Source organism: Tursiops truncatus, chromosome X, assembly GCF_011762595.2.
Source record: "Tursiops truncatus isolate mTurTru1 chromosome X, mTurTru1.mat.Y, whole genome shotgun sequence".
In the NCBI taxonomy this organism is placed as follows: domain Eukaryota; kingdom Metazoa; phylum Chordata; class Mammalia; order Artiodactyla; family Delphinidae; genus Tursiops; species Tursiops truncatus.
Genome location: NC_047055.1, coordinates 24,566,235 through 24,618,054, shown reverse-complemented (window position 1 = coordinate 24,618,054; position 51,820 = coordinate 24,566,235). Strand labels below are relative to the sequence as shown.

Below are 51,820 nucleotides of genomic sequence, written 5' to 3'. Positions count from 1 at the left end.
TTAAAGGTCTGATGTGTATCTAAGAACTAAGATGAAGCTGAGACAAAAGTAGAACTGCACCCACCTGTGCAGCTCCACCCAGCTAGAAATTCATTCCACCATGCTGGATATTGTCCTTCTGAAATTCTTAGAAACACTAAAGCCTTCTAGACGTTCACTGCGGCACCCAGTGCAGCTTCTGGCCTCTGCCACGTCTGGATTCACTGCTGCACCCAGTGCAGTTTCCGGCCTCTGCCACGTCTGGGTTCACTGCGGCACTCAGTGCAGCTTCCGGCCTGCTCACCCGGTAGGAGGGGCTGTGGCAGCGAGGTTGGTCCCAGCAGGCCTTGCGGAGCGACTCGGAGCTCACGTGTGACCCGTGGCGCCTGCGTCTGCCTTTTGGGGGTTGGCGCAGCGAGGGGATCTGCCTTACTTTCTGTGAGGAAAGCCGGACCGTGACAGAGGAAAGAGGCCGAGGAGGAGGCCAGGACTGGGCTAGAACTGAAGGAGGACTGAGCCGGGAGGTGAGGGGCTTTACCGGCGGCGGCGGCGGCGGCGGCAGCGGCATCTCCCGTGAGGCGGTTGGTTGACTAGGCCGCAGCGGCCATGGCCGTGGGCCTTGGGGACCATGCCAGCGGGTTCCGCCACAACGAGGTGATAAGATTCATGAACAATGAAGTCCTTATGAACGGGGGAGGCCCCGATTTCTACGTGGCCTTCTGCTCGCGGTCCTGGAATGAGGTAGAGGATCGGCTGCGCGTCGTCGTCGCTGACCCACAGGTGCCGTGCGCCACCAAGAGGGCCTGTGCCTGGAGCGCGCTGGCCTTGAGCGTGCGTGTGGGCGCGAGGCAGCGGGAGCAGCAGGCGTTCCGGGTTCAGTGGCTGCAGGAGCAGGTAGGGGAACGCGAGGCGGCTTCCTGGGCCCTCTGAGCTGCGGCGCCTGCGCGAGGAGCGCGAGGAGTGGTCACGTAGCTGCGCCTCACGCGGGCCGCCTTGCAGCAGGCGCTGAAACAGCGCGATGTGCTTTGTGGGCGGCTGCTCCTGGTCGAGAGGTCGGCACAGGTCACCCCACTGGCCCAAGAGTTGCTGCCTGGGCCTCGAGCCGAACAACTTGGGGCTGCAGAGTGGCCCATGAGCGTAGAGCAGCAGAGAGATGTGGTAGCCATGGGGGAGCATGACAGGCTGTATTTCAAGAGCCAGATGCCAGCCCCGACAGATGTCCTTTATGTGCCGGGACCCCCGAGTCCTTGGGCCCAGGCCGTGCAACCCCCTCTGCCAGTGCCGATACCATACCCATTTCCATTCCATGCACCATTCCCGATGGGATTCCCATTCTTGCCACCTGTACCACCAGCAGTAGCCATATGGAAACAGAAGCTGGAGTCGTCCCATTTCAGGTGCCTCCTCTGGGCATCTCTCCACCTGGCCCGTGGGCTGCAGTGGTCTTTCAGGGGGAGATGGCCCCACTGTGGAACCAGAGGAGCTACAGCCAGTGGGAAGGTCCTGAGATCCTGCAGGGTACAGTCCCCTTAGGGGATATCAGAAGTCTTAACCAGGAAGAAGGTCTATAGAGGCCCCAGGGGATGGTCCCTCTTAGGGACAGCTGTGGTCTCAGTTAGGAAGAAGGTCCAGAGAGGTCCGAGGGAATGATCCCTCTTGGGGATAGTTGGAGCCACAGCCAGGAAGAAGGCCTAGAGAGACCCCAGGGGATGGTCCACTTGAGGGATAGCTGGAGTCTCAACCAAGAAGCAGGTCCAGAGAGCCCCCAGGGGATGGTCTCCCTGGGGGCCAATGGGAGCTACAGCCAGGAAGAAGTTCCCAAAAGATCCCAGGGGAATGTTCCCCGGGGGGGACAACAGAAGCCAGAGCCAGGAGGGAGACCTAGAGAGGTCCCCGAGGACCATCCCCCTGGGGAACAGCAGAAGTCACAGGCAAGACGATCCAGAGAGGCCCCAGGGGACTGGCCCCCTAGGGGTCAGCAGAAGCCAGAGCCGGGAAGGAGGTCCACAAGGGCCCCAGGGGATGCCCCCACCGCTGTTCAACAGGAGACATGGCCAGGAAGGAGGTCCAGAGAGGCCTCAGGCAACCGCCCAGGGGGACAGCTGGAGCCCTAGTGGGAGAGAAAACCCAAAGAAACAACAACCTCAGGGGCAGAAGACCAAGCGGCCAGAAGGGAAAAAAGCCTCAGAATCACACCACCAGGAGAAGTCTGCCTCAGGCTGCAGTTCAGTGAATTGGGAGTGCCCCGTGGTGTAAAGCAATGAATTTTCCATGGCACAAGACTTGCTATGAATGCAAGAAAGTCTGCATGGCGGTTGAGAGTGGAGGCCCCGACCCAGGACAAACCCACTGATTTCAGGAAGGTAAGTAAGAATGGAAACACTCCAAAGAAAAACCAGTTTTCTAAGACCCCCTCCTGATTAAAAAGTAACTCATTTACTTCACAGAAAATTTGTAACTAAAATTATGATATAGAAAATTAAATAAAATAATTCATTGTCCCATTACCCCAAATAACAACTTTTTATCATTGAGTACACACATAGATACATATGTATTTATATGCTTTCTTTTTTTTTTTCATTTACTTGAGCAAAGACGGATTGCTTTTGAGTATCACACTCACTCTTTAAGGAATTTCTCCTAATGCATTTATGTTTGCAGGTGCTGAATTCTGGGTGGCTGAAGCTGATTGGTTGACACCCTGCAGAAGCTGAAGTCAAGACTGTTTTTTTGAGGGAGAGGCAAGAGGGAAGAGATATGGGAACATATGTATATGTATAACTGATTCACTTTGTTATAAAGCAGAAACTAACACACCATTGTAAAGCAATTATACCCCAATAAAGATGTTGAAAAAATTTTTTAAAAAAAGACTGTTTTTTCCTTTTTCACTCTTTTCTGTTTTCTTATTAACCTTGTTTTCCAGAAAATGCCATGTCTTTGGCTGGGAGCAGCCATGTGTTTTTGGTTATAAGCTATAAGGAATTTTAGGAGCACTGATTTTCCTTGAAAATGCTATCGTTCCTTTGTAAACTACGGCGGTGTTCATGTTTGCTTCTTGTTCTCGTTTTCTAAGTTTTATAGGTGAGGGTCTGTTTTTATGTCTCTGAGCCCCACGGAATTTGCTTGTTGCTGAAGAATCTGAACCTATCCCATTAGAAGATCTTCCAAGAGCCTAAAGAAAAAACTCTTCGTTTCTGACTGACCCACACTCAGTGAGACCCCTACTGACTGGAGCCGAGAAGAGCGAAAAGTCAGGGAAGAAGAGATGCTTTGGCACTTGGGGGAAAAGGGGGGCAAAATAATTTTGTTAGGATGTAATTTCTCTGTTGGGACAAAGAATTAATTCATAAGATGTGATGGTTGCAGTGTTAAATTGTATAGATGATAGCAAACGTGACGAATTTCATTTAATTCATTAAACAGTTATTGTCTGATATGTGTTAGGAGCTGGACTTATACGTTATTATCTGGTGCACACATTATAACCTGATTTGGTGAGTTTGGTTAGATAACAGGAGAGAGCCTAATTTGGGATACAAGTTATATCAGGAGTGACTTCTTTGCCTTGCATGTAGTGTGACCTTTGGGTAAGCCCAAATGAAATAACATCGAGATATTTCTGCAGTTCCGGGGGCAACAAAGAGACTTTAATGGAAGGACTTGATTGCCGGACTGCTCATCTCACTGGTCCCATGTGAGACAAGTGAGTAGTGGCAAAGAGTGGAAAAGTGGCCTAACAAAATTGCAGGCAGGACTTTTCTGATACTCTCCTCATTTCCTCCCTTGAGAGGGACAGCTAGTTTCCTGGTTGCCTGAAAGACCACTGGGCGACTGTCTTAAAGAAGGACAGTGCTTGGGGGAGTGTTTGAGCCCTCAGCTTCGGGCAGCCACCATCCCAAGCCCCTTTCTGTTCAGTGGATGAAGAACAAAATGGATTCCAAGGACAGACATCGTGCTTTGGATGGCGCTTCTCTTGGGAGGACTAAATGGATTAAAACTAGAACTGGACTGGGAAGAGCACGCTTGAGAATGCTCGTGGGCCCTTCTCTTCCACTTGGTGTGTTCTCTGCCAGCTTCTCAGAGGCAAGTGGAGCCCCGGGGCTGGGAAGTCAGATCAGCCTCCAGTCTGAGCAAAACGTGTCCTCGAGTTCCGCCAGGAGATTCCAGCTCATCAAGCTCAACCTTTGTCAGAGGTTTCCTGATTCTAACTAGTAATAAAGAGTGTGCACTTACTTGCTGTGTCTTCTGTGTAGTGTGTACCTCGGGGCAGGTTTGCTCAGAAGCGGCAGTTTGAATCTGCATTTTCCCTCCATCCCACTGAGGTGACAGAAAATCCAATCTCATTCACTATTGAAGGGCCCCTCCTCTTTCTGTGAGTTACTCAAGAATGGGAGGGCAGAGGGTATTCTACAGGGCCGTCAATCCATTGTGATTGTCCCTGCTCCCCTCACTGTCCAAGTCCCCACGGTTCCTTGAAGGTGGGCATCTCTGCTACTCCTGGGCCCGTGGGGCATGAGAGGTGAGGTGAGGAGGGGGCTTCTGCCTAGGCTGGGAGCCCTAATGCCTGGTGTCCAGCCTCCCTACAGGCACCGAGAAGCCATTTCCCTGAGGCCCCGTATCCCAGAGGTCCCTTGAGCAGAAATTTCCCCCCTGCATTTCTGCCCTGCAAGGCACTGCCCCCTCCCTCCTATGCATAATCCCATCAAGGTGCTCAGGATTCTGGAGAACAGCCAGGTTTAGACAGTCAGCTAACAAGACAAACGTTCCCTGAGGCAAAGGGGGGTAGAGTCTGGCTACCTGCTTGGTGTAGAGACAGGGAAGGGGCAGAGAACAGACGTGAACCTGACCCACCAGCATTCTCTCTTCCCTCGGAGTCCTGATTACCAGGAGGCCTGGGTAACTCGGGAGGGCGCTGGGGAGGAAGGGGACCATCAGGGACATCGACCCAAAGCTAGGCTTTCTGGGTTGGAGAATGGCTTTGTGATACACTTGTGTATGCTGATAGCTCTGTAGAATTCTGGGAAGATGAGACTTGGGAATTTTCCAGCATAATCCATTTTGGTGTACCAGCAGATCATTTTAGATCTCACTACATTTGCTTTAATTTATGGTTTCAAATGGACTCTGCTATTCATTGGCATGCCTTTAGGTCTACATGAAAGCACTCACCCTGTGCATAGCTTTTATATAGTTTAATATGATTACAGTCTTTCAGGGCTGACTTTTTCCAAAGCAACCTGAATAACTGAGGCTGTCAAATCACTACTTTCTTCTGGAATGGGTACACACAAGAAAAGGCAGGAGGTTTCTTAGGCAAGAACCTGGGCTTTGGAATTAGAGAGACCTGAGTTCAGATACTTGCTCTGCTGTTCACTAGCTATGTGAACTTAAACAAGTTATTGAACTTCTCTGAGCCCCAGTGAGTGGTTGTTCCCTTTCCCTGCCCTCAGGGTTCTGCTCTGGATGCTGTGGGAATGAGTATAAGGGATTATCAATGGTCGTAAAATCATTAATACCATTGAGTGCTTACTGTGTGCTAGGCACTCTAAGCACATTACCATTTTGGTGACTGTAAGGTATAATAGGTACCTGTATTAATAGTTCTTCAAAGTGAATATTATTACCCCCATTTTATAGATGTGGTAACTCAAAAATTTGGGAATTGGTGAAGCCTGGCTTCAAAATAAAATTTTACTGATTCTAATGTCTGTGCTCTTTCCATTATATCACACTGCCTTAACCTTTTACCCTTACTAAGTAATGTATTTGTATGTTAACATGGATTATCAATGTCTAAGCTCAATGAAATGACTATAATGGAGAGACTGAGGCATAGTGACAGTCTGGTGGTCAAGAGCTGCTCTTTTAGAATCTCTCAGGCTTTGGGATACGTGATCATCTAGGCTGCCAGTAAGTAGGACCACTTATCTCAGGACTGCAAAAAGTAAAAAGGGGGGGGAATGGTAATTTAGGCAGTGGGAGTGGCTTGTATCTGATTCAGCAGACTGGCCTTATGAAAAGATCTTTGAGCCGAGTTCAGTACTATTAAGATAGAGCCCATCTTGATTGCTTATCTAAAGTCTGTCTGAATTACTCAGTTTTTAAGTGGGTAAGGTGCCAGCAGTAACAGTCCAATAGATATGCATACGTACTTTTCAGTGAGGAAGTAGGGGGAAAGGAGACTTCAAAAGCTCCAGACTCATGTTGCAAATGGTAATGGAATCGATGTTTTATTTTTTTTTTACATCTTTACTGGAGTATAATTGCTTTACAATGGTGTGTTAGTTTCTGCTCCATAACAAAGCGAATCAGCCATACATATACACATGTTCCCATATCTCTTCCCTCTTGCGTCTCCCTCCCTCCCACCCTCCCTATCCCACCCCTCTAAGTGGTCACAAAGCACCGAGCTGATCTCCCTGTGCTATGCGGCTGCTTCCCACTAGCTATCTACCTTACGTTTGGTAGTGTATGGAATCGATGTTTTTAAAATCATGGTACTTTACAGATCAAGCAAACAGCATCCATGGAAAGAAGACTTCCTATGCACTAGGCAGCGTGTTAGACTCTGTGAAGGTGATCATTATTGCCCTCAGCGATGTCCTGTCCTGTTAGAAGAAATAAGACAAATATACACCAGACACCATTTATTAGTCTTTTTTCTTCAATTTTTCCAACATATTTTCTGGCCTGTAGATGCTGGTTTTCGAAGGATTCTGTGCATCAAACAGCATTATTTAATAAATGATTATTTTCTCAGTTAAAATTAAGAAAGCTGGGAATTCCCTGGTGGCACAGTGGTTAAGAATCTGCCTGCCAATGCAGGGGACACGGGTTCGAGCCCTGGTCCGGGAAGATCCCACATGCCGCGGAGCAACTAAGCCCGTGTGCCACAGCTACTGAGCCTGTGCTCTACAGCCCACCAGCCACAACTACTGAGCCTGTGTGCCACAACTACTGAAGCTCGCGTGCCTAGAGCCCGTGCTCCGCAACAAGAGAAACCACTGCAATGAGAAGCCCGTGTAGCGCAACGAAGAGTAGCCCCTGCTCGCTGCAACTGGAGAAAGCCCACGTGAAGCAACGAAGACCCAACGCAGCCAAAAATAAATAAATTTTTTAAAAAAATTAGGAAAGCTTGTATAAAGTTTCCTTGCACAAGGTTGATATAATTCCAACTAAGAGCAGTCACTTTCCATTTAAGTTTAGGATTTTTGTGAGGATTCAATTAATATTATTATTATTACATGCAGCCTAATCGCAGGCAAATGGACCATTTTACTAGGCTGTTTGTAATACTGACAGTACCTCAGAATCCATCATTACTGCCTTCTTAAACTTCTATGAACCTTGGGAACACAAGTTAGGAACAAGGTGTATAGAAAGCTAGTAGTTTTAATACATGTTAAATACCAGTAAGTGCTAAAGGATTTTAGAGAAGTCCAAGTTCAGTATGGATCATTTTAGTTTGCAAAACTTCCATGATAGCCAGATGGTTTCAGATTGTGCCCTCATTTGATGAAGCAGTTGCTAGAAAAGTTGAGTTTGTTTTACTTCAAAATAATATGCAATATTACAGCTTCATTTGTGACATTCTGCAGCTTTTTGTTTTTATGTTTATATCTACTATTTTATGTTTTATTCTTCATTCTGCACTACATTACAAAAATAATTGCACACAAGGCAGAAAGTTGTGATTACTTTTCTGGCAGGCAGCAGTAAACCATACTCCAATGTTTATAAAATGATGACAAAGAGCCCTCTGAGGGTTTTGTCTGTAAGTAAAAGTTTTAGGATATTTAACCTCATTTACTTTTTTGTTTGATATGTATTTACTTTGATCATTTCAATGAGCCATATTGGTTCCAGGAAAGAAAAGACTGAGCAAATATTGAAAATTTCATGCTTTTGCCACTAAAATGCCTGATATTGTCTAGACAGTTTTGAAACTTCAGAACATATATGACCTGCTTTGTAAAAGACTCATACTATTGAACTCCCCGTTGATCAATGTTTCTAACATTTTTTCATGACATATTTATTATTGAGAAGGAAAAGAAAAATAATGCCAATGTTGCATCTGTAACTACAAAATTCATTCAGAAATCCATTAGCTAGTTTCCTTGCTGGGATATAATTTTTTTTTAAGATTTATTTATTATTTATTTATTTTGTTTATTTTTGGCTGCGTCGGGTCTTGTTAGTTGCGGCACACAGGATCTTCGTTGAGTCATGTGGGATCTTTCGTTGCGGCACACGGGCTCTTCCGTTGTAGTGCGTGGGCTTCTCTATAGTTGTGGTGTGCGGGTTTTCTCTTCTCTAGTTGTGGCACGCGGGCTCCAGAGTGCGTGGGCTCTGTAGTTTGCAGCACATGGGCTCTAGTTGAGGCGTGCAAGCTCAGTAGTTGTGGCGCACGGGCTTAGTTGCCCCACGACATGTGGGATCTTAGTTCCCTGACCAGGGATCGAACCTGCATCCTCTGTATAGGAAGGCGGATTCTTTATCATTGGACCACCAGGGAAGTTCCTGGGATATAATATTTCATTTGTATTTACAAAGCTGCTTAGGGAAACATTTATAAAGTCCATTTCATTCCATTCTTTTGCCAAATTTTGGTGTTTGTGGTGTATAGATCAAACTGGTCATCCGTGTTTCAAAGCATCAGAGATTTCCTAAAAAATGTTCAGGGAAAAAAAAAAGTATGGATAAAATAGTCTTTTGGACTTTAATCTTTTAGTTTAAGCATCAGTGGTAGAACTTTCTCTTTGAGCTTCCAAGAAAAAGAATAGATTTTTATGAGGAACGCTGGAGCCTCCCTTACAAAGAGGTGATATTTTCTTGTCCTGATATCATACCTTGAGTGCCCACAGCCAGGATGAAGGGAGGTAGGAAGAAGATTCAGACACGATCCAAAGGCAATGGGTTTGAAGAGACCTAAAGGGCTACATGATGATTTATTTGTCTGTCAGGTGCTGAGATGTGAGTTATGAACTGTTGTTTCTATAAACCCATATGAGGCAGACCACAGGAGTGTCATTGATAAACAGTGGATGTGAAAGAAGTCAATGTCAGAAATGATATACTCCTTGCGACAAATTTGCAAAGGGTTCTCTACGAAGGGGAAAGCAAGGGAGCTAAGTAGGTGCAGATTCTGTGTTAGGATCTGGGTATGTAAAGAGGAATACGACATCATCCCTGTCTTCTAGGAGTTCACAGACTAGGAGGAAAAGAAACTTTGAGTGTCTCTTAGTTTCCAGGCACATCACATATGTCATTTCATTTTATCTTCACAAGGAAAGATAAGTAAAAACTGGCTAGGAGTGGCCTTCATTTGGTGTAGAAAAAGAATTGGGCAATAAGACTTTACCAGTATATCCAGGTCTTCCCAGGATAGAAGATGTCCAGACCACTTAAAAATCAAACAAACAAACTACTCAGGGATCTATTACTTTGCATGGATAAGCTGATGCTCCAGATCCCAGATCTTAAAGCCTGGACGAATAGACCTTGACTCTGGAAGAGCCTTCCAAGGCATACTGACCAATGAGGCCCAGGATAGAGCAGTGTATCTGATCTCATAAGGCATATATAGATAGACATAGACATGCTACAAGTCGGAGCATGGGAACATTTGACACTTGAGAAGTGTGAGAAGAATATTCTAGAAGTCAAAATTACAGTTGCTAGATAGGAAACTGAAGCCTGACCAGTCTGGTGCAGTGACCTCAGAGTTAATATTGGGAGACAGAAGAGGATATGGTGAGATGCACAGGCTCTGAAGTCAGCTGCCTGTGTTCAAATCCCAGGCCTCACACTGACCAGTTGTGAAACCTTGAGCAGGCTACCCAGGATCTCTGAGTTTTGGCTTCCCCATTGGTAAAATGGGGATAATAATAGTATTTGCTTCATAAGGTTGTTGATATAAATAAATGAGATAATATATGCAAAGTGCTTAGCAGGAAAGCCTGGAATGTAGTATTCAGTTAACATATATTAGCTATTTTTCCAAGAATAAAACCTCAGAAGCAGGCAGAGTTTCAGCTAGAATTAGGGAGTACCTTCTGAGTCATGAAGGAGGTAAACTTAGGACAAGTGAAAGGAACTGTACATAACAGACAGAAAGATAAAGACATTGCTGTCTCGAGCAGGTTGTGCAGGTTTAGAATGTAAGTTGAGTTAAATGTCCCATTACTGTGCCTCTAGAGCCCCATCCTTCCCTCTATCGCAGCTCTTATTGAGTTAATTGTAATTGTTTGTTTGCTTGTCTGTCTTCACTACACTATGAGCTACTTGAGATCAGGTATATGCTTTTCTTCTCTCTAACCTAAGTACCTACCACGGTGTCCATCATACAGTAGATGCTCATAAATGTTGGTTGAAAGAATAAACATATTTCTAGAAGGCTTAAATAAACACAACACTGTTTCTGAATCTTCACTTACAAAAGGGCATTAGGAAAATTAACCTCATAGGTAAACCAACATATCAAAAGGAGGTGCTCTTTTTTTTAAAAGATGTAATTTTTTTCTTTTCTCATTTTTGTAAAGGAAGTCAATTTTAGTAAGAGAGAATGTGTAAACTCACCACAGGTGACAATATCATAACACTGTCACAGGAGAATTCACACCTATAGATGAGCTAGTTGAAGAACAAAGTTAGTTTTGAAAGGTTAGAGAAAAAGATTTTGAAATGTCAGATCCACTCTATAAAACTAACCACCCTTGCCATCATCCTTTTAATCTATCTGGGTTTGAGAGTAGCCTAGAGTAGCCTTCATTTGAAATGAAGGCAATTAGCACCTCAGACAGGGCATCCACAAACAAAATGCTGTCACCTCTCAGAGACCTCAGGAGGTGACAAGTTTAGATAAGAAGATACTTTTGACCTTGGCTGACAGTTTGTCAATGCTTTTATATTTGATTTAAATGGCATTTATATTCTAAGAGGTTGTAGTTTGCTTTAAGCTGTGAAGCTCTCTTCCTCTACCTCATGGTTTTTATTTGTTAGGTTATTTAAAAACAACAAGAACAAAAATCTTTCCTCTATTGGGTAAGACCTGAGGAAACAGCTCTTGCTTCTTGCACACAAATGAGTTCAGTCCATTCCCCCCTCTGGTTCTCTCTAAAGTATGCTTGGCTTTCGTTTAAAGCACAGAATGTTAAAGTTGGAAGTAGCCTTAGGGGTCATCTGGTTCAACTCCATTTGACAGATGGAGAAAATGAGGCTCAGAGAGAGGAAGTGATTTAGTGGCAAAATATGGAGTATAATCAGACTCTCATAATTGCTGGACCAGTGCTTCCAATTCATCTTGCTATTTCAAAAGTGGGCCAGAGGCACATAGAACCAAATTTGTGTGTGTGCATGTGTGTATTTTTTCCTCTTATTTTCTTGAGAGCACTAATTTCACTCATTCATTCACTCACTCAGCAAATACATTTAGTATCTGATATGTTCCAGACACTGAGGATACAATGGTGACCAAGGTACACAAAATCTAGCCATCATGGACCCTATGTTCTAGTGGGGGAGACAGACAATAAACAATCAGATAATTCTGCTTCTAAGGGAGCTATATTTGTATCACGGGGCCCATTCTTCCTAAGTCTTTCTCTATTGGTGCCTCTGCTATCTCTATTGCTCCCCTCTTGTATTTTTTGCCCTTTCCTCTCTTGTGGGTATGGTGAGAGAGAAGAAAGCCATTACAATTCTTCTTTCTCTATACTTCAAGCTCAGCGTGAGGTTTTGAATTTGCTAAAGTCAGGTTTAGTACTGGTGTAGCACTAGGGTGAAGATAGTATTTTTCATCAACACTGCAGTAGTGGGCTGGCTCAGCTGTCAGGCTGCTTGTGAGATGACAACGAGGGACGGGATGTGAGAGTTGTACTATTACCTTATAATTTATCTGTTCCTTTTTTATACAGTTTTAGTTGTGCTGAACCCCATCGTACCTGGCTGCTTTGACAGGCGTGCTATTTTAGCAACACAGGACAAAACAGAGAACGAAAAGAAGAATGCATGGTACGCTTTTGCTGTCAGCTTGAGGTTGCCCTGTTCCTAAATTTGTGGATGATTTGTTCAGGGTTGTTCAGAGACAAAAAAGCTTAGGTTTTGTTTTTGCCTGTGTGACACTGAATGTTCTCACAGTTCACCTCATAGGTGGGCTGTTGTCCATAGGGAGTGAATGTGGGGATCCCCTTCCCTATCATCTCCTTTCGGGTTTGAAATTCCACCACTCTGGGCTAATCATTTGCCCACTAATCTCTGGGCTAATCATTTGCCCACTCAAAACATAAAGAGTTCAGGGTGGACTAACTTCTCAAGTACTTAACATTGGTGTATCCATTCACTTATCAGATCAATTTCTTCCTTGACCCAAAGCATGAAAAAGGGTGAGAGGTGGAGTTGGCCATAGCAAGTGAGGTAGGCAGATAATGAGACAATCTTGGCTCAGTTCCCCAGAGCCATGCCCCAACATCATCTTGAATGCTGTTTTATTTTTTTATTCTTGGTGTTGGAAATGAATGTAGGAGGCTTATGTTTACAGTTTATCTACCAAGGTTGATAGATTCTAAGGCCGAGTATGCATCAATCAAGGAGAGTAACTATGAGCTGCCACTGAAATCGTAGAGGATTGTTTTCAACCCTAGCAGATGGACAGCAAATATCTGGCTTTTGGCGTAAGGCAACTCTGCACATCTGATCCATCTGTAGGACTAGTGAAGATTTAAAAATTGTTCTCCCGGGCTTCCCTGGTGGCGCAGTGGTTGAGAGTCCGCCTGCCGATGCAGGGGACGCGGATTCGTGCCCCGGTCCGGGAAGATCCCACATGCCGCGGAGCGGCTGGGCCCGTGAGCCATGGCCGCTGAGTCCGCGCATCCGGAGCCTGTGCTCCGCAACGGCAGAGGCCACAACAGTGAGAGGCCCGCGTACCGCCAAAAAAAAAAAAAAAAAAAAAAAAAAAAAAAAATTGTTCTCCCTATTGGGCTCCCAGCTGTACCAGGTTCTCAAGGAGCTAGGTGCTGATGTTGTTGAAGAGATACAACAGACAACATAACTTCGGCTACTTAAATTCCAATTTAAAAAATTATTTTACATACTCAAAAGGAAAAATGTAGAAGACCGTTCAGCTTCAAACATTAAACAAAGTCTTGTTCTAGTGAAAAAGGAGGAAGTTTGGGGGAAATATTAACTGCACATCTTGAAATAGAAGAGAGAAGGAAATAAAGGTTGAAAGGTTCTAAAAAATTTATGATAGTTTAGCATCAACTGAACTAAAACCATATTCTCTATTAACAACAGATGATAAAAGTTACAACACAATTCTCAACACTCACAGTGTGATTTAAAACAAGTTCAATGCCCCAAATGCTAAAAGGTGGGCCCTATACATCAAAGGGCACGTACAAGTCCACATAAAGACAAAGCACCAATTAAATGGTTTATTCTCTCATCTAAGACCCATCAAATAGATAAATCTGGAACATTTTTGGATGCAGACTGATTTTTGTACCTCAACCAGCACCTTGGGATCTTGGACAAGAAGGTTGGGAAACTTTGATTTGTTCAGGATCAAGATTGCTGGAGATGACTAGGGCAGGGCGAGAGGAGGCACTTGTCCCAAGTCCGCTGTTCACTTACTACTTCTGATTCTGTAGGAGCCTCTTGGCTGTGCTCAGGGGTGTCTGTTCACTGACAGTACTGAGAGCTTCTGTGTTTTGGTCTCAGAACTTTGGGGCCTTTCATTCTCTGTCAGTGTGTTTCTGCCCCACATGAAGGTCATGTACAACTTGCCTCTATCATCAACCCCTTTGGGGACTGATTAGTTAAGCTAATTAAGTTAAGTCAGTTAGTTAAGCTAAGTCATGGTGGCCCCCTGGGAAAACCGCAAGGACAGGAGCATTACCAAGCATTCCTGTCTGCGTGCGTTGGGAGTACAGGCCAAATCTTGCAAAGTCCAATGGTCCTCCCCTCTCTGTCCACCCGTCCATCCGAACCCTGTGTTGTGTGGGTGGGCCTGGGAGGGGGATGGAACCCTACGGCAATAACCAAGCTGCTAAACTGCTGAGCTGGTTTTAATTGAACCGTGAGAGGGAGGTTTTCAGGCAGGTAGACAACATCCTGTTGTTCGGGCGCTCCTCTCTCTTTTTTGCACATCTGGCTGAACTGGGAGGCGGGTGGCTGACTCGTGTTGGGTTGCGGCGGCAGCAGCAGCAGCAGCGGTGGCATCTGTCCGCTGCCGTTCCACGCCTAGGTCCTCCCAAGAGTTCCCCAGGCCATGGAGGCGGTGGCTGTGTATCATGGCAAAATCAGCCGGGAGACGGGGGAGAAGCTCCTGCTTGCCACGGGTCTGGACGGCAGCTATTTGCTGAGGGACAGCGAGAGCGTCCCGGGAGTGTACTGCCTGTGTGTTCTGTGAGTACATGGTGGGAGCCTCCACTGCCCACCGTGCGGCCCAGGCCCGGCGGATGCCCTTTGGGGTGGGGAAACGCAGTGTAGAATTTACCTTTGCTGCCGAAAGGACTCAGGCTCCCGATTTCAGTTTTGACCTCTAATAGAGGCCAGCAAGGTGGAGGCCTGCGATGATGGTGGAGCGGCCAGCTTTGGGGCCACCTCCTCAGGGAAGGAGAAGCCTCTCTCTCCAGCTCTCTTGAAATGGCTTTGGAGGTGCCTTCCCAAAGGAACGTCAAATTCAAGGAGAGGAAGAAGACTAAGAAACTGAATCTATTACTTTAAGACATCAATACCAGTTAGGTCAGGATGCAGAGAGAGGGATGTTTCTGAATAAAACCACCTCTCTGGATCTACTTACTGAGTTTTCTTTAGAGGAGTTGGCAGGCAGAGGGGGGTTTCAGAAATAGGGCCTTTCTTGATAAAAGCTTGGACTGACAATAGTCATAAAGGGAATGGAGGGAAAACACCCTTGTATGATTCAGTTTTGCTCTTTACCTAAGCATCTTAGTCTAACGCCCCATTTTGAATCAGATGCACCTTCATCTTTGCTTCAGGGCTCCAGAGTCAGGCAGATCTGAGACCTAATCTTGTGCTGGTCTGATGCTGACTTTGGCAAGTTAACCTCTCAGCCCCTCAGTTTTCTTGTCCATAAAATGTAAATAATATTACTACCTACCTCATAGGCGTGTGAGGATTAAATGCCATATGCAGGTAGAAAATTTAACACTGGACCTGACACATACTAAATGTTCAGTAAAAGTAAGCTGTTGTTGTTGTTGTTATTATTATTATATTATTATTTTTTCAGTCTGTTTCTTTCGGTACTCAGTATTATTATTATATTCTTTGTTTTTTTCAGTCTATATCTTTAAGTACTCACAGGGCATTTCTACGGAAGTACCTAGCTCGATCACTCTTTGTTAGCAGGACAAAAACATCCACGAAAACACCAGCCCTGCACAGTAGCTTCTAGACAGAAACAAAATGAGGGGAAATGCTTGGTAGTAATTTCGGTGTCTGACGATACACTGCAAGGTTTTGAAGTTCCTTCTGGGTCATTGAAGAGAGATTGTATTGAGCCTGGTGTTAGAGGATTTTCATTGTTTATTGTGTTTTTTTAAACGGTCAAGACATGTTTGTGGCAACTATCAGGCCACGCTAGATACATTTGTTATAAAAGCTTCCAGGACAATACGTGCAAGCTATTGAATCTCTTGGGCTCAGATCTTACGTTTCCTTTATATTATTGTTTTTCTCAAGTGGAAACTGGAGACAGTCAGTGAAAGCCAACTAGTATTCCTAGGCTCTTTTCTTATCAAAAGAAGGTGAAGGAGTGAGTAGACTGGTGAAAGGGGCTTCTTTAGGGAAGCTGATAAAGGAGGTAATGGGCCCCTTAACCTAGAGGTAAAAAATAAGGTACAAAAGAAGCCTAGGAAGGGGTGGAAGAGCAGGGGACAGTGTGTGGCAGGATGCTCTTAAGACTTCAGACACACTGGCCTCTTTGTTGTTTCTCGAGCTTGCCAAGCTGCTCCCTGCTTAGGATCTTTGCACTTAACTATTCCTTCTGCCTCTTCCCTCAGAGAGGACTTCCTTGACCATCCTATCTAAAATAAGTGCCCTCTCCCTGTCCCAGTTACACTCCATCACTTTATTTTTCTTCAGGGAACTTTAAACTATCTGACATTTGCTTGTCTACTTATGTCTTGCTGGGCTTTCCTACTAAAATGTAATCTCCATGAGAACAGGGACATTGTCTCCCACACCAGGAACACAGCCTGGCACGTAACAGGCATTGTGAGGCACGCAATAGGTGCTCAATAAACGGTTTTGAATTAATGAATGAACTGTCAAGACAAATACTGTTCTTTACTGCAGAAAGCTTTTGGGCTGATATCAGGAGGCCAGGGTGTGGACTCTGGGGAAATCACTCAACTTCTCTGGGTCTTGGTTTCCATATTTGTAAAACAGGAATAGTAATGTATGTTCTACCTTCTGCATAAGATTACAGTTGGTAAAAGATGCAAGAGAGAAGGATAATCTTAGCCTTTTTCCCAAGTAGGCCAGAACTACATAAGGTATTAATTTAGGCAGGTGGGAATTTCTCAAGTTAAGTTTTCACCCAAAGTAAATCTTGCATAAATGCAGTTTTTATGACTCTTAGTTCTCCGTGCACACCTCCTTATGAAGTAGCAGAAAATTGTCGGCAAATTGGGAGTCCCCCTAGCATATCTTACGATGGGCACACTGAGGCCTCTGAGTCCTGGAGGGTGATGGCCAGACTGACTGCTCCAGAGGAAAGACACAAGGATGCATTGCCTTTTTTTTTTTTTGTTTTTTTTGTTTTGTTTTGTTTTTTTTGCATTGCCTTTTATGACAGTTTCTCAGCCTTTTTTGAGCCAAGGATCCCTTTTGATAAACGTAAACATTTCATTTCCTCCTTTTTACTACTACGCTGTAGTAACAAAATCAAATTTTATTTTGAAACAAACCACATACTCATTTTAAACCAAAACATCTATGGTTATGATATACAGCAGAAATAACAATGTAAATGGTGTCATATATATATGAACAGCAAGGTATAGCTAACAAACATATATTTGACTGTAGGGTTCACTCAGAATAGTTTCTCAATCTGTCTTTTGTTTCTTCTCATTATCCAAGAAGGTTTGGTTGAGCTTCAGTTTCTGTATTTTTATTGTAGAAATAACACATTGCATATGCCTTTCTAACTCTACTTTAAACTATACTTTCTAACTAGGTTTGCTCCTTTCCCCAGTTCTGAACCCCCAATCCTGGCCTTTAGATAAGGCCTTTTCCTCTGTTCATTTTGGGAAATTGAATCTCATAAAGTATTAAAGAAATTTTCCATTTATAGGATTGCTCACCTTCATTTAAAGCGAGAAGTTTTTCTTCCAATTATTTTCAATAAGTAAATCTAGATTTTGGTATAAGTCTATTAAAAATAGTTCCTAAACACTCATTCATATTGTAGAAAGTTTTTAAAATGTAGATAATGGAAATGAGGGAAAATCATCTATAGTTTTATAACCTAAAGACAATTATTGTTGAAAATTAAGTGTTTTTTCTTCTGTATTTTAATAAAACAAATTGCTTTATAAACATATGTGCTCTTACACTATTGTATTCTGCTGCATTTTCCACTTAATGTGAAAAAAACACAGTTATATATAATGGTCTTACAAATGATTTTAAAACATTATTTTTAATGATTTCATGATAGTCCAACCAGTCCAACTATATTTTCCTTAACCAGTCATCTATTTTTAGACATTTGAATCATTCCAGTTTTTTGCTATTATAAATTCCGTCATGATTCATATTTCAATCCATAAAGGTTTCCTTGTATTTATGATGACTTCCTTATAATGAATTTCAAGATGTGCAATTTTTAGATCAGAAAACATGAACAGCTTAAGATTCTTGATGTATACATGATCACCAAATATTTTTTCCTAAATGGTTATTCCAGTTTATATATATGCTCACCAGTACTGCATGAAAGTGTCTGTCTCACCGCACCATCCCTAGAAATGGGTATTCTTGTTAAAAAAAAAATTCTTCTTGAAATTTGGTGTCTCACTCTTTATTTCATATTTCTTTAGTGATTGAGTGTCTATATGGTTGGTAAACTTGTATTTCCTTGTTCATGAATTGGCTCTTTGTGTACTTTGCCTATTTAACCATTTGGATCTTACTATTTTTCTTAACACATTATGAGGTTTTTTTTTTTTTTTGCGGTACGTGGGCCTCTCACTGTTGTGGCCTCTCCCGTTGCGGAGCACAGGCTCCGGATGCGCAGGCTCAGCGGCCATGGCTCACGGGCCCAGCCGCTCCGTGGCACGTGGGATCCTCCCAGACCGGGGCACGAACCCGCGTCCCCAGCATCGGCAGGCGGACTCCCAACCACTGCGCCACCAGGGAAGCCCTTTTTTTTTTTTTTTTAATGAGTGTTTATATACTAATCCTTGATCTATTGAAAGTATCTTTTCTCAGTTTGGTGTTTGCCATTACTTTTCTTTGACACACAAAAAATTAACATTTTTAGTAGTCAAGTCCGTCACTCATTTTCTGTGTGTTTGACTTCCCCCTTTGCTTCCCAACTTAGAAAGTTCTTTGACCTGCAGAGATGTCATAAAACTTCACTTCAATTTTTGTTTTAAATTTATGGTTTGGCTAGTTTATACTTAACTCTTTAATTCCACTTGGAATTATATTTTTATGTGGAGAAAGGATCCAATTTGATTTTGTTTCGAAATAGCTAATAATTTATAAATAGAACTTTCATTCCTGATTGATTTATTAGCCTACTTTACTATACATTAAATTCTTACATATAACAGTTACTGTTTTGCAGTTATCTATTTGGCTCAATTGATCTATTTATTCTTATACCACTAGCGCTATATATAGTATGATAATGTTTTAATACATTTAAAAAATTATTTGCTGTTCTTACCTGTTGGTTCTTCAAGATGAAATCTAGAATGATTTTGTTAAATGAAAAAAATCCCATTGGGGTTACCTTAAACTCATTAATAAGGAGGAATTGTCATCTTTAAAGAATTTAGTCTTCCTATCCAAAAACCTGATATGTCTCTCCATTTATTAATTTTTTCATTTACATCCATCAATAGAGGTTTGTAGTTTTCTTCCCATAGGTCTTGCATAGTTTTTGTTGTTTATTTCTAGTTATTGTGAGTATGAATGTATGTGTCTATTTTTTTGTTTCTATCATGAATGGAATCTTTTCCCACTATATTTTCTTTTGCAACAGGAAAGCTACTGACTTTATGGGTTTTTTTTGTATCCATCCAGTATACTAAATGTTCTTATTAATGCAAATAGTTTAAATTTAATTTAATTTAATTTTACTCTTTTTGGTTTTCAAGGTATATCAAGTTTCTTTTCACTAAGGTACATGTGAGCTCTCACATTTCTCCCCTTTTCACCCCTAATGTAGACAGCCATTGGGAAAGTCCTAAATGCCCACTGGGATAGTTTGATGGTGATAAGAGAAAAACAAATTTAAAATATTTAAAATAATTACTTTGAAGAAATAGTTTATTTCTGTACATCCTCTGTACATATCTCAGTTTGCTACTTTTATCTGATGGAAGATTTGGAAAAAGAAATGCTATTATATTCTTTAGCCTCAAGGACACATAATGAAGTCATTTGACATATACGTCTTTAGATAAAAGGATAATTATCTTTTTGTCCTTTAAGATTTAAAGGATGACTGGGAATAAAGTGCCTATCAAACAATTGAACTGGAGAAATGGGTGAAGGAACAGTGACAAAATAAAACTCCAGCGTATCAGTTGTAATTGCAGGGAACAGAAGAATGAGAAATTATAAAACTTAGTTAATTTTTGAATACAGTTGGATATGTGTGTTGGCACCGCATTTATCTTCATGATAATTGAGGCCACTAGAATTACTTTGGATTATCTAAGTACAATCCATTAATGGCAGAGCAAGCCTGAAGGCCAGCCTAGGATTAAATGTGCAAATACACAAACCACCAAATGGACAATTCACAGGCCAATAAATCACGTGCTGACTCTGGTTGACAATGTAAAATTAAGTTGCAAGATTAGTCTGAAGATGTCATTTAGTTTAAAGCAAAAGGGAAGCCTAGGTTGACCTCTTTTGGGCTCTCCCCATCTTGTCTCTATGCTTTATACCCTTCCTTTGCCCTTTCTCTCCGGTCGTAAGGCCAAGCAGACTCCCTCCCTTTTTGAGAACTATGCTTTTGGATTCACCTTAAGATCAATTTGTTAACTCATTCCCTCTGATATAAGAGAGAGGCAGCATAGAAAGATGGTTAAGAGCCCATATCTTACAGCCAGACCCTCTGGGTGTGCATCTCAATTCTGGCCCTTAACCAGCTATTTTACCTTGAGCAAGTTACTTAAACTTTCTGTTTCAGGTTCCTTATCTGTGGAAAGGGTGACGGCAATAATAATACTACAGTACTTTACCTCATAGGGTTGTTATGAGAATTATTGCATGAGTTAACATTTATAAAGTTAATATGTAGTAGGTGTTTGTTAATATAAATAAAAGCTCCATAAATAATTGTGAGACAAAGTTAGACCATTGTATGAGTACTTAAATAAAACGTTCTGTGGCACTTCAAGGGAAGAAGAGATTATATTTATTGTCATGACTCATCGAAACTGGTATTACATAGTTTTACCATCAAACTTGAAGCTGAATGACTTTTGATGGTTCTGAAAAATTCAAATTCACTGAAAGAATGAAGATTGGGCCATAGGAAATTCAAAAACTTCTTGGATCAAAGTGGCTTTCTATAGGATACCATTCCTCTGGGTATAAAAGCTCTGAAATATTTGTTACAAAAACAGTCACATCATAATTGTGCCTTGAATTTTGCATGTAACATTCGTTTGTATAGACACAGACAGCCTGGGCACTAGCTTGCTTTATTTGTGGTGTCATGAAGAAGTCAGATGTACCTAAACCTTTTCTTTTGTGTAGTCCTTGAAGTGGTATAAAGAAGGAATTGATGTGGTTTTGTCAATTGTAAAGCAAGACCTGTCCCCAACGCTGACCCTTTGAGAAAAGAAAAAATAAGTCAGGTTGCTTTCTTCTTGTCTCTTTCTAACCAGAACACTTTTTTAAGAGTTGGGGACAGCTTTTGAAAAATTAAAGGCAAATTTTAATATTAGCAGGGACTGAATCAACACATGCTTTGTGTCATTAAAATGCAAAATGTATTTTTTAAGAAATTAATTTTTTAAGAAAATTAATTAATGGCAACAACAACAGAAATCTCTATTGTTTTCTACCAATTATTTATTTTCTAGATTTTTTCATGATAAATTTAAAATTCCAGGCTTATCATCAAGTGTGACAAAAAGGTTTGATGGAGGAAGGAAGTTAAAATTACACTACATTCTTGGTTTGTCTATATTAATGGGGAGTCAGAGGAAAAATAATCCTAAAAGGGATGTAACAGTTTTTAAAGACGAATGATATTTTTCTGATCTGTGATTTGCTTAGGCTAGATTTGTAAAGCTCCAAGTTGTAATTTTACTTCTGTTTCTTTAAAAAAATGTTGTTAGTCATTTGTATAACTTTATAAGGGAAATTACAAGACTTCCCTGGTGGTCCAGTGGTTAAGACTCAGTGCTTCCACTGCAGGGGGCACGGGTTCAATCCCTGGTTGGGGAACTAAGATCCTGCATGCGGTGGCGTGGCCAAAAGAAAAAAAAATGGAAAATTAATATGCAAGGATGCATTTATATTAGTTTAAATTTACTTCTAGTTTATATACATATGGGGATAGTTTTGAACAGTAATCAGAGTGGCGGCTCTCCTTGTGTCCACTTCTTTCACATACCATCATTTTATATCAACATGGTCCAGGTGTTTAAAATTTTTTGAAAAATGTAGCTCTCTAATACCTTTGAACTTTGGTATAGTTTTGAACCATTCTTTCTGCTGCCATTTCCTTATTTTGAGTAACATTCCTTAGGTTAATTCCATTTTTCATTATTAAAATAGAACTACTATGAAAATCTTTGTCAAATTGCTTTTTCCATTTGATTCCTTAGAGTATATGAAGATAAAGAAGGTCATTAGGTAAAAATACGCACAGTTTTATGGCTCTTGTTATAATTTGTCAGTTTATTTCCTAAAAGAGTGATTTTTCAGTGGACAGGGAGAGAGTATGTGTAGTTTGGAAAAAACATAATCAATATTTTCATTTACTTTTGTATTATAGAATTATTGTTTCATAATACAAGCTACAGAAAACAAAACTATGAAATCTTGTTGGGGAAGAGGGAGTAAAAAGTTCAGAAACACTGTTCTGTGAAGACCAAAAGCATTGAAAAAGCTTCAGCTTTTATTTAAATAAAATTTCATTCTTAAAGCATAGACTAAAAAAAAAAATTGAGTGACTATGGGGGTGGTGAAAGAAGCCAGGTTGACTTTGGAGAAATTGCCATCAATATTCCCAATGAGGTGTGAGCATTTTCCATGCATTTTAATCAATCCTTCTGTAACTTTAATGTTCCTACAAATCATCTGGAAATGTTGTTAAAACGCAGATTCTGACTCAGCAATTCTGGAGTGGGGCCTGAGAGTCTACATTTCTAGCAAGGTCCCAGGTGATGCACTGTTATTACCCTGGGAACATAATTTGAATCGCACTGTTTTAAATCTCTTCCATCAGTGATATATGAGAGTATATCAATGACAGTTGGCTACAGGGGATCTTTGGTCAGTGACTTCAGCAACTTGGAAGTGGAAGAGATGAACTTCTGGCTTGTTTGAGGGGTGAAACAATTTTGCTCATTCAGAAATTTGAGGAGTTGTGGAGTAGGAGATTGTTAAAATTGGATGGGTTAATCACAACGAGCTTTATGTGCCACTAGCACCAGGTTGTTCAAGACTGAAGGAGGTAAGGACTTTTGAAGTGGTACTCAGGTTCCTGCTGCTTAACTGAAAGTGCGATAAGATCAGATTCGTTAGGAAATCATTTTCAAAACAGACTCATTTATTTTGACTAAATGAGGCTGAATGATAGTAGGGAGATAGATTCATTGTATCTTTTAGAAACCCACTGTTTGAGAAAGTGGAAAACTGGTTGCCTATGATTTTGTTTGCATCGTTGCTGAAATTTTAAATAATGCATTTCCACAACACCTTTAATGATACTGAATTATTGCCATTCATCTCTTCCCATAGGGAAAATGGAACTAAAGGCCTATGCTATTTCCCTGCTCCTACCTCCATTTTGCCGTGTGACTTTTTTTTTTCTTTTCTTTTTCCGGCACCTTGTGGGTCTTTGTTCCCCGACCAGGGATTGAACCCGGGCCCTGGCAATGAAAGCACCGAGTCCTAACCACTGGACTGCCAGGGAATTCTCTGCTGTGCGACTTTAAGAAAACCACTTAAACCCTTATGTTTGGAGTCCCCATGGTGAAAAATGGAAATCAAAGCTCTTGCTTTGTTCCCTGTAGCGTACTTACTGAAATCAGTGAGGTACATTTCAATTGCTTAAAAAAACAAAAGACTTTACAATGTAATATTTTATATTTATTTAGCATATTATATATGCTAAAAAGTATACTATATGCATATATCAAGCTATTTCATATATGATCTAAGTATTCTGGCAAATCTTTATAACAAAAATGAAACATTTCCTGTAATTGTACCAGCAAATTAAATTGACCCTTTTTTGGGTTTCACAAATCGAATGAACGTGATTAGAGTGTTTTAGACCTAATTTTTTCATCCTTTAGGTAATAGTACTGATGGATAGTGATTAAAAATATAGTAATTTAATCCACATAAAGACTTTTAGTTCTATAGGGGATTAATGGTAAGTGAGGTCAGTTACTCAAGCTTGACCCTGTTTGAGATACTTTAGGTTCTTTTAGGTTTAAACACATTTAATTTTACCAGACTTTAGCATGTATTTTTTTTTCTTTTTTTAAAAAATTTTTTGGCTGCACCATGCTGCATATGGGATCTTAGTTCCCCAACCAGGGATGGAACCTGCGCCCCCTGTATTGGAAGTGTGGAGTCTTAACCACTGGACTGCCAGGGAAGTCCCAGCATGTATTCTAATCAAAGATATATTTTGACCCAAACTTGTGCCAAAGAATAGCAATCAGAAAATGTCTGAAATAAAACTCTGTGAAGATTCAGATTCATAATTTGAAGTAATTCAGCATAAAGTTTACCATACTTTTCTAGGAAGCAAAGGTTTGTTAGGCAAGTTAAGTAGCAGTACCATAGATACTAAAATATAATAAATAATCTATATCCATTACAGTGTGGGGATCAAAAGCCAGGGCTCTAGAGTCAAAGATGCCTGATTTAAATCCCATCTTTGATGCTTGATTTGTAGTGTGGCTTTGGTTACTTAACTTCTCAAAGTCTCAGTTTCCTCATCTATAAAATCAATTTCACAATATAAAGTTCATAAGATTACTGTGGGGCCCAAAAGAGATAATGCATGTGCTGTGGGCTGAATTGTGTCCTTGTCAAATTCATGTATTGAAGCCCTAACTCCCGATGGGGATGTACTTGGAGATAGGGCCTTTAAGAGGTAATTTAGGTTAAATGAGATCATAAGGGTGGGTCCCTAATCCAATAGCGTTCTGGCCTTATGAGAAGAGAGAGAGCACCCTCTCTCAATGCACACAAAGAAAAGGTCATGTGAGCACACAGCAAGAAGGTGGCTGTTTACAAGTCAAGAGAAGAGGCCTTGGAATGAAACCTATGTTGCTAGCACCTTGATCTTGGACTTCCAGCTCCAGAACTGTGAGAAAATAAATTTCTTTTGTTTAAGCCACCCAGCCTATGGTATTTTGTTATGGCAGCCTGAGCAGACTAGTACAGATTTTGGTACTGAGAAGTACAGTGCTGCTGTAACAAACACCTAAAAATGTGAAAGTGGCTTTGGAACTGGGTCATGGGTAGAGGCTAGAGGTGTTTGGAGATGCATGCTAGAAAAAGCCTACCAATACTGTGAACACAGTATTGGTAGAATGATGGATGTTAAAGGTCATTCTGATGAGGTCTCAGATGGAAATTAGGAACGTGTTGTTGGAAACTAAAGAAAAAGCTATCCTTAATTATAAATGGCAAAGAACTTGGCTGAACTGTGTTCTAGTATTTTATGGAAGGTACAACTTGCAAAGTGGATATTTAGCTGGAGAGATTTCTAAGCAAGGTGTTGAAGGAATAGCTTGGTTCCTCCTGACTACTTATAATAAAATGCAAAAGGAGAGACATGAATTGAAGAAGGAATTGTTAAGCAAAAAGAAACCAGAATACAAAGATTTGGAAAATTCTCAGCCTACTCATATGGCAAAAAATGAGGAAGCTTGGTCTGGAGAGAATACCAAGGGAATGGCTGGATAATCACTCCTTAAGGAGATTGCCCATGATGTTAACTAGTCATCTCAACAGAAGCCAGGAATAGAGTTTGGACCAAAGCATCAGAGACACTGTCAGTTTGGACCAAAGGGAATAGGGCAGGACAATAGTGCAGTTTGGCTGCAAACATGCTTTATCTTTCAAGAAAATGGAAGAATGATCCTGAAGTTGTTTCAGAGATCATCAGGGTTACCACTCCCACCACAGGCCGAGAGTGCCTAAGCCCAGGTGGGCAAGGCTGCTTCCACCTAGATTTCAAAGGTGGGATCAGCTGCCCAACAGAGCCAAGTGGGTGGGGCTGCCCCTGCAGAGCCGTGGGGGTGGCAGTGCCACCCAGTGGGCCTGGAGGGCAGAGCGTCAATCCAAAAAGGATTATTCTCAAGCATTAAGATCTAATGGAATTTGCCTTATGAGATTTCGGACATTTTTGGGACCTGTCACCCCTTTTCCCCTTCAGATATCTCCCTTTTGGAATGGGAATATCTGTCCTATGCTTGTCTTCCTGTATTTTGGAAGCACATGACTTGTCTGGTTTCACAGGTTCACAGCTGGAGAAGAATTTTGCCTCAGCAGCAGTCATATCCCCAAGTCTCACCTGTATCTCATTAGATGATATTTAGAAGAGACTCTGGACTTTATTTAGACCTCAGAGTTGATGCTGGAATGTGTTTAAGACTTTTAAGGCTGTTGGGATGGAATGAATGTATTTTGTATGTGAATTTGGAGGTACCAGTGTTGGAATGCTATGGACTGAATCATGTTCCCTCTCCCCCCATATTCATATGTTGAAGCTCAACCCCCGATGTGGCTGTATTTGGAGATAGGCCTTTAGGATGTAATTAAGGTTAAACAAGGTTGTAAGGATGGGGCCCCAATCCAATAGGACTGGTGGATTTATAAGAAGAGAAATCTCTCTCTTCACACACACACACACACACACACACACATACAAAGAAAAGGTCATGTGAACACAGCTAAAAGGTGGCTGCCTACAAGCCAAGAGTAGAGGCCTCAGAATAAAACCTATGTTACTGTCACCTTGATCTTAGATTTCCAGCCTCCAGGGCTGTGAGAAAATAAATTTCTTTTGTTTAAGCCACACAGACTGGTATTTTGCTATGGCAGCCTGAGCAAACTAATACAACATGTAAAACTCTTGGCATGTAGTAGAAATCAACTATACAGATGTACAATATGCGTACACAGTGAATAATGGGGGAAAACGTTTACCCCATCTAAAAGGACAAGCTAATTTCAAGTACTTTAGCAGGACTCCTTTTTAATTCGAATTACTATTAGTACTATATTATGTATTATAAAGTTATATAGTAATAGTAATATCATAGGAATATACCACATTTATATTTATAATTAATATTATTATTAACTTAAGTGGGCGTGATAGTATCTTATCCCCAGTGAAATGTTTTCACCTTAAGGCTCTGTATGTACTCAAAAAATAATATTACTATGCTTTGTTGAATCTGTTTAATAATTCATAATTTTTACCAATTACAATAGGTCTCTAGTTTCTTTCTGTCCCAACAGTCTCTCACCTTGACAAATCCTTAGAAGTGTGAGCACCCTCGTTTGAAAAAAAAAATGAAAAGATAAAGAAGGCGTACTAGAAACTGTGATATGCAAGCAAGTTAGATTCCACAGGCTTTTCTTTCTATGAATGCAGTGGTGCAATATACGTGTGTCCCAGTATATGTATCATTTATATGTAATAGTTAAAGCTCAAATTTAGAGCATCCGTTTTTCTTTTGGAATTTTTCAGTAATGGAAGTTTATTCTTTCACAGGTATCAAGGTTACATTTATACATACCGAGTGTCTCAGACAGAAACAGGTTCTTGGAGTGCTGAGGTATAGCTCTTTTATTTATTTTTGCTTCTGGGGGTATCAGGGAGGTATTTGAAATTTAGACTGCTTTTATAAAAGAGCTGTCAAATTCTACATTCCCAAAATATTCATCAGATTCAAATCACTAAAGCTCCAATCCAAAATTGCTCATGGATCATTAAGAAGCCTTTAGAGAATTTTGGTCCCAGTTCTGTTCAGCCACCACTGTATGGAGTGGTCTCACTTTGGGGGAAAGATAACAAAGTTTAAGGATTGTGTCAAACTTTTGGTGCCTATGTGAAATTTTAGATAGCGTATCAAAAATATATTAAAAAATCAAATCGACAATTATTTACCAAATGATACTAATGCAAGTGTTGGCTCTATGGGGGATTAAACAACATGACTCCTGTTTTCTAACAGCCTGTAAGACCCTTGAGAGATACAACATGAATTAAACAGCAATGTGAGAGCCTGGTGTTTGCTGTCAGGTGGATGTGTGTTCCAGGTCTTATCTACCCCCAACCCCTTTCTGAGAGGTCTATGACCTTGGGTAGGTTACCTAATTTTTCTTTGAACCAGTTTCTTCATCTGTAAAATAAGCCTAAAAATAGTCCCTTACTCATAGGGCTCATTTTGAAGATTAAATGAGATAATGCATATAAAGAAAGCTCTTAGTCACAGGACTAGCAAGCAAGCCCTCGAAAATGAGAACTCACCCAAGTTGCTGAACAATATGATTGTTTATAGTCAAGTGCTATCTAGCACAAGCATTTAAAGAATAGAGAATTTTCCAAGTATTAGGGTAATCAAGGCTGCTCTTCTGTGGAGGCAGGACTCCCAGCTTAGCCATATGGGAAGGACAAGGATAGGTAGAAAAGAGGGAGAGGGAACATTCCAGTGACTCTTAAGCTATGCTCCGCAAAATCCTGAAGTTCTTTCATTTGAGTGCCTTGGAGTTGCCCAGGGGGTTACAGAAGGATAGGAGGATGTGTGGGTATGCTTTGGGTCCCCAATTTGTCTTTAATCTGAGCAGTCCCTTTTAGTTTGCTTATCAACTGGGGCTCTGAGAAAAATTTCATTAGAAAAATGGGTTCTTATGGCTTTGAAAACATTTGAAAGTCACAGTACCATTGCAAGAAATGCCTGTAGAGTGAATCTCTTTCCACATACCAGGGTAGTATCAATATATTACCATGCTAGCAAAGTAGAGGTCTCTACAATGGAAACTTCTGACTTCAAATGCTTTCTCTGATTTCTGACTTTTTATAAAACCAGTCTGTCTTTATAATGAAAGGACTTCATTATGAGTTGTTTGAAAACGTAAATGCTAATATCAACCTGTATTAATAACTCAGTCTATGCATTTAAGAAACTCTGAAGTCTAGACTTAAAAAAAAAAGTAAAATAGCTCTAACCTTTACAGATGCACTGGTGAACTAGAAAGCACAAATTGCAGACTACAAATGTTTTGAACTACTGAGATGAATTAGGGCAAGTTTTCAAACACATTGTTGCTTTATATCAGGATAATTGATGCTACCATTCTAATTAGAGGAAAAGCAGTACTATTTCTAATCAAAACTGTTTATACCCATTTATTTTTAAAAGTTCTCTGCATCACTGCAGAGATGATTGAATAGGTTATTAAATTTCATTTATTATGAGGAATAGTAGTGTATGATATATACATATATAGTTGTATATAATTTGACCAGAAATAGCCCTTCTTCCTAGAGAAGTAGCCTTCAGCTGCTGAAGAATATTCTTTATGGAAAGGATCTTAAATTAGTAGGGCTTAGGTAACGTTTTCTTTAAACTTGTTTTCTTCCATTTCAAGTATAACATCATATGCAGATTGTTACATGTTTGTGATCATGTTAGGGAAGAAAGGGCTTATTGAACACAAATGCTCTCTCATTCTGTTGTCTGGTCTGACCCGTTTATCTAATAATATTGTAATTGTCTGCACCAAGAGAGCAGAAGATTGGCATGTTTTCTCCAAAGGGAAAACAGTTTAAAAAAAAAAACTCTTTAGATTTATTTTTGAAATGCATATTGCATTTTTTTCTATCTACTAAATTTGCCTTCTAGTTATGTTTTTCTATGGTGAATATTAAACTAGTGTGTATTCTTAGAGCTCATATCATCTGACTGGAAGAAATTTCTCTAGAGCATATTGAAGACCAGCTATGATCCAAAGCATGTTTCCATGGATAACTGTATGGGAAATGTGCAAATTTGAACAATAGCTGAGTTCAGTGACAGGATGGGAGATGTCAGTGGTACAATTCTTGTGGTAAATGTATTTTCAGAATGGGGTAAATAACAGATAATTTATATTGCTCTTTGGAACAATGCTTTAGTTTGCCACATTGCGGGAAAAATCTTGACAGTAGCATTAAATTTTCTGTGCAAAGATTGTGCTAGAAATCTAGGTGTGTCTGCAGTTTGTTTCAAAGAGTGGAGTGAAGTTGAACCCTGGATCCACTGAACTACGAAAGACAAATATTATGTGATTTTCTAGCTTCAGGTAGACTTTTAGGTTTTATCATTGCCTAGTATATTAATTTATCTCATGTGACTCAGGCTAAAATTTTGCCAAATTGTTAATTCAGAGAATTCCATGTACAGTCACCTATCATTTATTAATATGTTCATTGTCTGTGGTACTTTGTAAAAAATGTACTAACATCCTCCTGCTGACTTCAGTGCTTTTGGGCTTTTCTGGATATTTGATCATCAGTAGATCAGTGGATGTTAAATAATTTTACTTATTGACCTAAGCAAAGCACTATAAATTCAGTCAGTTATTTGCCAATGCAACATTGCATGCCAAATTCAAATTGCTTTTTTACCTTCAGTGCTATTATTCCTCTCCATTGGCATGGAGAATCAAGTGTTAACTGCATACAAATCCTCATAAAAAAGATGCTTCTGTTGATAAATGGTTTTACAAGCCACAAGAACAGGTAAAAAGATGTGTGGTTTGAAATCTTTCCACACCGGGGGAGTGGATTAGTTTCTCTTCTGGTTGGTGACTCTAACTTCACTAGAACCTGTTTGGTCTCTAATCTGCCTAATCTGAAAGGAAAGAGACTGGGTCCTGGGATCTGGAGCCAGTTCTGCCTCTGCTTATCTGTGTGACCTTGGGCAAGCTGAATTATCTCTTTGTATTTCCATTTTCTTATCTGTCAAATGGGAGTAACCAAATCAGCCAATAACTGCCAGGAGATGGGAAAGTGCTTTGAAAATGAACAAGTACTCCAAGGAAGACATAAGAAGGTTATTTTGTGCCTATGGCCTGCCTTTGACATTTGGAGATTCTATCCTGGAGCCAAAGAACTGTTTGGATCCCTGTAAGAATGGCCATATTATTTTGGATGAGGTCTCAATAGAGTTCTGGGAAGGTGTTTTGACTGTAAGGCTGGAGCTGAGTGGGAGCGTATTCTGTATCTACTGAGTAGCTGTGTGAGCCTATGAGCTGACACTAATTTAAAGCTAAAAAGAACTTTTTCAGTGTTTTCAGTGAAAAACTCTTTACCCCAGTGTAGGAAATGACCAAGAGTTATAGTGGACAGTGTGCTGTCTTTAGCATTTTGTCTAGCTGACACACGTCTGTATGCCAGCCTTCATGTTTTCTCATTAAATGCTAACAAACAAATAGCTCCCACCTCAAAAACTTTCTAGATGGAATAGCTGAAAAACAGCTTTCTAAAAAAACTGGTCATTGTTCAATTGCTTATAGCAATACTATTTTATTTCATGTAAAATGACAGTTTTGAGCTGACGCTTAAAGCTTGGCTCATAAGCTTTTGCAGGAAATTGTTGTTGATTTCAAGTAGTGTCTTTACAAGAGAATTCATGTCAGGAGAGGAGTACATTTTAATACTCACCTGCAAATAATGATCCCTTCAAAACCAAACAAATAAATAAAGGTGACCTTAGTCTTTCATTTTCGTGTCATAGAGAAAACCTTGTCACAGTGAAGTGTTGACATAAAGAACAGTTTCGGGGAGGATAGGGAAGTTTCCCAAGGAGGAAAAAATTTAATGTGTAGGATGAGGCAGGACATATTGTGAAGTGAAAGAGTGTGAGGACTAACTAGCCTTGCATTGTGTGCCTCATAACAGCCAGTTTTTAATTTCCTGTGTAGCATTTTATATTGTGGAATGATGGCAGGGAGGATGGGTTGTAGTTGTTGTTTTATTTGTTTGTTTGCTTTTTTTTTTTTTTTGGTTCTTTAGGCTTTTTATTAATGACCTGTAGGATCTGTGTTTTTTCTCTGTTTAACTGCATCCTCTCTGTTGGTGAATTCATTGTGGGTAATGGCCTGTATACCCTTAGAGGTTCGGGATGTATGATGGGTAGCAGGCAGGAAGGGCAGGGCGATGAGCAGCAGCTTGTACAAACTAATACCACCCTCGGGAGAACTGAAATGACAGCTCATTAGCTCCTCTTGCAGGGAAATTCAGCCAACCAAAGTAAGCTCTTCTAGAATGTTGTTTTTCCTTCTTCCTTATGTTTTCAAATATTTGAACAAGTTACACAAATGTTACCTCTCTAAGCATCCCTTGCACATTTTGTAGGCCCTTTTTTGTATCATTATGAGGTAGATGAATAATCTGCTTGGCCTTTTATTTTCCAGACAGCACCTGGGGTACATAAAAGATTTTTCCGGAAAATAAAAAATCTCATTTCAGCATTTCAGAAGCCAGATCAAGGTATTGTAATACCTTTGCAGTATCCAGTTGAGAAGAAGCCCTCAGCTAGAAGTACACAAGGTGCTACAGGTATGGTTTACTGTTTATTTTTGACAGGTTTGGAAGCTTAGGGCTATGAGTCACCCTAGTCATAAACATATAGAAAAATGCAATAAGAAGATGGAGCCAGCAGCCCCAGTGAGAGGGGGCTATTCACATACTATGATTTCCACATGCTATACTATAAACTTTTAATAAAACTCTGCAAAAATATAAAAAATTCTATGAGCCCACAACATTTTAATCTCTCTTATCCCGTCTTGTTTTCCCAAGCCTGTTTTGTCGCTCCATGAGTACCATTTCACTTCACTAATTCAGACACAAATAATTTGAAAGACGGGACAATTCAGAGAACATCTGGACTTGTCCTTTACTTTTGCTTATTATTAGGTAGTGTTTTCCCTTCAGGGATGGAAAGGCTAATGTTAGCTTGGTCCACATGATCCCGATTTCTGAATTTGTGGTGCTTGAATTAATACAATTTTATTGTAGCAAAGGAAAGGAAGTTAGTAGACTTTATTTTTCCACTAGCGCAAATTGTTACATCTCCTGAGCAAAGCTATTTTAGTGGACATGTCAAGCTAATCACCGAATACTAGCCAATGTCCTCAGCTGTCAGATTTGTGATAGTTGATATCTATTGAAGGGGGTTAATCATCTTTCTTGAGTAAGAGGATACACGTTGATTGAAACAATAAATATTTATGATTAAATAAAATGAGTTGTTATTTCCTTTTTTGACAGGGACCCAGGCTCAGGCATAAACTGACAATTAGACTCAGACTCAAGTGGTGAATTAAATTAATGAGTAGTTAGCTTTTTTAAAAGAAATGTAAATAGAATTCCAATTTACAAATTGGCTCAGTATGCCATTCTCTATAACAGTTTTAAATACTTGTTGCTTGAGCTATATCATTGGATTGTATCTTTGTGAACTTTATGCAGTTGGAAATTTTATGTTTGAGTTAACCTGTAATTTTAATAGCTTGTAAGTTTATCTCTTCTTGATTTTTGTTATTATTTTTCTTTAGGGAGAAGAGAAGATCCTGATGTCTTCCTGAAAGCACCATGAAGAAAAATAAAACACACCTTGTACTTTATTTTCAGTAATTTAAATATATGCTAAGTCTTATATATAATTGATAATACAGTTCAGTGAGCTACAAAAGTATTTCTGAAACCATCATAGTCCTGTAATGGAAGCATCTATAGCATGATGTTAAAGCTGAAATGGACTTTTCGGATAATGAGGAGCTTTGAAATGAGGATTGGGGAAAAATAATTCCACAGGTTATTTTCAGTTATTGTATTTACAAATGGGAAATGACTTAAAACATAATGATACTTTATAAAAGATTAATGTCAATTCTTGCCAAATATAAATAAAAATAATCCTCAGTTTTTCTCAAAAGCACCATTTTTAGTGAAATATTATTTGATAGCTACTGATTTTAAAATGTCTTGCTTGATTATATGGCAGGAAGCTGGTTCGTGTCCCTCGTCTTTGTCATGTGCGGTTCTACATTAGGTATTATGCTCTCCAATAGCTATAGTGTTATAGGCTCTCTGGGGATATATGAACTGTGCACTGTGTGCTAAAAACAAGTACTAGATAGAGAGTGAAGAATTTCTGTTTAATTCTGAAAGCAACCTTCTTGCCTAGTGTTCTGACGTTGGACAGTAAAATCCACAGACCAATCTGTAGTTTAAAATTCCCGTAATTTAAAATATGCTCTAAATGTTTATTATATTTGATGCTATAGGATTTGAAATTATATTACAAATCTGATGAAGTGGACTTTTCTTCTTTTCATTTACCTCTGCCCCAGTAGTTGTCACTCCATGTAAAAACAGCAGCTGCAGCTCATCAGCTGTGGCTCATGAGTAGCTGATTTACAAGCAGTCTCCCTATCAGGCCGCCCTACAAGACCATTGGAAGCTTACAGGTTACATTAATTTTTAACAATTCCAAGTAATTGTAACCTAAGTGAGAGCCAAGATTGTAGGCAGTGATGGGTATTGGTATTTTCTTCTCACATTTATATTTTCATGACTCTTACAATTCAATTATATGTCAAGTTGCTTCGGGCCTCATAGAATTCATTCACCAGCAAACACAATAGGCACTGGGGTAGAGAAGTAAAAACACCTGGCCTCCACGCTCAGGTAGCCCCCTGCCTAGTTGGACAAGAAAACAATAGCAATAAAAGACAATAAAAGAAAATAACAATAAAAGACAAGAAAATAACAATAAAAGGTGGTAAGTACATGGTAAGTCAGTGTCCCAACATGTAGGTAGATCTTTTTTTTAAAGGTTCTACTCCATTTATAGTTATTATAAAATATTGGCTATATTCCCTGTATTGTACAATATATCCTTGTAGCTTATTTTATACAGAATAGTTTGTACCTCTTAATCCCCTACCCCTATATTGCTCCTCCCCCCTTCTCTCTCCCCACTGGTAATCAATAGTTTGTTCTCTATACCTGTGAGTTTGCTTCTTTTTTAAAATATTCACTAGTTTGTTGTATTTTTTAGATTCTACATATAAATGATATCATACAGTATTTGCCTTTCTTTGTCTGACTTATTGCACTTAGCATAATACCCTCCAAGTCTATCCATGTTGTTGCAAATGGCAAAATTTCCTTCTTTTTTTTTATGCCTGAGTAGTAGTCCATTGTATATATATATACCACATCTTCTTTATCCGTTCATCTGTTGATGGACACTTACGTTGCTTCCATAGCTTGGCAGTAAATAATACTGCTGTGAACATTGGGGTGCACGTATCTTTCAAATTAGTGTTTTTGTTTTTTTCGGATATATACCCAGAAGTGGAATTGCTGGATCATATGGTAGCTCTATTTTTAGTTTTTTGAGAAACCTCCATATTGTTTTCCACAGTGGCTGCACCAATTTACATTCCCACCAACAGTGTACAAGGGTTCCCTAGGTAGATCTGTCTTTAAAGGAAGAATGAGTTAACCCAATACTCTGGCCCATGGTCCATAGGAAGCTGGTTCATTATAAGTTTCATTATAAACCAGTAACTTGGAATTCTGGGTTGTATGTGAGAGGTGGTGAGCTTGGTTAATAATTAGTGAACTGCCAAGAGACAAAGCTACTCTCTCTGCTGGCAACATCTGATTTCTGAGCATTTAACCTGGATGCTCTGGGAGTGCAAAAGTGGGGTATAGCCACAATGATGTATTGTGCTCCAGTTACCATTTCTGGAAGTAAAAGCATCACTTTAATTTGTAAAGGAATTCAGAAAGCTGACTTTCCAAATAAAATGCATATGTTTAGATACTTTTTAATTATTTGTAGCTTGGGTTTAAATTTTAATAGGTGTAACTAATTTTTACTCTAATTTGTTCATTATGGAATAATCCTAAATATAGGAATTGTTTGCATGTTCCTTTACCAGGGCCTTTTTTGAATTATTTATGTTTTCTCATATTTTAATAAAGTATTTGAAATCTTTATTTTTCTAATTTGTCTTAAAATATTCCTTTCAAAAATATTCAAAGATAGGTGCTATTAATATACTAAATAAAGCATCGATGAAGGTCATCTTATCTTATTGGACTGATTCACTGAAAAAGGTAAGTGCTTTTCTGATTTTGCTATTGTCAAATTTTCCAGTTGATGTGCCTACCCACTGTTTTCTTTTGCTGGCCTTTTATTCATCAAGTTTTTTGCGCTTTTTCTTTCCTGGCATGAGCATCCTTGCTATTTCCCAGTACATAATAGCTTGCACCTTTACAGAAAGGTCATATCCTTGCCATATCTAAAATATTGCCATGTTAACATATACCTGTAAGATGCTGAGTAAAGGTAGAAAAATGCACATATATTTCTAAGTGCACACCTTTCTTCAGAAAAAAACGTGTGTCAGCAAGCCCACAAGGAACATGACAGTTTATCAAATACTTGTTCATTTCCTCTGAAATTTGTTCTGAAGAGATAAGGTCAGTAGGGAGACAAGCTTAGGTAATTGTCCATTTGGCTGTTACAGGCAGGGAACTTTTGTGGTAGTACATAGGTAGAATAGGTCTACAGAGGATGCCTCTGATTAAGTCTTCTGGTATAAATCAAGGGCTGGATTTAAGATATTATTTGTGGTAGAATGGATAGAAAAGTTAAAATGTGAGAACCAGCTTTAAAATCTGTTAAGAATGTTTAGACATCAGCTTATGCTTTATTTGATTCACTTATTGAGTTCAGAATCCAAAGTCTATTAATAATAAAACCCAGATTTGCCCTTGAGCATTTCAAGGTTACAGATGCCTAGTCTTCCTGTTAGTGGGCTATAAATTCAACTTTGTCACCTATGTTTGCCCTTGCAGTAAATGGGACACCATAATTTTGCAGTTTGCAGCTCAGGGTGAAGTTAAACTGCCCAGTTTGGACACTTTCATAATTTGGGGTCATTGGCCCAACTTGCAGTAAAAGGCTGAATTTTCATCATTAGGTCATTTGCTTTTTAAATGAATATTTTTATGTGGAAAGAATATAACCTGATCGACTGGAGAGAGCCCATCAACATAGCAAATGAGACTTGAATTTGCTTTTCGGCTTTGTCACCGATTATGCCAGTGACCTTAGGTAAGTTAGTCCGTTGCTGGTATTGCATTTGCCAAATAGGAACAATTAAGTCTTGCTCACCTCACAGGATTATTGAGATACTAGAATTATATAAATTTATGGTAGTAATATTACTAAATGTTTAAATAGCATTGATATTTAAAGATCTCTAAAAGTGAGGGTGAATAGGGAAGGAACATGGAGAAATCCCTTATCTCCTTTATAATTTTCTCCACGTAGGAGCTCTTGCTTCTTTCTTTTTGTACTGAGGGTGGGATGCATATTTTGAAAAACCAATCGCCTGGTGTTACTAATATCCCCCAACTCCACTCCCCACCCCCATTGCTTTTTGCTGATTGGTGTGTTGAAACAATCAGGATTGTCTTCTGCTCTGTCAATCTTTTCACTGTATCTCTGTATATATCAGTGAATAAAAGGCAGCAGGGCATTTTAGAGTGGTGTAAATTCCAGGATTCCAAGCAAGTTTCAGTAACAGGCTGTTTGGACTATAGGTACCTCATTACTATCAAGATGAATTTTGGAAGATCTGTTGGCCAGCCTTCCCAGTGTCACTCGTAAATGTCTTTTTGTGAAAAATAAGTGCCAATGGCCATTGTAACTGCCCAGGACTTCGGGCCTCAGAAGAGTTGTTTTTTAGTCTTTCCTGATTGCCTCCCCTGCCCCATTCATTCTTTGCCAATGCGTTGGGTTGCCCTGCTCTCCTAGCTCCCTCCCACCCCTGTTTTTCAATTCTTAATTTTCTTTCTATTGCCCAGAAAGGCATCAGCAGGAGAGAGAACCTTTATGAGTCCTAGCCTAGAGGCATTTAAACTTGAAACAGCTACTCTTTTTTTATTTTTATTTTTATTAAATGGTCATTTATGGCAGAGATCCTATATGTATGAAAAATAAAAGTGAAGAGGCGTCTGCTTAGGATTAGTGCCTTTTTGACTTATGCACCTATATTTTCAAGGTGATGTGGTTTTATTGCTCCCTTTTAGGGAGCCACTTTTCAAATCTCAGGTGACCAGACTGACTTGAGAATGCAGTTTGGCGCATGAATAAAATGGGACACAGTGTTCATTTGCAATTTTATTTTTTAAAAATGAAATATTCAAAGTACTTTTTTCTTTCAAATATCGACACATAATGTTTAACTTTAAATATTTACAGCATGTTGTGATGCTCTTGTAGAAAAATGCATGCTTCTGGCCTGAAAGCCAGAGCAAAATGCAAAAGACCATTTAACTGCAGCCAGAGAACATGAACCTGTACAGTATCCAGTCACTTTTCAGCACAGGATTGAGAGCAGGAATACAAAACTGGAACCTATTGTTTCCTAGCAACATGGCTCAGGCCATTATAACACAATTTCCTGTATGATTAGAACCTTTAACTGTTGTTATATAGAAACTGAAAATCTTGGCATACACTGTAAACATCTTTACTTCTCATGAGAAAGTAAGCAGCTAAAAAGAATATTTTTCTGACGTAAAGGCTATACTTCTCTTTTTCACCTTCTTTCTTACTGATGCTTTTGCCAGAAGAATAGTAAAGATTTAGACATTGTCATGAATCATACAAGTAAAATATTTTCAAGGACACAATCTGATATACTAACATTTATTTAAGAGGTTAAAGTCCACCACTAAATCTAAGGAAAGATTTTTTTAACTGCCAAACACGTTTCCTTTGACAAATAATGTAAGATGACAACTGCCAAGACAAAATCCACAGCAAGTTTAACTCTAACTATTTTCAGTTACTGTTTAGGAAGTAATTTCTTCTTACACACAGTAGTATATTTGGTCCTTAATAGCTTTCACGTGAAGGACACACTGAAACAGTCACTATTTTGTGGTTGAATTCTTTTTTGTTGTTGTTTGTTATTTTCTGGTTTTTTTCTTTGTTTTGTTTTTTTGCTTTTTTTGTTTTTTTGTTTTTTTGCAGAATAAAGAACCTTACAGAAGGCTGTGGAAGAGCAGTCTGAGATCTGAAGTACTAGTCAGGTCAGCTATGTGTACGTGAGTTCCTCTAAGAACACAAGAACGTTGCATCCAACCTGTAGCCTTCTGTTTTTCCACAAGCTATAATACTCTCCAGTCTCTCCAAAAGTTCCTTTCAGTACTTGATTACTGTACTTTTGCTTCCATTACCACTGAACTCCATTACAGTTGCCCTTACAGGAACATATCTTTATAAATGCAAAAACTTTGCCCTGACTCTCTTAGGTGCTATTACAGTAGGGCCTGGTCTGGTTAAAAATTTTTTTAAAAAAAGGAAAGAGAGGAAAAAAAGTAGAAACAACATGATAGGATGCTTGAAACTGTGTCAATAGTAATGAAAAAGAACAATCTTACAAAAATTAGAATTAATTGTATACCTCTCTATATAGCATGTGAATTCCAAATTATACATCATTAAGTTTTCATACATTTGGCTATGTTGTATATATTATATTATATATATAGTCTATATATTATAGATCTTCTAGATAAATTGACAGTAAAGGACACGCTTATTTTATACATTATTTTGTTGGGTTAAAAATAAAACATATGCCTATTTATATGGTGAGTGTTTTACTAAAAATTAGTATGAATTGGGCTTTATATCCCTTTCCTTCAGGAATCATGCTTCTAATCAGTAATGATTAGAATGACAACTAAAAATAAATATATTTAAATGTCTGTTCAACTGTGAACTTTTCAGCTCATTTGGATCTCTAGACTGTAGTGCAAGAGTCAAAACAAAATAAAACAAAGCACAAATAAAATGGGCCTAACTAGGAAAAAGAAACAACCATGGAGTATTCCCTGCCTCCGGCCCAGAATATTCTTCATAGGAGAGCCCAACTGCTGTGCTCTCACTTGAACTTACTTGAATGGTGTGTGGCTGTGTAGTGTCAGCCACCTGTCTTCTGGGTATGAGAAATTCATATATTTCTCTTTAAAATGCTTTTACTTTCATCAAGAAATACAAATGAATTGTTCTTTCATTAATTTAAACTTCAGAACTACAAGTCAATAAAGGCATCCTTTGTATTCACATGAATAGGAAGTGATGTACTCAATATCTCCATGTTCTTATTAAGAAATGCCAAAATGTTTCTCTTAGATTTACTACTCATTAGTGCTAACCTTTTGGGTTTTTTTCTCTTTCCTCCTAAAAAACTTTGGAAGTGGTAAAGAGAACAGTAATAGTTCAAGGCAGTATTAAAACCACAGCTCTAAGTGATAAAAAGTGCATTTTCTGAATATAATACAAATATAACTTTAAGAAACTAAAGGCACAAATTAAATATGTATTTCAAACTAGAAATGCACAGTTCATGGTAATTACTATTAAGTAAAAGCTTCAAATACTTGTTTCTAATGGATATTTAAAGCAGTTTGAAAATGATACATCATCAGTGAATTGCAAAAAAGTATAATCGCTTAAAGTATAAGCAAAATAGACTCTAATATTGACATCTTGGATTAGTGATAAAATACATCATCACATTTATGAATGCACTCTTTATATACAGTTCATAAGTTACTTTTCCATTGATTTAAAAGAACATCAGAGGTTCTAGGAACTTAAGGTCCATTTTTAGGCTGGTGTGGAGGTATTCAAATTTTCAACAAGTTTGCTAGTAATTTTAGATCCTGTCCTGAATAAATACTATACCATTAACACAGGCCTGATTCAGGGGAAAAAAACCCCAATATGAGTGAGTTCATCGTGAATTCTTTCTCTCTCTTGGAATACATGTGTAATCCCAACCTGAAGGTTTTGAAAATGAAATGTCTGGATACACCCTCCCCTACTGTCAGCGGGCCCTTGCCTTTCTCTCACTCTTTGTGTAGTTAGGAGCCAGACTCTTTAAAAACCTTAATGTGAGCCTGGATTCTGACTTTGCATATTTTCAAAAAAGACTGTCATCACAAAGCAAGGCAATGACCCCACACTGCATTTAGGTAGTGGCTGGAAAGAATCCAAACTGCGACATTCCATCATAAATTCTCCTTCAGACATAGTGAGTGTCCAGACCTGGTGATGAAAGTGCTGAAGGTGGCTCAGGAGAATTTTCCACAGGCCACATTGTGCTGTCCTGTATTTTCATTTGTGGTAACTTACAATTGCACAGCAGTTTACAAACTGTCTCTTTGTCACTGGGCACAAAACTCCCAGCTCACCAAGGGGCTTCTTTTACGACAGGATTCATACAGATTGAGAAACTGCAGCTGATATTAACACTAATCCTGATCTTTTCTGCATTTTAAATGATTGTAGAACAAAAATAACCCTTCCTGGAAAATAGCTATTTTCCTAGGCAGGAGAGATGATTAAATCAAAAATAAATGGGCAAAGACAGAGAACTAAAATAACTAACCGTATAAATTATCTTAGTAAAAAATAGTCTGCCTCTCTATAATTAGTTGAAATGTTTTAGGTTGGAAAGGACTCACTTAATTAAATTTCCTATGGCTGGGAGATGTTCAATACAGAATTGCACATTTGAAAGATAAATCTAAGTGGGGTGAAACAATGTGGCAGCAACTTCCCGTGATGTTTAGTTTGGTCTTCCCTTTGGTACTTTCCTTTCAACTTAGTACTATGTCTATTTTTTTTTTAAAGGTTTTTGGCTCTTATGAATTTCTGCAGTAGTAGTGAGTGTAATGTGTCGGCATCCCAGGCATGTATGCCTGTGAAAGCCTATTTTTTTTTTTGTACCAGAATCACACTTTGTAGTAAATTACCTTTCATGTGCACAAAACCATTGGATTAGTGTATAAATACTGAATCACGAATGTGAAACTATGACCAAAACACACCCTATATATAAATGAGAAATTCCTACCCAGGTTAATAAAAGCTATGTTTTCATGACACTAATACAGCTGGACAACTGAGTACAAAATGTAGTCAAAACAAGTTGGGTGGGAGGAGTTACATTGGCCAGCTGCCTTGGTATCATGTACACACGAGCAAATAGTGGCAATTGGGTTTGGTGACCACACCCACAGGGAAGCGTGGTAGACAGAACCCAGCCACCACACGCCAAAACACAGCACAACAACATGGCATCTATTTCAACAAGCAAGGAGGAATCATCAGGGATGAAGGGCAAATGGGTCCTGACTCTAGGAGATGGTGGCCGAAGACATTTTACACTTCTTTCAAAGTTTCCTATAACAGATCTGGAACATGTGAAAGAGCTGGCAGTCTTTCAAAATGCAAGGTTCAGATATGATTGCACCACCTTTCAAATAGCCCGCAAGTTCTGCCAAAAGCTGAATATGAAACCACGTGTCACAATAGACATAGAGAACCTTGGGTTCTTTCTTTATATTTGAACATCGGCATGGTTCCACAAATTGAAAGCGGTGCTTGCTGAAAAAAATTTTTTTTTAGTTGAGTTCTACTTGTGTTATTTTGAATACTGCCACACAAGAACTAAAAATCTCTGTCATTTCTTAAAGAGTTTAAACAAACAATATTAAAATACCATCTTCCGTCACATTGAAAGGCAGTTGGATATGTTTCTCCTCCATATTTACATATACAGAGTTCTGATCTAGAAAACCAATACAATAAACCATTTTATGTTTTAAAAACAGGCAGTCTTTGGTGACGCAAAGGCAGAGATTTTTTTTGTTACCTCCTGCCTATTTCGCTCTGTCTCATAAAGTGAATATTGTTGGCACTGTCAGAAAGTTCTAAATACTGCTCAACAGACAAAACAAAATACCCATCATAACTTTGTACTCTCCCAGTGCTCAGCAGCTGCTGCTTTTCCCCCTCTGTCCATGCCCGGATACCCTCTTCCCCTTCTTGCAGCCTTCTTTGCTCCTTAGTCCAGGCCTGGGCCACAGCACGCTGTCTGGCGATCTCCAACACGTGATTCTTTTCCTCTTCGACAGTTGTCCCATACCGGATGTTGAAGCACAGAGCCCCGTGCTGGAGCTGGATATCTGCAAACCGTCTAGTCCTCCCATTCAACACCGAAGTCATCTGGGACACAGTGACATTGACACCATTCTCCAGAATGCGCCTCCCCCCAGTGTTCCCGATGAGCACCAGGTCTTCCTCCAGAGACCCAAGCTTAATGAAGTAGTGCGTGTCCCTCCCCTCTATGGTAAAATGTAGGTTTTCCAGGTAATGAGCATTATTGAGAATGGCAGCCAGCCGCCTGCTATCTTCATTGGCTACTCCTATAATATCGGCTGTTACTATGCCATCCTTGATGGCGAATTTTATACCTTTGCCGAAAACAGAAGGAACAGCAGCAAACCTCGGTTGCTTCCCTCCTTCAAGGCACCGTCCATCATTATATCGGGGAGTCATAGGAAGTTGGTCCAAGGAAATGAAATTCCTGAGCTGTTTCTGGAGCTCACACTGGATACCCAGGATGGTCTAGGAAAGAAGAAAGGCACAGAGCAAAGGCAGCAGACGATTAGACACCTAGCATACGCTTGGTCACTGTAGAAAGCAAAGGCTTGCCAGGTTGCTTCCTTCTCTCTTTAATTTGCTGGTTTGTGATTTAAAAACAAGCCACGTTTGGAATCTCTTCACCAGAGCTTTGGAAAAGACTAACAGGTGACTTGATCACCTGGCATATATTTCTTGATATCTTGGTGAGTTAAGAGTTAAGCATAAGCAAATACGTTAAAACTTGATACCACAGAATCACAGAGCTAAAAGGCACTTAAGTGGGTCTAGTTCCCCCCAAACAAAGACATTTTATTTTTACCCATTCAACGGACACTGACTAGCTGTTTCTTATTGGATGTAGAGTAATACATTAGCCACAGTGAGGTATAAAGAGACAGTATAAGGCATCATTCTTGCTTTCAAGTAGCTTATGACCTTATAAATCACAAGGGCAAATCAGCAAGTCCATGGATCTTTTTATGTGGATTTAAAAAAAAAAACCTTTTTACTATGGCAGATTTCAAACATACTAAGAAATAAAGAGAAGAGAATAATGAACCTCCAAGTATCCATTGCAAAGCATCAGAAATTTTCAAAATTTTGTTAAACTTCTTTCAGGACGTTTAATTACAAAAAGCATTTACATGTTATATGTATTTACAAAAAGGGATAAGCCTATAGTACTTATTTAGAATTTCGTTTCCTTTATAATTTTTATACTTGAATTTCAAGCCCTCTCACCCCAAGTTTCAGTTTTATTTTGTTAAAGCCATTTTTTTTGGCAAACACAGATATTCCTCTTTCTTTCAGCTGAAAGATAAAGTTCTTTTCTTGTTGTCATTTGTACCTCATTAAGTGATGGAATTATCTGCCGAACCTTGAATGTTTTGGTATTCCTATTTTTCCAGAGACTTTCTCTCTGTAATATTTATTATTTTGCTTCATTACCCTTGTATACTGTTTTTTCTTGTTTTTTTTTTTAACATCTTTATTGGAGTATAATTGCTTTACAATGGTGTGTTAGTTTCTGCTTTATAACAAAGTGAATCAGTTATACATATACATATGTTCCCATATCTCTTCCCTCTTGCGTCTCCCTCCCTCCCACGCCTCCCTGTCCCACCCCTCTAGGTGGTCACAAAGCACCGAGCTGATCTCCCTGTGCTATGCGGCTGCTTCCCACTATCTATCTATTTTACGTTTTGTAGTGTATGTATGTCCATGCCACTCTCTCACTTTGTCACAGCTTACCCTTCCCCCTCCCCATATCCTCAAGTCCATTCTCTAGTAGGTCTGTGTCTTCATACCCGTCTTGCCCCTAGTTTCTTCCTGACCTTTTCTTTTTTCTTAGATTCCATATATATGTGTTAGCATATAGTATTTGTTTTTCTCTTTCTGACCTACTTCACTCTGTATGACAGACTCTAGGTCCATCCACCTCACTACAAATAACTCAATTTTGTTTCTTTTTATGGCTGCGTAACATTCCATTGTATATATCGGCCACATCTTCTTTATCCATTCATCTGTTGATGGACACTTAGGTTGCTTCCATGTCCTGGCTATTGTAAATAGAGCTGCAATAAACATTTTGGTACATGACTCTTTTTGAATTATGGTTTTCTCAGGGTATATGCCCAGTAGTGGGATTGCTGGGTCATATGGTAGTTCTATTTGTAGGTTTTTAAGGAACCTCCATACTGTTCTCCATAGTGGCTGTACCAATTCACATTCCCACCAGCAGTGCAAGAGGGTTTCCTTTTCTCCACACCCTCTCCAGCATTTATTGTTTGTAGATTTTTTGATGATGGCCATTGTGACTGGTGTGAGATGATATCTCATTGTAGTTTTGATTTGCATTTCTCTAATGATTAATGATGTTAAAGCATTCTTTCATGTGTTTGTTGGCAGTCTGTATATCTTCTTTGGACAAATGTCTGTTTAGGTCTTCTGCCCATTTTTGTATTGGGTTGTTTGTTTTTTGTTATTGAGCTGCATGAGCTGCTTGTAATTTTGGAGATTAATCCTTTGTCAGTTGCTTCATTGGCAAATATTTTCTCCCATTCTGAGGGTTGTCTTTCGGTCTTGTTTATGGTTTCCTTTGCTGTGCAAAAGCTTTTAAGTTTCATTAGGTCCCATTTGTTTATTTTTGTTTTTATTTCCATTTCTCTAGGAGGTGGGTCAAAAAGGATCTTGTGATTTATGTCATAGAGGGTTCTGCCTATGTTTTCCTCTAAGAGTTTGATAGTGTCTGGCGTTACATTTAGGGCTTTAATCCATTTTGAGTTTTTTTGTGTGTATGGTGTTAGGGAGTGTTCTAATTTCATACTTTTACATGTAGCTGTCCAGTTTTCCCAGCACCACTTATTGAAGAGGCTGTCTTTTCTCCACTGTATATTCTTGCCTCCTTTATCAAAGATAAGGTGACTATATGTGCGTGGGTTTATCTCTGGGCTTTCTATCCTGTTCCATTGGTCTATATTTCTGTTTTTGTGCCAGTACCATACTGTCTTCATTACTGTAGCTTTGTAGTATAGTCGGAAGTCAGGGAGCCTGATTCCTCCAGCTCCATTTTTCTTTCTCAAGATTGCTTTGGCTATTCGGGGTCTTTTGTGTTTCCATACAAATTGTGAAATTTTTTGTTCTAGTTCTGTGAAAAATGCCATTGGTAGTTTGATAGGGATTGCATTGAATCTGTAGATTGCTTTGGGTAGTAGAGTCATTTTCACAGTGTTGATTCTTCCAATCCAAGAACATGGTATATCTCTCCATCTATTTGTATTATCTTTAATTTCTTTCATCAGTGTCTTATAATTTTCTGCGTACAGGTCTTCTGTCTCCATAGGTAGGTTTATTCCTATATATTTTATTCTTTTGTTGCATTGGTAAATGGGAGTGTTTTCTTGATTTCATTTTCAGATTTTTCATCATTAGTGTATAGGAATGCAAGAGATTTCTGTGCATTAATTTTGTGTCATGCTACTTTACCAAATTCATTGATTAGCTCTAGTAGTTTTCTGGTAGCATCTTTAGGATACTCTATGTATAGTATCATGTCATCTGCAAACAGTGACAGCTTTACTTCTTCTTTTCTGATTTGGATTCCTTTTATTTCTTTTTCTTCTCTGATTGCTGTGGCTAAAACTTCCAAAACTATGTTGAATAAGAGTGGTGAGAGTGGGCAACCTTGTCTTGTTCCTGATCTTAGTGGAAATGGTTTCAGTTTTTCACCATTGAGGACGATGTTGGCTGTGGGTCTGTCATATATGGCCTTTATTATGTTGAGGAAAGTTCCCTCTATGCCTACTTTCTGCAGGGTTTTTATCATAAATGGGTGTTGAATTTTGTCGAAAACTTTCTCTGCATCTATTGAGATGATCATATGGTTTTTCTCCTTCAATCTGTTAATATGGTTTATCACATTGATTGATTTGCGTATATTGAAGAATCCTTGCATTCCTGGAATAAACCCCACTTGATCATGGTGCATGATCCTTTTGATGTGCTGTTGGATTCTGTTTGCTCGTATTTTGTTGAGGATTTTTGCATCTATGTTCATCAGTGATAGTGGCCTGTAGTTTTCTTTCTTTGTGACATCTTTGTCTGGTTTTGGTATCAGGGTGATGGTGGCCTTGTAGAATGAGTTTGGGAGTGTTCCTCCCTCTGCTATATTTTGGAAGAGTTTGAGAAGGATAGGTGTTAGCTCTTCTCTAAATGTTTGATAGAATTCGCCTGTGAAGCCATGTGGTCCTGGGCTTTTGTTTGTTGGAAGATTTTTAATCACAGTTTCAATTTCAGTGCTTGTGATTGATCTGTTCATATTTTCTATGTCTTCCTGGTTCAGTCTTGGCAGGTTGTACATTTCTAAGAATTTGTCCATTTCTTCCAGGTTGTCCATTTTCTTGGCATAGAGTTGCTTGTAGTAATCTCTCATGATCCTTTGTATTTCTGCAGTGTCAGTTACTTCTCCTTTTTTATTTCTAATTCTATTGATTTGAGTCTTCTCCCTTTTTTTCTTGATGAGTCTGGCTAATGGTTTATCAATTTTGTTTATCTTCTCAAAGAACCAGTTTTTAGTTTTATTGATCTTTGCTATCGTTTCCTTCATTTCTTTTTTATTTATTTCTGATCTGATCTTTATGATTTCTTTCCTTCTGCTAACTTTGGGCTGTTTTTGTTCTTCTTTCTCTAATTGCTTTAGGTGCAAAGTTAGGTTGTTTATTTGAGATGTTTCCTGTTTTTTTAAGGCAGGATTGTATTGCTATAAACTTCCCTCTTAGAACTGCTTTTGTTGCATCCCATAGGTTTTGGGTCGTCGTGTCTCAATTGTCATTTTTTTCTAGGTATTTTTTTGATTTCCTCTGATTTCTTCAGTGATCACTTCATTATTAAGTAGTGTATTGTTTAGCCTCCTTTTTTTTTTTATTTTGTGGTACGTGGGCCTCTCACCATTGTGGCCTCTCCCGTTGTGGAGTACAGGCTCTGGATGCACAGGCTCAGTGGCCATGGCTCAGGGAGCCAGCTGCTCCGCAGCATGTTGGATCTTCCCAGACCGGGGCATGAACCCGTGTCCCCTGCATCGGCAGGCGGACTCTCAACCACTGCGCCACCAGGGAAGCCCATGTGTTTGTATTTTTATACTTTTTCTTTATCAGAATAATTTTTTTTTTTTTTTGGCTGCGTCATGAGGCATGCAAGATCCTAGTTCCCCAACCAGGGATTGAACCTGTGCCCCGTGCAATGGAGGTCAGAGTCGTAACCACTGGACTGCCAGGGAAGTCCCATTTATCAGAATAATTTAATTTGTTATTCCCATGCTCTTAATGCACTATGCCCTGAATTATTTTGCAGTTGGAGATCTGATGTTTTAGGTCTCTTAGTGAACAATTTCCTCTATATAGAATCCATAATTGCCCCTTTTTTATTTTAAAGATTTTTTTTGATGTGGACCATTTTTAAAGTCTTTATTGAATTTTTTACAATACTGCTTCTGTTTTGTTTCGGTTTTTGGACCATGAAGCATGTGGGATATTAGCTCCCCCACCAGGGATTGAACCCACACCCCCTGCATTGGAAGGCAAAGTCTTAACCACTGGACCGCCAGGGAAGTCCCCCTCCATAATTGCCCTTGGTAGCCCATTTTAGAATTGTTAAAGTTCAGTTCCACTTTTTTCTTCTGCAGCAGTCATCAAGTCACACATTAGTCTTTTCTTTTCCCAAAGCTCCAATTCCCTGATCCTTTCCTCATGGAAGCTTTTTTCTACCTCCTTATTAATCATGGACATTTAAGTGAATATTCAAGAAGACTCAAACATAAGTAAGCAAATATATGTTTCACGGTGTTGGATGCTCTTCTGTTTTTTTCAGCTAAATAGAGATGGTAAAACATATACTAACCTTTCCAGGATCCCACTCTTGAGTTTTTGTCTGAAGCTGTAGAAGCTCATAAGTTAATTCCAAATTTTCTAATTCTGGTTTGGGAAATCCAGGTAGTACATTGTGTAGTTGGAAACCAAATAGCTCCAACCAACTTCCAATGTCTGTGAGACAAAAATTTAAAAGAAAAAAAGATTTTAAAGCCCATACTTTACAAATTTTGTGGAAAGCTTGAAAGATGCCTCTCCTGCCTTCGATATGTTTAGCCAATGGTAAGTTAGGGATAAACTCCCCCTTATGTCACCCACTCCAAAACATATGATCCGTTCCCCAGGGAAAGCTTTTGATTCATGGATAATCACAGAGATCAGCTCAGTTTACTGTGTGGAAATTCTCAATGTGGTAGTGGTAATAAGGCCACACAGACTGTGATATTAGATTTACTTGATGCAACAGAATCCCGATTTTTCTTCTATGAAATTATTTGTAGAAACTTTTAAGAGTGAAAACTACAAAAAGAAAGCTTAAAAGGAAAGAGAAAATGTACTGGGATGCAAAAGCATCATGTTTTATGCCAACATACACAGTTCTGCTCACTCTAGAAGACTAAGGAAGAGAGTGACTGCACAATAACTTGTGGGCTAGCTGGCAGGAAGAGGAAGCATATTTACAAAGGCATTGAGATTATGTGATAAACGAGTTTTCTCTTTACCTTAGCATAAAGTGTTACACCGTTTAAATACCTGTGGTATACTTTGCAACATCTTGAATTTTGCCAACTGGATAGTTATTTTCAAAAGAGTAGAGGTTGAATGGTTTAGGAAGGAGGTTCAACTGTTTCCATATGTGATGATTAGGCGTCGTCCATCTACCAGCAACAACATCATAGTCTCTTTGCCCCAGGTGCACTAATTTAGTAAGGAAATCATAGAGTCCTCCATGAAAACCAATGATGACCTGAAAGTCAGGGTAAGTGTCATGATAGATATCTCCATAAGGCGTGTACAGTATCTCTTTTATCACCTGACCTCGACTGCTGAACACGGCTAGCGGGGTTCCTGTATTATCACAGGCTACGTAATATTCTTCACCACTGCTTAGCTCCATGGCAATAAGGTGACCTTGGAGATCATAATACAGGGATGTAATCTCTGAGCTCGTGTGGTTGTACAAATGAGTAACTCTTATGGGGTTGGCAAGGTCTGCATAAAAGAACTGGAGGTGCTGTCCTAGGCTGGACTTACTGGCGACACGTCGCCCAAGCCCATCGTAGTAATACTGCACAGTCCAGCCAGAAGCCTTATTGTAGGCTTTCTGCAGCAGACCATTAGAATTATATTCGAATATGTCATTTCCCCTCTGCCTCAGAAAGCCATCTTCATCCATTTTATACTGAATTTCTCCTAGTCTGGTGATGCGATCTCGGAGGTCATATCGGAGAGGAGTAAGACGAGCACTATTCCCGTGGCTTAAGAGGTTGATGTTGCCATTCAGATCATAACTATAACGCCACTGGGTTTTATCATTTACAGAAACAGTTTGAAGTTGCCCATCAGCATCGTATTCATAGAAATATCTTGTTATATTGGCATCTACTCCTACTCTGATATCACATATTACCATTCGGCCCATATTATCGTATTGAATAGTCATCCAGTAGGCAATTGCCTTTAGGATTTCATACTGGACTTCAATGACTTGTCCATTGGCGTTGAAGATCTTGGTGTGCTTCATCACTGTAGTAGTTATGACCTGATTTAAATCGTAATTAATTACACTGAATTTTCCAAACTGCTCTGTTCTACCAGAGACATCAACATATCGGTACAGATCTATGGGCAAAGGGGTTTCATTTATCACAGCTTGCATGCTGGTGACGCGGAAGTTGTTGTAGCTGTAGTCAAACCGAGCATTCACAAGGCCTTCTTCACTGAATCTGAAAATCTGGCGCCCAATAAGAGGTCCTGAAGGGATCAAAATAAAAATAATGAGAACAAAGCTAGGCGCTCAACACTGAACAATCAGAAAGTTCTAGTGTTCTTTTCTTTAGTATGGATGCTTTTACATTCAAAATAAAATATTAGAGATTGACCTCTGATATCTAATGCCTGGGCATCTCATCTCATAGATATATATATTCTCATAGTTGTGGTCACCAAATATGAAAAAATTTTAAATACTGTATATTATAGTTATAGAATAATTTAACTATAGGAACTTTAGAAGTAATAACCCATCCAGTAGTTGAGGTGATGAAACTGATATTATAAACATGTTTTTTTAAAAACAATTACAGACAAAAATACTTTCAGTTTATTTAACCTGTGCTACAAAGTCAGAGGGTCAGGTTTTGACCAATTCCAGCATTCAAGTAACTGGATTTGGGCATTTTATAAACCGAAAGGATGAAGTATAATCAAAAGTTGTGACTTTTAAAGACATGTTGCCATCAACTGAGGCTTATAGAGGTTATATAGGGCTTGAGTTAGTTTCAGTGAGACTCATATCTTGCAGCTGCATCTTTGGGAAGATTTGGTGGTGAGTAGGGACCGGTACACAGTTAGACTAGGTACCTAGAACTCAACTTTCTTGAGAGCTGAGACACAGAAAGAGAAATGTACTGTATGTTTTTAAGGAATCAGCTTTCATGTCACTTATGTTTTTCATTTTCAATGGAAGATGATTTGATAATGCAAGTGAAATTTGGTTGAATTGAAGAATGTCTATAGGTTAATGCTTATATCTCAGACTGTGGCCAGCAAAAATTTCATAAGACTGATGTGGTTGTATACATCACCACCCTTTCACAACAAACCTGTTTGCCTGTATCTGATTGTGCAAATGAAGCCATCGTGCATCAGGTGTATTGTCTTAATCACTCCAGAAGACTCTTCATATGTTAATGTGACCTGGGTGGTATCATAGAGAATCTCGGACAGCCTTGCTTGCTTGGTGTACTTGTATAAAACTCTGCGCCCTGTCCCCAGCTGCAGGGTCTGTAGTAGTCGGCCATCTCGACTATAGTCTTGGATAAAAGAAGTGCTACTGTCTGGTGGGGAGTAGATGTTCCGGTAGTAGCCCACTGAAAGCATGGTTTGTAAACTGTGGCGCACCATACTAGGCATGGTGACTGAGAGCAGACAATCCGATTGGTCATACTCAAAGATATAACGCCGCTGGCTATGTAAGAGAAGCATCACAGACTGAAACGAGACAAAGGCACGACAGCATAATAGTACCATTGGAGTTCAGGAGATTAAAGAAAATACACATTCATCCATTCAACACAAATTTATGGAGCACTTACTGTGTGCCAGGCACTGTGGTGGACCCTAGTGGATGCAGTAGTGGGCAATAATGTGTCTATCTTAAACTTACAGTTTAATGGAAGAGAAAGACGAATAACCAGACAATTATAATATAGTGTGAAATGTGTTATGACA

General features: G+C 39.4%; 3 protein-coding genes across 3 annotated transcripts; 2 read left to right on the top strand and 1 right to left on the bottom strand.

Moving 5' to 3' along the window:
* Window positions 1-585: 585 nt before the first annotated feature.
* Window positions 586-4,208, top strand: TEX13D (TEX13 family member D). The gene is given in 4 exon segments (XM_019949442.3): window positions 586-1,341; window positions 1,344-1,787; window positions 1,789-2,223; window positions 2,225-4,208. Coding segments are annotated over 4 exon segments (1,743 nt in total). The 3' UTR covers window positions 2,333-4,208.
* A 9,927-nt stretch (window positions 4,209-14,135) lies between these two features.
* On the top strand, window positions 14,136-35,477 carry SH2D1A (SH2 domain containing 1A). Its single transcript, XM_004319057.3, has 4 exons — window positions 14,136-14,394; window positions 27,188-27,251; window positions 31,876-32,020; window positions 33,022-35,477. Exons 1-4 carry the CDS (start codon window positions 14,258-14,260, stop codon window positions 33,060-33,062), a joined length of 387 nt encoding a protein of 128 aa, XP_004319105.1. The 5' UTR covers window positions 14,136-14,257; the 3' UTR covers window positions 33,063-35,477.
* Window positions 35,478-38,584: 3,107 nt separating this feature from the next.
* Window positions 38,585-51,576, bottom strand: LOC101339958 (teneurin-1). Its single transcript, XM_033849265.2, has 4 exons — window positions 51,193-51,576; window positions 49,121-50,341; window positions 48,399-48,541; window positions 38,585-42,983 (listed from the first exon to the last, which is right to left on the bottom strand). The coding sequence occupies exons 1-4, from the start codon at window positions 51,572-51,574 to the stop codon at window positions 42,225-42,227; spliced, it is 2,505 nt and encodes an 834-aa protein (XP_033705156.2). The 5' UTR covers window positions 51,575-51,576; the 3' UTR covers window positions 38,585-42,224.
* Window positions 51,577-51,820: the final 244 nt, after the last annotated feature.

What these genes read in the sequence shown, in the direction of transcription:
- SH2D1A (XM_004319057.3), top strand. Translation starts at nt 14,258, where the DNA reads ATGGAGGCGGTGGCTGTGTATCATGGCAAAATCAGCCGGGAGACGGGG. An exon ending in GTGTACTGCCTGTGTGTTCT is followed by an intron (nt 14,395 to 27,187) that starts GTGAGTACATGG and finishes ATTCTTTCACAG; the next exon opens with GTATCAAGGTTACATTTATA. An exon ending in AAGTACACAAGGTGCTACAG is followed by an intron (nt 32,021 to 33,021) that starts GTATGGTTTACT and finishes ATTTTTCTTTAG; the next exon opens with GGAGAAGAGAAGATCCTGAT.
- LOC101339958 (XM_033849265.2), bottom strand. Translation starts at nt 51,574, where the DNA reads ATGCTTCTCTTACATAGCCAGCGGCGTTATATCTTTGAGTATGACCAA. An exon ending in AATCAGATACAGGCAAACAG is followed by an intron (nt 50,342 to 51,192) that starts GTTTGTTGTGAA and finishes TGATCCCTTCAG; the next exon opens with GACCTCTTATTGGGCGCCAG. An exon ending in TGTTGCAAAGTATACCACAG is followed by an intron (nt 48,542 to 49,120) that starts GTATTTAAACGG and finishes TTTGTCTCACAG; the next exon opens with ACATTGGAAGTTGGTTGGAG.